The 72,089-nt window shown below is 44.5% G+C and overlaps 1 protein-coding gene across 2 annotated transcripts; it reads right to left on the bottom strand.

Moving 5' to 3' along the window:
• Positions 1-20,676: 20,676 nt before the first annotated feature.
• LOC146170697 (kunitz-type serine protease inhibitor bitisilin-3-like) lies at positions 20,677-43,629 on the bottom strand. Of its 2 annotated transcripts, XM_084586842.1 has the most exons (4): positions 43,569-43,629; positions 40,157-40,219; positions 29,374-29,562; positions 20,677-20,908 (listed from the first exon to the last, which is right to left on the bottom strand). In XM_084586842.1, exons 1-4 carry the CDS (start codon positions 43,606-43,608, stop codon positions 20,712-20,714), a joined length of 489 nt encoding a protein of 162 aa, XP_084442968.1. In that variant the 5' UTR covers positions 43,609-43,629; the 3' UTR covers positions 20,677-20,711. The 2 variants fall into 2 exon arrangements, with proteins under 2 accessions (XP_084442968.1, XP_084442969.1); XM_084586843.1 differs by lacking the exon at positions 29,374-29,562.
• Between the last annotated feature and the right edge of the window lie 28,460 nt (positions 43,630-72,089).

Below are 72,089 nucleotides of genomic sequence, written 5' to 3'. Positions count from 1 at the left end.
GGTGGTCGATCTTTGGGGAAGGGTAGCAGGCTCCCCAAAGTGTTTGAAGGCTTGTGCGCCACTCGAATTCCCTCTTTTCTTAGAATACGGGCGATGGTTTCGCTGGCGCCTCGGACATAGGGGACAGTGACGTACTTTTGAGATGTAGTTGTTTGCTGCTGGTTATTTTCTTCCCGGGGCCTGTCGTTGCGTTTTTGGCGGCGAATGATTTTCCGGATAAATTTTTTTGGGTAGCCGTTCATGGTTAGTTCCTTGAATATTAAGCGTTTTTCGTTTGCTTTGTCGGGCTCTGTGGTGCAATGTGTTTCCACTCTTTGTAATAAGGTCTTCACAACTGACGCTTTATGGCTTGTCGGGTGGTTCGAAGTGAAATGCAGATATCGCCCTGTGTGGGTGGGTTTTCGGTATACGGAGAATCGCAGGCGGTTGTTTTTTCGGGTCACCAGAACGTCCAAAAACGGCAGGGCACCTCGCTTCTCCATTTCTAGGGTGAACTGAATCTCCGGTTGAATGGAATTTAGATGAGAGAGGAAATTTTGGACTTCAGATTTCTTAATAATTGAGAAACAGTCATCGACATATCTCAGAAAAATTTTTGGCGGTGGGCGGAAAGAGTTGAGAGCTCGTTCTTCGATGTGCTGCATAGTTATATTCGCCATAGCGACAGAGATGGAGGCACCCATTGGTGTTCCCTTAACTTGTTTGTAGAATTCTCCTCGGCATGAGAAGTATGTGTTTGATAAGCATAGTTCCAGAAGGCGGCATATCTCGTCTACACTGAGTGGGGTTCGTGCGCTGAGTGTATCGTCGCGTTGTAGGGCTTCTCGAGTGGCGGCCAACGCGAGATTTACAGGGACATTTGTGAAAAGGGACACCACGTCAAAGGAAACAAGGCACTCGTCGGCCTCAAGGCTCACCTGGGATACGAGTTCGATGAAATGCCCGGCGTGTCGGACGTGGGTCGCGGTTTTTCCCGTGATTGGTGTTATGAGCTTGTGCAGGTATTCCGACAACGCACGGAGGGGGGAGAAACGGAAGTCGACAATTGGGCGTAGAGGAGTCCCAGGTTTATGGACTTTGGGCAGACCGTAGAAGGCTGGGGCTGATCCGTTGGTGCACGATAACTGCAGGTAGAGGTTTCGGTGGTTTGGGAGGTTTTTGAAAACTTCTTTTAATGCCTTGTTCAATTTTGCCTGGGTACTTGTTGTGGGGTCCTTCTTCAACTTTTCGTATTCTTGATTGTTGAGTAGAGAAGAAATTTTCTCGTCATAGTCCTGTCTGTCCAGACGACTGTTGTGTTGCCTTTGTCCGCTGGGAGGATTACGATGGTCGTGTCTCTCTGGAGGTCGTTGAGCGCCTGCCGTTCATCCCGTGGTAGATTCTCTTCATTTCGGCGTGAATGCAGACCTTTCAGTACCCCGACTGTTTTGAGCCTGACTTCTTCTCGAGGACCTGTTTTCAGCTGTTGGAGGCCGTCTTCAAGAGCAGATACAATTTTCGGGAGAGGAGGTCCGTGAGCCTGAATATTGAATTTGTGTCCCTTGGCCAGAATTGAAGTTTCGGTGGGTGTTAGATTTCTGGAAGACAGGTTCGTGACCACGTTTGAATGGTCAGTAGGGGCGTTGTCAGGTCGAGGTTGTAATTCTGCCAGCTTCTTCATTTGCTTGGTGCGGTGTTTGTTGGCTTCGGAAGCTGCTGTCTCCTGGGCGAAGGCCTCAATGGGTGTTAGAAGCTTGGGCATCCTGTGCTCGAGCTGTCGACGAGCAAAAAAGGCGTCGGTTTCTTTTTTCTTGATCACTGTGCGGCACTCCCGTATCCGAGCAGTTACTAGGTGCTGTTCTGCCTTGTCGATGATGTTTCGTCCTTCCGGTGTGGAGACCGGGCGTCGGAGACGTAGGCAGTGCGGTACGACCTTGGTATCCTTGCACTTCTGGTTGAACTCCAGGTGTGTTTGGTACACCGAGATACTCTTCATAGTCTTGACGTACTTCTTTGCAAGCTGCATAGCTTGCAGCCCGAAGTCTGCGCGGATAGATTGAAAGCTAAACATTTCGACAGATTTGCCTGTCTGGTTGGGTTGATAACTAAATAAGACTTGAAATTTCTCCAACCAACACTTTTATTTTATAAAACCCGACGTTTCGGAGCCGGCTCGGCTCCTTCTTTAGGGGTGCATGACGCGGGGCTGCGTGCAGCTATAAGTAAAGGAATGGTCGAGGGGGAGAAGAAGGTGGGGGGGGGGAATGGGGAGGGGGTGGAATGTGTGTGAAAGGAATGAGAAGGAAGGAGGGGGGTTTAGACGAGTGAGGGTGCCGCAGGTGCAGGTGTGCTCGCTGGCGACTTTTTCTTTTCTTCTGTGAAGTGGCCAGGAGAGAGCGAAGACCTTGCAAGTATACAGCAGGGAGGTTGCCTGTTGTCCGGTTGATGTTATTTGCGGTAGACTGTATGTGCCATGACTCGAGGAGGCGTCTTTTGCGGTAATTGGTCTCGGTCTCCAAGATGAACGTTTCTTCGAAATTTATTCTGTGGTCGGAATCTTCTGAATGTTCAGCTATGGGGTTGCGTTCTCTTGAAAAATTTCGTACATCGTTCTTGTGTTGCCGAATTCTTTCTTTTAGGTTTTTTGTTTCGCCAATGTAGCTAGCATCACAGTCGGCGCAGGGAATTTTGTAGACAATGCCTTGGGCTCTTTCTCTTGGTGGTCGATCTTTGGGGAAGGGTAGCAGGCTCCCCAAAGTGTTTGAAGGCTTGTGCGCCACTCGAATTCCCTCTTTTCTTAGAATACGGGCGATGGTTTCGCTGGCGCCTCGGACATAGGGGACAGTGACGTACTTTTGAGATGTAGTTGTTTGCTGCTGGTTATTTTCTTCCCGGGGCCTGTCGTTGCGTTTTTGGCGGCGAATGATTTTCCGGATAAATTTTTTTGGGTAGCCGTTCATGGTTAGTTCCTTGAATATTAAGCGTTTTTCGTTTGCTTTGTCGGGCTCTGTGGTGCAATGTGTTTCCACTCTTTGTAATAAGGTCTTCACAACTGACGCTTTATGGCTTGTCGGGTGGTTCGAAGTGAAATGCAGATATCGCCCTGTGTGGGTGGGTTTTCGGTATACGGAGAATCGCAGGCGGTTGTTTTTTCGGGTCACCAGAACGTCCAAAAACGGCAGGGCACCTCGCTTCTCCATTTCTAGGGTGAACTGAATCTCCGGTTGAATGGAATTTAGATGAGAGAGGAAATTTTGGACTTCAGATTTCTTAATAATTGAGAAACAGTCATCGACATATCTCAGAAAAATTTTTGGCGGTGGGCGGAAAGAGTTGAGAGCTCGTTCTTCGATGTGCTGCATAGTTATATTCGCCATAGCGACAGAGATGGAGGCACCCATTGGTGTTCCCTTAACTTGTTTGTAGAATTCTCCTCGGCATGAGAAGTATGTGTTTGATAAGCATAGTTCCAGAAGGCGGCATATCTCGTCTACACTGAGTGGGGTTCGTGCGCTGAGTGTATCGTCGCGTTGTAGGGCTTCTCGAGTGGCGGCCAACGCGAGATTTACAGGGACATTTGTGAAAAGGGACACCACGTCAAAGGAAACAAGGCACTCGTCGGCCTCGAGGCTCACCTGGAATACGAGTTCGATGAAATGCCCGGCGTGTCGGACGTGGGTCGCGGTTTTTCCCGTGATTGGTGTTATGAGCTTGTGCAGGTATTCCGACAACGCACGGAGGGGGGAGAAACGGAAGTCGACAATTGGGCGTAGAGGAGTCCCAGGTTTATGGACTTTGGGCAGACCGTAGAAGGCTGGGGCTGATCCGTTGGTGCACGATAACTGCAGGTAGAGGTTTCGGTGGTTTGGGAGGTTTTTGAAAACTTCTTTTAATGCCTTGTTCAATTTTGCCTGGGTACTTGTTGTGGGGTCCTTCTTCAATTTTTCGTATTCTTGATTGTTGAGTAGAGAAGAAATTTTCTCGTCATAGTCCTGTCTGTCCAGAACGACTGTTGTGTTGCCTTTGTCCGCTGGGAGGATTACGATGGTCGTGTCTCTCTGGAGGTCGTTGAGCGCCTGCCGTTCATCCCGTGGTAGATTCTCTTCATTTCGGCGTGAATGCAGACCTTTCAGTACCCCGACTGTTTTGAGCCTGACTTCTTCTCGAGGACCTGTTTTCAGCTGTTGGAGGCCGTCTTCAAGAGCAGATACAATTTTCGGGAGAGGAGGTCCGTGAGCCTGAATATTGAATTTGTGTCCCTTGGCCAGAATTGAAGTTTCGGTGGGTGTTAGATTTCTGGAAGACAGGTTCGTGACCACGTTTGAATGGTCAGTAGGGGCGTTGTCAGGTCGAGGTTGTAATTCTGCCAGCTTCTTCATTTGCTTGGTGCGGTGTTTGTTGGCTTCGGAAGCTGCTGTCTCCTGGGCGAAGGCCTCAATGGGTGTTAGAAGCTTGGGCATCCTGTGCTCGAGCTGTCGACGAGCAAAAAAGGCGTCGGTTTCTTTTTTCTTGATCACTGTGCGGCACTCCCGTATCCGAGCAGTTACTAGGTGCTGTTCTGCCTTGTCGATGATGTTTCGTCCTTCCGGTGTGGAGACCGGGCGTCGGAGACGTAGGCAGTGCGGTACGACCTTGGTATCCTTGCACTTCTGGTTGAACTCCAGGTGTGTTTGGTACACCGAGATACTCTTCATAGTCTTGACGTACTTCTTTGCAAGCTGCATAGCTTGCAGCCCGAAGTCTGCGCGGATAGATTGAAAGCTAAACATTTCGACAGATTTGCCTGTCTGGTTGGGTTGATAACTAAATAAGACTTGAAATTTCTCCAACCAACACTTTTATTTTATAAAACCCGACGTTTCGGAGCCGGCTCGGCTCCTTCTTCAGGGGTGCATGACGCGGGGCTGCGTGCAGCTATAAGTAAAGGAATGGTCGAGGGGGAGAAGAAGGTGGGGGGGGGGAATGGGGAGGGGGTGGAATGTGTGTGAAAGGAATGAGAAGGAAGGAGGGGGGTTTAGACGAGTGAGGGTGCCGCAGGTGCAGGTGTGCTCGCTGGCGACTTTTTTCTTTTCTTCTGTGAAGTGGCCAGGAGAGAGCGAAGACCTTGCAAGTATACAGCAGGGAGGTTGCCTGTTGTCCGGTTGATGTTATTTGCGGTAGACTGTATGTGCCATGACTCGAGGAGGCGTCTTTTGCGGTAATTGGTCTCGGTCTCCAAGATGAACGTTTCTTCGAAATTTATTCTGTGGTCGGAATCTTCTGAATGTTCAGCTATGGGGTTGCGTTCTCTTGAAAAATTTCGTACATCGTTCTTGTGTTGCCGAATTCTTTCTTTTAGGTTTTTTGTTTCGCCAATGTAGCTAGCATCACAGTCGGCGCAGGGAATTTTGTAGACAATTTTGTAGACACATTCCACCCCCTCCCCATTCCCCCCCCCCCCACCTTCTTCTCCCCCTCGACCATTCCTTTACTTATAGCTGCACGCAGCCCCGCGTCATGCACCCCTGAAGAAGGAGCCGAGCCGGCTCCGAAACGTCGGGTTTTATAAAATAAAAGTGTTGGTTGGAGAAATTTCAAGTCTTATTAAGAAATGCGTTAGCAGGAAAAGTTCTGAAATAGACTATAACATTACATTCGTTTATAAAGTGATAACCGATATGACATTGTTATGTGTAAGATATGTTTTCAGTGTAGCGGTATCACTAATTTAAGGCTCGGCTGCTCTTCCTCCGGCGTACATGTTTCGTGGAATTCATCGGAAGTATTGAATCCATTTACTGAGGGCCACATCATCTTCATTTCTTTGAATTTCTTTTTCACGCAGAAGCCCCAGTCAGCCAGATAAGTGTAGCCTTCGTGGTTACCATCTTGGTGTCCCAAGTCTGTGATCGAGTACTTTGAAGATGATGCAAAAGAAAAAAAGATACGCATGCTTCAATTTATCGATATTCATTATAGATTGATGTCTTTATTGAACGAAGTCGTGCGGAAGATTGAGCATCTCGATTTCTACTCTGCATAAGGTAAGGGGAAAAGAAGAAAGGAATTCCTGGTGGGTGATGATGTGATGCGAAGAGGTATGACACAAATGTGCGAGCACAGTAATTTTTCCCGAAAAATCAATTCCAGTCCAGTGTCGCTCAAGAAATGGCAAAAGGGACACATTGCCTGTAGAATTTCCACTTGTTTTCTGAGAGCCCAGTAGTAAAACATCCGAGAAAGGCCTGCTGTCCAAATGCTTCAAATAAGCAGCTAGCATTGTCCTTTTCCGCGCATACATTGCATGCGCGACTAATATATTAGTCATCAGTTGAACATTCTGGGGAGCCCACTATTTCAATTAAATGCACATATCTTCACTTGAAAGCAATGTTTAAAGGCAGTGCGCTAAGCAAGCATGTATGATTGCACAAATTTCTCCGCGAACCACAAAATGATAGCGTCCGATTTATTCTTCTGACACGAAGGTTTGGAGTGTCTGGCTTGGCCCAGTAAGCCACCGTCCCGCTCCTCATGCAATTTGAAAGCAGACACGGGTTATGTGCTGTTGAAAAAGGCGCAGCTGCTTGAAGATCACTGCAGGGGCCATGCTTTGCTACAGCATTTGCTCACTCAATTAGATCGAGCTTGCATTGAGCAGGGATCTATTGAAATATTGTCCTGGGCCTTGGCTATTGGCCTGGATCTTTGGGCCAGTTCGCGTATGGCGCCATACAGATCAGAACGATGTGATTACTAATACTTTTATTCTAGCGGATAACCTTTCATTCAATAAGCAAAATGAGGCCGCCGCTTTTTATTTACCGGAATTTATAATGAATAGATTTACATAAACTCTTTCATGCGAGAGTATTTCTGTTTCAGAAGCAATAAGGCAGTCGACCTAACTAACGTTCTGGTCACTGAGGTGACGCCTTAGTGGTAGGCGCTTTTTGAGAGAGAAACTTCAACTTGCATTCCTAAAAATAACTGCCCGCGTTGTTTGCGCACACGATCTGTTTGGAGGACTGAGACCCTTGATGAAAGGAGGAAATGTCGCCGGGGAAAAAAGCAGGAAAGACATTAGCTCCCCACGGTATGCTGAAATCAGAGAAGTGACGTACTGGAGGAATGCGCTGCATCACTTGTCCCTGAAGTGAGGAAGTGAAGGAGTTAGTGGGAAGCCTCGTGACGTGACGTCCTATGTTAATCGCGTCAAGACACTGTCGCCGGAGAACTGAGCGCTCATCAAAAAATATTAGATCTACAGAAGTACCCATCGCGCGTGTCTTTTCAAGACAAAGCTGTCGTGAGCAGGACGTTTTTTTTTCTTCATTTTTTACTTCACATTCTAAAGAAAACTAGCGCTTGAGCAGCATTCCTTTGTCATCTGCTTCATGTCCAGGGTGAATTGAACATGACCAAAAGGGTCGATGCCTGTCTGTCACGGGTTCAATTGAGGCCACTACTCGAGGAAGTACTGCCTGAAGACTTTCACGCGTTCGAATGGACTACCACGAAGGCAGCGCTCTGTGGCGTCCGTCAGGTGCACATCGAACAAGAACCTAGTGAAGTTGGAACGGAAGTCATCTGTGTTCATTACCAGCTTGGCCTAGAAAAGAAATCGGGTTACAGAAATGAAGCTCAAATTCTTGTGCAATGATCATAAGAGCAATTCTAGAATATTGGAAGCCTCATCACTGCACAAACATAGGATTGGTAGTGAAAATGGGCTCCACGGTAGAGTTAACGCCATATGATAGTGCGCCGTCAATTAAAAGTATTCTAAGCAACAGGACGTGTTGAGATCATGATGATTTTATTCGCTTGTACAACTTAGGTAGGCATCAAATAGAACTGCGGGGGGCCGTGAGCCCAATATTAACCTGTAGTGGGACAGGTAGACCACCATCCGGGAAGTTGCAATATATTCGGCTATGCAATGGCCGCAGTCTACTAATACTGCAAGTTAAATTGTCTATCTTTCGCGTTTTGGATTTTACAGATACTGCACCTTTCCTTTTCTTTGAACTAATTATTATTATTATTATTATTATTATTACTTTTTATTAATATTACTTTTTTTTTTCTTTTTTTTTTTCTTTTTTTTTTCAAGATGGCGCCCAGTAAGGACGCATGTGCGCTGTGCTCCCGCCCGTTTTTTGGCAAGCAGCAGTTTTTACGATGTGCCGACTGTGCGAAACGTGTTCACACGAAGTGCGTCACCTGGGCGGATGACGAGCTGCAACTTCTGAAGTCCGGCTCTCGGCCATTCTTGTGTAATTTGTGTGCGTCGTCGTCGTCTGACGGTGTTAGGCTTAGCGACGGTGGTGCTAGAGTCCCTGGTGCCCCGCTCCTGCCCAGCCACCCGACCGGTTTTCCCCCTTCAGCCGCGACCGGCGAACATGGCGGTGAGTTTGCCTCGCTACGGGCTCTCCTCCTCGACGTGCTTGAGGGAATCTCTTTTCTGAGCGATGAGGTTGCCCAGCTACGGGAAGAGAACGAGCGCCTTCGTGTAGAGAACTCGCGGGCTTTCGTACAACAAGCCGAGGTTATCGCCTCTCTACGTGCCGATGTTCACGGCCTACGCCAGGAGCTTGTGCGGTGCGCTGCTTCGCAGTGTGAGCGTCCTCTCTTCGAGCGTCCTCTCGTTGTCTCCGTGGGCAATCCTACGCGTGAGGAGCAGCCATCTGTGGACTACTCCGCCGCTCTTCATCGAGGGATGACTACTGGAGATATTACCTGTTCATCTTCTGCCTCTGCTCCTCGCCGTGCGGTTGACTTACCCAGTGCAATGAAGAAGCACCGAAGTCGAGCCATTACTGGCGCATCCAGCTCATCTGTCCTGAACGTTGCCATTTACCAAAAGAAGCGTCCGAAGACTATTTTCGTCTCTAAACTCAGTCCCGATACTACATCGGTAGACCTTACCAACCATCTAAAATCAGTGAATATTACTCCCATTTCCTGCCGGCAGCTGAAAACAAGGTACGACTCCTACTCGTCCTTCCATATTGAAATTGATGAAGAATCCTACAGTAAGCTTGTTGAGCCTTCGATGTGGCCGATGGGCTGCATATACAAGGACTTTCGTGGGAAGCTTTACGACGATATGCTTCATCCCTCTGAACTGACGCAAAATTGCAGTGGCCCCTAATTTGGATATCTATTATCAAAACGCCCGAGGTCTTCGGACTAAGGGATCAGAATTTTTTTCTAGCGTCTTGTCCTCTTGTTATACCGCTGTTGTGGTTACCGAAACCTGGCTGTCAAGTGATATTCCTTCCAATGATTTCTTTCCAAATAATTACTCTGTTTTTCGTAGCGACCGCCCTGAAACAGGTCCCAAATCAAGAGGAGGTGGAGTGCTCATTGCTATTGACAGTTTTGTGAAGTGTGTTCGACGTTCCGATCTGGAAACTGTTGAAGAATGTGTGTGGCTCGAGCTCACTTTAAATCGACATGAAAAACTTTTACTTGCAGCTTTCTACATTCCTCCGAATCTACCTCCTTCAGCCTATGATGATGTTCTGCTCTCAATCGAACATGTTATAACCCGTCATAGCAAACACAAACTTCTTATTTTAGGTGATTTTAATACTCCTGGTATCAACTGGAACTCACTTATTTCTTCTCACAACAATCATTACATATTAAGTAAGTGTAACGCTCTACTTGATTTTTTAGCCTTTAACTCTTTGCAGCAACACAATTTCATTGCAAACTGTTGCGGTAATATTGTCACGCTAATGACGACGATGAGGGATGGTGATGGTGAAGAAGAAGAAGAAGACGAAGCGTTGGTGCCTGGGGCTAGTAGGCTTCACCTTATCCCACTGCCATATCACTGTAAATAAACACCCCTTTGCTATTTCATCGTAACAACTTGGTGGAAGGTGCTCCGTTCGATCCCCAAGTACGGCGCAGCAAGAACCACTGGAGTTTCGACGTAGTCGCCGCCTTGCTGGACTGCCACCGCTTCCAAACATCATGGACCACAGCGATTCTAACCGCGCCGGCCGCGACGCTGCAAGCCAGGCTGGTGACAGGCCTGCCCCCTCCAGCTCTATTCCCTGCCAGCCTTACCGGGAACCACGACCTTTTGCAGGAGAGGAAGGTGAGGACGTTGAGAAGTGGCTACTTCATTATGAACGAGTTAGTCGGTACAACCGGTGGGACCCTATCACCATGCTCACAAATGTCGTCTTCTTTCTAACTCACACGGCGATGACATGGTTCGAGAATAACGAGGACAATTTGACAACTTGGGAACGGTTTGCCACCGAGATCAAACAGCGTTTTGGTGACTCTGTACCGAGCAAAAAACGGGCTGAGCAGACCCTTGCCCAAAGAGCTCAGTTGCCGGATGAAACTTGTACCACTTATACAGAAGAGATCCTCCGATTGTGCAGATGTGTCAATTCCAACATGCCCGAAGAAGATAGAGTCGGCCACATTTTGAAGGGTATCGCGGCTGACGTATACAACTTTTTAATCGCCAAAGACAGCCTTGAAACCGTCTCCGATGTCATTAAACACATCCGCGCTTTTCAAGCTCTGAGAACGCGTCGTATTGTGCCAAAATTTGGGCGGCTGGCCAACGTGCCTACCGTGGCCAGCCTTGATGACCACGCCCAACTAGATCTTCCGTCGACGATCCGGCAAATCGTGCGGGAAGAACTCCTGCGGCTCAACCCACTTCCCCTGCACGAATCTGCTGAGGTCTCTGTCCAGAGGGTATCTAGACGGCCGGCTTCACCACCACAAGCGATTACCGTTCAGCCTTTCCCACAAGCTCCTGAAGTTGCAGCTTCCATTGACTATCCTCCTATGCATTTCGCCAACCGGAATGCGTCGGTGCCTGACGCCCCAAGGTATGACGTCGCCTCAAGTGCCCATAGATCTTCCATTCGATCTACCAGGATTCCTGAGCAGTATGAGCATTCAGACAGACCTACGACGCACCCAGCTGTTCCCTGCTCTTATTCGCAACAGCATTTTCTACCTTCTCCGCCGATATGCTACCGCTGCGGCGTCGAAGGTCACATCGCCAGATACTGCCGCAGTAGGTTCCCACCTCGCTATAACCGTCCGGCGCTTCCAACAGTACCCAACAATCGGCAATACAATCCCGTTTTTCAACAATCAAATACTCAGCGTGGGTATTACCGCAACATCCATAACCAGAATATCCGCGACCACTCCCCTGCATCTGATAGAAGTGTTACTCCACCACCCGCCTTCCGTGCGCGTCGTTCTCCATCACCACGACGGCGCCCCATGTCGCCTCAGCATCATCAGCAGGAAAACTAACCAGCGCGACCAATGGGGGTGAGGCCGCTGGAAATGTGCTGTGTGCCAACATCCCTCCAACTATAATGCTCAAAAACAAAATTCGTGTGTTTATTGATGGTGTGTATACATTAGCTTTGGTGGATACGGGTGCGACTGTGTCTGTGATGAGTAATCAGTTTAGGCGCTTGTTGGGACGCAAAGTGATGTTTGAATATGACCGTGCTTCAACGTTTTGTGGTGTGAGTGGAGAGGCGTTGCGGCCACTGGGTGTGTGTAGTGCGCAAGTGTCTGTGGGTGGTGCAATTTTTCAAGCCGAATTCGTAGTCTTACCCCACTCTACGCATGACATCATTTTAGGAATGGACTTCTTGAAGTTTTGTGGCGCTACCGTGGACTGCCGAAGTCAAGAGGTTCATTTTGATGGCTCGCATCTGCCGACACTTTTTGAAAGTGGCCGTGATGAAGAAACAGTTTTTAGTATTACCGAAGACACAGTAGTTCCACCCTTGTCTGCCATGTTCGTCCCCGTGTCCGTTCCACTTCTTGAGAAGGTTTCATTCCAGGCCATGGTGCACCCAGTTCACTCAGCATGCCTGAAGAAAAATGTAATTATCCCTCACTGTATGATATCCGTGCATCATGGTAGTGCCTCGTTATGGACCATCAACCCATCGTCCGAGCCCGCAGTTTTACCAACGGGATTGAAGCTTGCCTCTTGTGGACCCGATGCGCCCCACGTCGTTGCTTTGGTCACAGATGCTACGAGTGCCATCGTACCTTTGCCTGCTGATGAAACTTCAATCTCCCGCATGATCAGCGCCGATCTCAGCTCACCTCAACGCCGTACTCTTGTGGATATTCTTCTACCTTTTTCGCCTATGTTTGACTTTTCTGAAACAGATGGACCAACCTCTCGCCCTGCACATCGGACCCATCATAGCATCGACACTGGTTCGGCTCGTCCCATTCGTCAAAAGCCATATCGCGTGTCCCCATCTGAGCGCAAAGTCATTCATGAACAAGTGGAGGACATGCTACAGAAAAAGGTGATACAGGAGTCATCTAGCCCCTGGGCTGCCCCTGTTATTCTTGTACGCAAGAAAGACGGTTCGTGGCGATTCTGCGTCGATTATCGGCGTTTAAATTCTGTTACGAAAAAGGACGTCTATCCTCTTCCTCGCATAGACGATGCCCTCGACTGCCTCTCTGGTGCGTCCTATTTTTCTTGTCTTGATCTCAGATCTGGCTACTGGCAAATTCCAATGGACCCTGCAGATAAGAAAAAAACAGCCTTCGTAACGCCAGATGGCCTTTATGAGTTTAATGTTATGCCATTCGGGCTGTGTAATGCGCCAGCTACATTCGAACGCTTTATGGACACAGTTTTGCGCGGCTTAAAATGGGACATTTGTCTTTGCTATCTGGACGATGTCGTGATATTTGGGAAATCCTTCCAAGAACACAATGACCGTCTAGTACGTGTCTTGAATTGCCTGCACAACGCCGCCCTAATTCTGAACTCCAAAAAGTGCCGCTTTGGAGAGCGCCAAGCGCTGGTGCTAGGACACCTTGTCAATGGTGATGGTGTAATGCCGGATCCCCAGAAAACTGCCGCTGTTGAGTCTTTTAAACCCCCGCAGACAGTGAAGGAGTTGCGCAGTTTTCTAGGGTTGTGCTCGTATTTTAGACGCTTTATACATCGCTTTGCTGACGTTGCTTACCCATTGACGTGCCTTCTCCACAAAAACTCTACTTTTAACTGGACACCAGACTGCGACGCGTCATTCCGTCAACTGAAGTTTCTTTTAATATCGAAACCCATCTTACGTCACTTCGATCCTACTGCAATGACAGAAGTACACACGGACGCTAGTGGAATCGGTCTTGGTGCAGTCCTTGTCCAACGGCACAATGAACGAGAGCATGTTATCGCGTACGCAAGTCGTACCCTGAGCAAGCCGGAGCGAAACTACACAGTCACCGAACAGGAATGCCTAGCTGTAGTTTTCGCTGTGCAGCGTTTCCGTTCATATTTGTACGGACGTTCGTTTACTATCGTAACTGACCATCATTCACTCTGTTGGTTGCGGAACCTTCGAGACCCATGTGGTCGCCTCGCACGCTGGGCCCTCCGGTTACAGGAATATGACTTTGCCGTGGTTTACAAAAGCGGGAGGCGTCATGCAGACGCAGATTGTCTTTCTAGGATGCCAATGGCCACGACTGGACCTGAAAGCGACGATTTCGACAATTATATATCGACCCTCGAGCCAGCGTTCCCCGACACGAATGTTTTCAAAACGGAACAGCAAAATGATACCAGTCTGCAGCCTCTCTTTGCCCAAGCCAACGTACCTACAAGCCGTTTTTGTGTGCATGATGGCCTCCTATGGAAAAAGAGTTATTCGCCTGTCGGCCAGCGATACCTACTCGTAGTTCCCAAGACGTTGTGCACGGACGTATTGCGTGTTATGCATGATAATCCAACTTCTGGGCATTTGGGATCGGTTAGAACACTCCACCGTGCTCAAGAAAGATTTTATTGGCCCAGAATGCGCTCGACGGTTGAACAATACGTTGCCAGTTGCAAGCAATGTCAACGCCACAAACGTCCAACTGCAACTCCGTCTGGCTTGCTGCACCCTGTGAAGACCCCGACAGCACCGTTTGATCAAGTAGGCATTGACCTCGTAGGTCCGTTTCCGAAGTCCGTGGATGGAAATCGCTGGATTGTAATCTGCGTGGACTATCTCACACGTTACTGTGAAACCGCCGCTCTTCCATCTGCTACGGCGCATCAGGTGTCGCTTTTCTTGCTGCACTCAGTCATCTTACGACACGGGCCGCCACGAATTGTCATCACTGACCGGGGCCGACAATTCACTGCTGATGTTGTTGAAGAGCTCATGCGTTTATGCGCCGTAACTTTCCGACACTCGACGCCATACCATCCCCAGACAAATGGCTTGACTGAGCGCGTCAACAGAACGCTTATCAACATGCTAGCCATGTATGTGGACGCAGGGCATAAGAACTGGGACACCATACTGCCCTTCATCACGTATGCGTTTAATACCGCCACGCATGAGACGACTGGATACAGTCCATTTTTTCTGCTTTACGCCAGACCGCCACGCTACTCTCTGGATACTATCCTGCCCTTCACAAGCCGTGAAGACCCCTGCCTGGCTGAGACCCTCTGTCTCGCCGAAGAAGCTCGGAGAATCGCCCGATTACGATCTGGTGCTTCACAAGAACGTTCCAAAGTGCGATACGATTCCAGTCACCGGCGGGTCACGTACTCTGTAGGTGATTTAGTCTGGCTATGGCGTCCAATTCGGCGCCGTGGCCTACATCAAAAACTCTTGGCCCATTATGACGGCCCATATGTGGTTATCAAACGCCTTAGTGATTTAACTTATGGGATAGCCCGCCTGACAGCATCGGGTCGCCGGTCTGCCAAAACCGAACTGTGTCATGTTGCCCGCTTGAAGCCGTGTCAGCCTCGCACGACTCACGAACACGCCCAGAGGGCTTCGTCTGAGTAGGGGGGAAATGTCACGCTAATGACGACGATGAGGGATGGTGATGGTGAAGAAGAAGAAGAAGACGAAGCGTTGGTGCCTGGGGCTAGTAGGCTTCACCTTATCCCACTGCCATATCACTGTAAATAAACACCCCTTTGCTATTTCATCGTAACAATATTCTTGACATCTGTCTATCGAATTTTGAAAGTGTTCGAGTCTCGAGTTCAGACATACCGCTGACTCGCTGTGACAAATTTCACCCTCCGCTTCTAGTTACTACTGCTCTCTCTGCCTCACCTTCTACTAATTCAGATTGGGTGGGGAATTCGCCCCGTTTCGCGTATGCACGTGGTGATTATGTCGGTCTTTTCAATTTCTTCTCTTCCGTCGACTGGTCCCTTTTAAATGACATTAATGATTCAGATAGACAAGTCAGTCGCTTTACAGAAATAGTTCTTGATGGTATGCGTCGGTACATACCTTTGTATACTCCTACGCGCAGGAAGTTCCCTTCCTGGTTTTCAAGGGAACTAATAACGGCGTTAAAGCTCAAGGAACGGGCCCATCGTAAAGCGAAACGCCCTGGGTTTCACAATTGGGCAGATGAGTTTCGCCGTGTGCGTTCTCTTTGCAAACGCTTATACAAGCGGGACTACGACTCCTATCTTGAGTCTTTAGAGAGGAATGCCTCAAATCGTCCTAGTCAGTTCTGGCGTTACGTTCGCAAGCGTTCCATTAAATCAGATTTAAGTATCAGCTTAGTTGACTCTCAGGGTTCGGAAATTCGGGATGTTGCCGACAGTTTTGCACAACATTTTTCCTCCGTTTACAAACATCCACATTGTGATTCCGTTTGCCTCCCATCTGGTGCACTATCTAATTCCATTCTCTTTGACGAGGAGTTGATAACTGAGAGTCTTAAGCGTCTGAGACCATCTTTGTCTCCTGGACCTGATGGCATTCCAGCTGCCATAATAAAAGCCTTCAGTTATATCTTCGTACCAGTACTGACTGCCATATTTAATAACTGTTTAAAAAATGCTGCCTTTCCTCGCGTGTGGAAAATGGCACGCGTGTTTCCTGTCTTCAAGTCTGGAAACAAATCTGATGTTTCCAATTATCGTCCGATTTCTCTTCTATGTGCAACCTCTAAGCTGTTCGAATTAGCTTTGCACAGCGTACTTTCCTTCCATCTCAAACATATCATATTACCGAATCAACATGGCTTCATGTCGGGCCGCTCTACTTCTACCAACCTTGTCACGTTTATGACGTATGCCTCTGCAGCAGTCCTTCAGAGGGGTCAGGTTGACACTGTGTACTGTGATATGAGCAAAGCTTTCGACGTTGTTACTCACTCACTACTTCTTGAAAAACTTCTACTCTCTGGCGTTGAAGTCTCACTCGTAGCCCTCCTACGCAACTATCTCCTTGATCGCTTCTGCTTTGTCAGTGTCAATGGACAGACTTCTTTCGTTTACCCTGCAACGAGTGGAGTTCCTCAAGGTTCAGTACTAGGCCCGCTTCTCTTCTCCGTTTTTATTAATGATGTTTCCGCGGCGATAAGGAACTCCTCGTTTCTTCTTTATGCTGATGATATAAAAATATTCAAGGTAATACATTCTTTTCAAGATTGCGTGTTGTTGCAATCGGACATATCTGCTTTTTCTGATTGGTGTGCGATGAATCGACTTACCCTCAATTCTTCCAAAACTAGGGTTGTGTCCTTTACTCGTAAAACACATAGCTTTCTCTACCATTATTCTGTGAATTCCGTGCTGTTGGATAGGGTTGATGAAATTAATGACCTTGGTGTACTTTTTGACCGCACCCTCAGCTTCTCCTCTCACACTAACCGCATTGCTCAGCGGGCTATGCGCACACTCGGATTTGTTTGCAGACTTTCGAGAGAGTTCCATACTCCACTTCCGTTCCTAAAACTGTACCTGTCCATATGCCTGCCGGTCTTGGAGTATGCGTCGGTTGTTTGGAATGGCACTTGCAAATCGAACTTGGACAAGGTTGACAGAGTACAAAAAAAAATTTTTACGGATATTTCATTATCGCTTTCCTTGCGCAACTTCCCCCTCTCGCTCCACCAGGAGCGCCCAACTGAATCTTCCTACCCTTCACTGCCGTCGTATCAGACTTGATATCATATTTCTGTACAAACTCCTTCATGGCCACATTATGTGCCCTCAGCTCTTAGAGTACATCCTACTGCGCGTTCCGCAAAAGAGCATGAGGGAATTCAGACCATTTCAGGTTTCTCCTCTTCATTCCCACTCCCCTCTGGACAGGATGCAGTGGTTATTTAACTCTTTTTGTCCTCACCTTGACATCTTCCAAAACTCGCTCTGTTCATTTACATTGGATGTTCGTAGCGTTGTATTCTAAATAGTACTTTATCACTTAAAACTCCCACTTTCTAGCCTTAAATTGTATTTACTTCACTTTTTGCTTTTTCTCCTGTTCAATGCTGTCTGTATCGTGAACTACTTTTTATCCGTTTCTTACTTATATTTCAACTTTAAACTTTATATTCGAATCTTACTGCCCCTTGTTCAATTTTACTTCTTTATTGTATTATTCTGTATTTCTAGCCTGTGTTTTAAGTACCATGCACTTGTTGCGCCTGGAAGGGTTGTTTATTTTATGTATATTTCTATATTACTATAATCAATGTCAGTTATTTGTTGTTGTTGTTTTTTTTTTTGTCTTCTATCTACCGTTCGTTTTTTTTTTTCTTTATTTCCTGGTGTGCTAAAAAATTCTCTCACTATGTATATAAGTGATGCTACTCATTGTTTGCTTACTTTCCGTGATACTTTTCGTCTGTTTCATTTCATGTATTATTTATTTCTTTTTTTGTGTTCTCTTTGTGTGTGTAAACATGTTAGTGCTTTTTCATTTTTGTTTCTTTTTTTTTATTTGTGCTGCAGCACAAAGACCACATGGTTGTTCCTGCGCACATTAAATAAAGATTGATTGATTGATTGATTGATTATTATTATTATTATTATTATTATTATTATTATTATTATTATTATTATTATTATTATTATTATTATTATTATTATTATTATTATTATTATTATTATTATTATTATTATTATTATTATTATTATTATTATTATTATTATTATTATTCAGTTCAGTTTAGTCGTTCAGTCGTGTCCGACTCTTCGTGACCCTATGGACCATGTCACGCCACGCTTTCCGGTCTTTCACTATCTTCCTAACATCACATAACTTCATCTGCAGTGCCTCGAGGATGCCATCTAACCAACGCGTTCGCTGCCTACCCCTTCTCCGGCGACCCTCAACCTTTCCCAACATCAAATCTTTCTCTAGCGACTCCCCTCTTCTCATCAGATGACCAAAGTAGCTGAGCTTTAACTTTATTATTATTATTATTATTATTATTATTATTATTATTATTATTATTATTATTATTATTATTATTATTATTATTATTATTATTATTATTATTATTATTATTATAATATCGTTGTCGTCGTCATTAACTTCCATACAACGTGCAAGCTTTACTTTGAATGCGTGATCAATTTACAGAAAACAAAAATGGCCCGTCGAAGAAACCTCTACAAGCATGTAGCCAAGGACCCGAAACAGCGGGCTATTTCTACTAACATAGTTGTAATTTTTATTAATTACTTATTCAAAAGACACATCATATTTTGACATTATTCCTAGAGGTCACCGGAATCAAATTATTTGGGTCGCAGTGCATTCTTCATCGCAAGAGAAAGGGACCGCCCATAGATATACTTGAGGTTTCGCCACTGGGTGGTGGTTGAACTTGAACTAGGCTCAGCAAATATCGTGTGGTGGCATTTGACGCCATTGCTGCGCATTACAGTGAATGAGGGCAAATATATTCCTTTCCAAGTAATTGCAAATAATTTACTGCAAGTGTTTGCAGCTAGGCGTATACCTTATACCTGTATATTCATGAAAATACAGGCGGGTAGAAAGGCCCACGGGAGTAAAGAGGGAACAGGACGAGCGCTATTATTCTTAGATTGGAAACATTTTCTGCTAGCATTAAGCCATGTGGACACTAAGAAGGCCTCGAGTCAGGGGATTTCGACGACCTTATGAGCCCACTCAGTGACCCTACCTTGCGTCAACGGGTCATAGCTGGCCAGTAGAGCTTCCCACCGCTTTAGAGAAGAGATGGGTAGATAGGTCCGCTGGTGGCGGAGCTTATTTTGCAGCTCCATAATATGTGATCGTAATCGGCTATCTCGCTACATTGTTTACAACCTGATTACATTCTGTTGGTTACATGTGTGCTAATTTCGACAGGCTAAAGAAGACTCACGTGTGGAGCCGATGCCATGTTGCCTCCTGCCTTTGTGAAGCTTTTTGTATGGTGGAGGATATATCCGCCTTTCTAGCTCAAAGTGATAGGCGTGGTCCTGAAAGAACATGATTGCCTCTCTAGAGAAATTGGGGGAACCAACCTGGCTCACTGCTAAGCTGGCATAGCCTCGAGCTATATTGTCGTTTACCTCGTTTACCTCGTTACTCGTTTACCTTATACCTTTGAGCGTTCCTGCACCCATATAATTTCCACCTTTTTAGTTATAGTCTTGATATCTTAGAATTCATTACGGATTCATTGGAAATCATTCCCCCAGCGAAATTGTTTATAGCGACTTTGGAGTCGCTAATTATGATGACAACTTTGGTGCTGACCAAAGCCATGGCGACAGCCGCCTCCTCCAACGTCCCTGAGTTGTTTGTTTTTATTGAACCTGCCATTATTATTTTAACTGAGGCGTTCACACCGAAGATCACAGAAGAGTTGCCTCCTATATATATTTTAGCCACGTCTACATAAAAAGTGTATTCGAAGCTTTGCACCTTGGCCTTGAGGGCCTTTGCTCTTGTCCTTCTCCTGCCTTCTTGAAAAGGAGAGTACATGTTTTGGTAGGGGTTTGATAGTGACTGCATTCATCAATTCGGTCGGCACTTTTACGAGTGCATTTCTTTCCGGGATTATGTTTCGTAGTCCTATAGTTACCAGGTTCGTCCAACCCGTTGACAGAGTGGCAAGCCTCATTAACAGTGTGATTATGTGTACCTCGCACAGTTCCGTGATGTTATTGTAGACCGCTTGTTTAAGAAGTCTTCCGTAGAAGTGTAGGGGGGTAGCGCCAGTGCTGCTTTATATGCCTGCCTTAAGATGTGTTTTATTTTGCTCTTCTCCGTTATCCCTAACCTGAGGAGATGCTATACACTATTCTGTTTATCAGAACAGCCTGAACCCTTCATCACAAATCTTTCACTTTGGCCTCTTTTCTTTATGTGATTCGTCTTATCAACGTGGTTGCCTAGTTATTGGTTGATCAGTCCTAGGATCCAGATTTCATTGACTCTGATTAGTGTGTAACTTTATTTTACAGAATGAGACGTCTCTACAGCGATCTTTACAAATACTTATAGGTTTGGTTTATTTTCGCAATTACGGAGCGCACACCACCGCCACATGTCAGTTTTTTCCTGCCGAGTAATATGATACGCTGTGCATGTTAGGGGCTTTGTGTATATGGGCACGGTACCACGATCTCGCCACCCTGGACTTCCGGAAAGAGGTAAAGGCTGCTGTTCGGTGCGCGTTACTTTTGACGCCTCGCCCTGTTCGTACAATATCGGCGGAACTCTGATATTTCGTGGCATATTAAAAGCGCAAAAGGACTTAGAAGGTGGGATATACCTACTTGAAATACTCCACCTGCATCTCTAAGAGTTACTGCTGTAAGCAAAGGGTAAAAACGTCAAAAGCCGCATTGGATTGCTGCCTTTAAATCCATCTGGATGCTTGCTTTGCGACATTGTGGTGCCAGATGAAGAGAGACATTCGCAATTCGTTTCAAACGGGTGCTTCTTTTATATACAATATTATGAAAGCCGCAATGGCACTTCCGGGGCACATTTTCGCCGACACTCCTCTTCCGTACGGAATCTGTTGTACAGTGGCCAGTACTTTGCCTTTTCACCGTAATACACACTTGCACAAACGCCAAATTTGGGCACGTAAGTGTAGCCGTTGGTTCCATTTTTAATTCCTGGTCTTTCTTTCAAACAGGGTGAGTTGGCTGAAAAAATGCAAGCAAAGCATGTAGTTTATTCATTACGATAACAGTTTTGCTGACTGCAGGTTTTTTTTTTTTTTCGGCCAGTTGTGCAGTGCTCTGTGAAAAAAAAAAAAAAAACTGCCGGCGATTACGTTACTTCCTAATGCAAAATTTGAGCGCAGCTCATAGCTTTTTCACCTTGTCAATAGATTGAGGCAAAGATTTCGACCAAGACTCATGTGTACAATTACAGACTTTTTTTTTTATTTTTCACACGTATTCCTTCAAGAAACACTCCACTAAAAGTTCTTGGCTTTCATGAAAAAAGCTTTGTGGTCGGAGAAATGTGGAGAGCAATTAAGTTATCGGGAGGTTGCGGGAGGCAGCGCGTGGGCCCATAGGAACGTTGCGCGACGAACAGATAGCAGCGACTGACTGATTGCGCTGACGCCGCTAGCAAGTGAAGAGAACGTGACTCTGAGTTTCAGCTTGAAATTCACGCACCTTGATCAGATGATAGCGAGCCAGTGTTTAGGCAACCGGAGAGCCCCTCGCCGCCACTCAGCAAGGGGGGGAGGGGGGTATAAGCAGCGGCGAACGGGGGAGCGCGCGCCGCAATCAGGTAACACGCGCGGTCGGCGCCACGCAGGAAGAGGGGGCTGAGCCGGGAAGCTGAAAGGGGGCGCAGCTGGTTACGAGGCCGACGCCGACAAGAAACCCAGACACGGGCGCAAAGAGCTGCGCTCTCAAACAAAAAGGTTTTTCCAGCATGCACCAAAATCAAATTTTTGGCTGGTGTTAATGTGTAGAGCTCCTACTCCCTGTTTTGGCTTTTAGGCTACGAGTGTTCTATGCACTTCGTCTGGGTGCGTGAGTAGGAAGCACAATTTCCCATGCTCACACTACTTATCGCCGCATGTGACATGCGCTCGAAGCGTCAATGAACTTTGAGAAGTTTGCTGAAATTTAAGGACGGGTAGATCGTGGCGAGAGCCCTGCTGGGGCACGGATGCTTTGTAGGCGAGTGGCACAAATGATCCTGATCTATACGAATGGTGGAACACAGCATTACCACGAAGAGTGAGGAAGCGGGGCTCCTAACACGTGTTAGCGGTTTTCCGTGGGTTGCTTCCCCACAGGAAGCAATGTTCTTTTCTCACTGCCGAGGCGCTTTTACCCTGCCGCGGCAGCCTATTTGCGCCGTATTGTGGTTTGTCCTGCCACACTGAAGCCCCGACTGCCTTTCATTTTTAATCCTAGCATTGAGCTTACGCGAGACTCGATCGCGCACTTGCCTTCGTAATTGCTTCTGATGCGCTTTTTTGAAGAACGTTTATCTTGATTCTGCATAGTCGTTTTCCGTGAGTTGCTGGCACACAGGAAGCAATGCACTTTTATTTACTGCCGTGGCGCTTTTTCCCTGCCGCCTCAGCCTATTTGGGCCGCATTGTGTTTTGCCCTGCCACATTGAAGCCCCGACCGCCTTTTATTTTTAGTTCTTGCAATGAGCCTACGCGAGACTCGATCGCGCACTTTCTTTCGCAATGGGGGCTGATGCGCTTTTTTCAAGAACGTTTTTCTCTATCCTGCATAAATCGGCGTCTTTCTAGAAAATGGAATTCGGCCGCTCTTCATGCTAGCCTATGGCTCGCAGGCCAGTAATCTAGATGACGGAGCCTTCAAGCAACAAGCTGTTCCAAAACCTTTTTCCCAAGCATTTCATCCAAAAGAAAGCAGATCACCAGTCCTACGCAATGTTTGAATATTTTGTGTAACTGGATTGTTCCTCTCAGTACAGCGTTACGGTCCGTACCACCAGCATAGGAGGCGGCTGATCGGGCCACTAGACCACAGAGTATACTCGGAAAGCCTTCTGGAGCTCGAGCGCTCGAAAGATATGCCTACAGCACGTGTCCTGCGGCTTTTTGTTCCTGGACCACTCGTACAATAACTGATATTTAAAGTGCATACCGATATATATACGTCGTTTTCTTTGAAGCAAAAAACTGCGTCCGACATAAACTCGAAACCTTTCATCATATTTTGGTAAGCCGGTTTTGAACATAATAGTGTTCTTACCGAATACTTGTCGTACTTAATACATATGAACATATTGTAAAAGTGCACTGTAAGGATCAATGCCTTTGCAGCTATTGCTATTTATTTCCAAACAGGAGTAAAATTGATTTTCTATTCCGCACTTATTAACACATTGTGAGCGCATGACAAATTTTAGAAGCAAATTTTCACTCCGCTTCAGAAGTTTGAGCATTTCTTCTTAAGATGGCACTGCCTAGCAAAACAACCTGGGTTATCGATATTTCCATCGCCGTCCGCTACGGAGTCCTGCTTAACCTGATTCACTTTGGACATTAAAATCTAGGAACCTACACCTAGACCTCTTCTATCAATATTTTTACTCGCGCCAAAAGAACAAATGAGAGGAGAGGGCGAAGAAGCTCGGTATTTTCGCTCTGACTATCACGGCTAAAGTTAGCATACCTGTAAATAAGACATTTAATAGAGTAGTGAATGTGCGTGGACGTCATTCGGATCGCTCAACGGTTATGGAGCCGGAGTCTATAAACCCGTGCCCCCAAGAATAACCTCAAAAGGCGATTGGCAGTAGCAACAAGCGGCAGCGCCCACTTGACAACCTTACCGAAAGCGAGGAACTTTTCCAGAAAGCGCTTGGTATGACCTGCGCATGTGGCTTGTAATTACTAGCGCGTGGGAAAATACAGTCGCTGGGCTGCACCAATACGCTGGCCAATGCTCCTTTAGTTTTGCATCATACTGCGCACACATGATTTGACAGCCATGAAGCGCGATCTGTGAGCTCGGAGCGTTTCGCGGAAGAAATTTGTAACTGCTTTGGGGACGCGTCTGAGAAAAGCAATGCTCTCAGTAGACTTCACTGTGTTGAGCGAAAGTAACTGGAGAGACATGCATGACGTACAGTGTAGGGGTTTGGAGCTTATCAAAATGTTTAATCAGTGAAGGTTGCAATAACACAGAGCTCACCATCCTCTAAAGGCCTTCTTAGAAGATGTTTATTTTCGTAACAAAAATGCATTTCCACATTACTACATACGCCAGAAATAATTGACGCAGATATAGAGACCGCAAGACTTAGAATTTCTAATGGGGGCCGAATTCCACTACCATCACTGGCATTCACCAAGTGATCGAGTGAATCTTCCCGGCGTCGTTCTCGAGATTGTTAGCAATGAACTTTGCCAGCATTAAGATATTTTGAGAAGTAGTAAAACTTGCTATGACAGCGGCTTCCTTCAAGCAGCTCCGGCACAGTAATACTCTAATTGGTGTTTGTCTATTCGCCCGCCTACCTCTGAAACTCGTGGTAACGAGCATTCTCGAATTGCTCTTTTTTTGCACAAGAGCACCAGCTCGTTCACAGCTCAATCATTGGCAAGTCTACAATGGTTCCATGGGCGACGTCTGCGAGGGCTGCTACGCCTGGTCAGCTGACAACTCAGTATTGTGTAACAGCTGTGGTATGGCCAGACTAGCATCGGTGCTTTATAGGAATTCACTAATACCCTTAGCACCTCCGAACAATAATCTTTTATGACCTTGTGCCATTGCTTTGATTGGCTATGACGTTTGGGGAGGTTATAGCCACGTGGCCTCGAGTTGGTATTTCACATTAGTCCAGTATAGCTGATCCAGAACATGAGTCTCCATGGGAAGTCTCTTAAAGTTTGCTATCCATAAGAGGCAGGGATGAATCCTGATTGACCCCGACCTCTTTCCTTGCATTCAGAGTGAAAAACGTGCTTCTGTTTTAACTTTTGTTGAACCTTGAGGAGAGCGAACACTATATGTACAAGGCTATGCTCATTACCAAGCTTGGATTAAGCCCATTGTGAATTTCTCCAAACGTAAAGCCTGTTCTGCATCGGTCTCTTCGGTACCCCGCATTTTAAGGGTCTCATTACGACGTGCGCCTTCGCGTACCAACGCGCTATTGGAGCAAGGTGTTCCTCCTCCATCTCGAGCAGTGCTTAAACCTAGGCAGGAGCCCGGGGGCTCCTATTTATAAATATGTCGACCCTCTAGCGCCCTTTACTTCCATGTAACACTGACGTCACCCCCCGTGACCTTGACCTTGACAGTTGTCACAGGTTACTTGTGGCTTATGTGACTATGCCTCAAAGTCACATGGCGACCACCACGTCACGTGACCTTGAACTTGGCCTGGAGCTTGGCGTTGGCAGTGGTCACGGAACGCCATGGTGGCCTATGTGACTACTCTCTGAAGTCACTTGGCGACCACCTTGTCACGTGCCCTTTACCTTGACGCCACCTCACGTTACCTTGACCTTCGCAGTTGTCCCGGGTCACATGGTGGCCTACGTGACTATACCTCCAAGTCATATGTCGACCACCAGATCACGTGACCTCGACAGCGGTCACGGGCTACTTGGTGGCTTACATGACTATGTCTCAAAGCCACATGTCGACCACCAGGCTTAACACAGAAGTTTGACCTCTGAATCCTCAAGGTGAAAATAGTGCATACCCGACGGCTCAAACTTCTTGTTTTAGTGAAGTTCTCGCTTCAAAATATTGCAGCTGATTGTAACGGGTAGAGTTCGAACATGTATTCTTAGTAGACGTCTTTGACACTGAGCCATGCGGCGGGTGCTTTTCTTCGATCTAACCAGTTTTAAGTAAAGGGAAACATCTAACGTTTTCAGGGCGGCTCAAAGATGGCACCACATGTGAGATAAAACACATAGCCTCCAAGAACGAGCACGCAGCTGCAACGCACCCAATATCGGAGGCAATGGGCAAACCTTCGCCCTCTTACGCGGCGGCTCTCAGATGGCGCCATAAGTGCAGCTTGAACTGCAGCCCACCAGGCAAATAACCACGGAACGTTTGTACCGGGTAAGCATCATGTAAAAACAGCAACTCCACGAGGTAAATCAAGACGAAAAAAGTTCTTGCTTTCTCGCTATAGTCAGTTTGACAAAAATAACCCCCACGAATATTTTATATTACTTTGCATTGACTGATTCGTAATGCGCCGTTATAGAACATGCGCGCGCAGAAAAGAAACGCGCCGACCCTTCATAACACAGCCTTTTGCCTCAACGATAAAAGTTAGTTTCCGGCGGTCAAGTTTTACTCCTGGAAGTAATCGCGCGTTGAGACACCCCATGTTTACATTTCCATGCCTACAGGGTATCTCTTTGTATGATGGAAAAGAACTGAAGGATTATTCATTGCTGTGTCGCAAACATTGATCTTATTACAAATTAAATCTTGGCCTTATACTCGCAGTTTGCGACAGCACAACGGGAGTAAACACAGCATGATAAGGCTATTCATTACCAAGCGTACTGTGGCTGCCACATTAGAGGCATATAGTGCTGCTTCGAGAAAGGGGGTGTAGGAAGCCGAGAACATGACGATATATTTATGACGCTTCTCGCACTACTTATGGATGTAAGCTCCACGGTGTGGATAAATCACATACGCTATTTTAATTTCATTTCTGCAAGCATGGTGAGCAATTTCATCTTATCCGGCGGCGAAGCGATCATGTGAAATTTAACGACCAGAAATGGGAATTCATCACGACACCGCTCCATCAATAAAGACCTGCTCTGAATAGGCTAGATTATCGAAAAGGGGTCCTGCAACAGTAGTAGCGGTGAGATAAAAAGGCAGCGGCCACACTCTACTCAAAGCGGTTGAAGTTAGAATACTGTAAAAATAAGGGCAATGGCGACTGTAAACCACCGTGTGCCCACAATAAGGCGGCGGGTAACATTTTTAACAAAGTTGTTAGAAATGTGTTGTACATTTTTAAATGCTTTTAAAAGAGTGGTGCTGATGGACAATAAATGTGCCTAACAGCCACTGCAGTGCAGATAATTTTTCGCTTCAATCGAGTCCAATTTATTTGTAATATTCAAACAGCTGTAGCAGTTGTGTAGTGGATAGCGCGCCTCACTGGTAAACAAATTAAGAAGAAAGCTATTCGATTGGTTCAGTCAGAGCACACTTTTGGCTTTCTGCAGCTGTTGGCTTCTTTGGATAACCGGATGCACCACCCTCTTGCTCTCTGCGGACTAACACTGGCGGCTAAAGGAATATTTAATATTCGTGGCCGATAATATATATAGTTCGTCACCTTAGCTTCTTTAATGAAAATCCTAATCATTGTGGCAACGCCGTTGTCTAATGAAGACCTTTACGTCTAACGTACGTAAATGCCTTTCGAGAGAGGCATTAGAATTAGAGAGTACAATTCAGAAAAGCTGTAAAATAACAATAAACCAAGGAAGACAGATGAATTGATACATTCGAGCAAAGAGCGTCTAAAGTTATTCAGAGCTAAAACAGGCTCTACTAACTATAGTACTCATTTGCACAGTACGTCGTCTCCAGGACGGACAATGTGAAGCAAATACGTGAGTTTAGCATGGCTAGTCAGAAGTTCAAAAGGCCGATCATGCGGTGAAGTCGTGGCTAATCTGCGATAAACTCAACATTGTTCAAATCATATTCTTTGAATGTAGCGTTCTTCTCTTCTTGGCAAAATTAAATCCAGGTTATAATGACATCACACGTGTATGAAAACCTGGGCCGGCTTGCACGATAAAGTCCGAGCTAAGTCCAGACTTAAATGGTGTCTTTAGAAAGACCAAGCTTATTTAAGACGGCTCGTGTTCCGAACGTCGAACGCTTCGGGTTCATGTTCACCAGAGTGGCTTCCCAGAACGGCCTCAGCAACCACTTGGGGAATTTTTCCTCGTAACACAATCTTAAGCCGCAAAAAGCAATGGCACGGATTTTGCACAACGCAAAATTGACGGAATGTGTACATCTTACAGCAGGGACAGTGCCAGCGCATCCCTGTATTTCCCTAATTTCTCTACTTAGACACCTGGCGTCCTTGTGTCTTAACCATGACAGCACTAGAGTCGTAATCATACAAGCGACTTATTCAAGTCACGACTGAAGCCCAGTCTTGACTCCAGTCTTAAGCGTCCATGCTAGTGGCCTATTCTTTAGACTCCAGTTAAGTCTGGACTTAGCTAAGACAGTCTTAAGATTGTTTTGTGCAAGCGGGCCCTGGATTTTTTTTTCGAGGTTCCCGACAATGACAGCGGGCGGAGCGAAAAAGTCTATATTTCCTGCAAACATATTAAACAAGAAAAGTGATATGTGTCCCGTCATCGATATGGGTGCCCTTTCAAAATAGGTAACCTCAGCGCTGCATTTTTCCGAAAGTTTTCAGACTCGGCACCTGAGAAAAAGCAGTCGGGATTGTCCATGCTAGCCCTACTCAGGAAACAACGTTGCGAGATTATCCCTGCTGTCTAAAAATATTTTTCTAGAAGCCTATGAGAAGTAATTTATTGTGAATTATTTTAATCTCATTCGCAATCAAGTGAGACATCTGATGTTTAATCTTATATCCAATGGTAGTGCTTATGGTACTAGATAATTGATAAAACGTGCTGTTGGTGATTGCTGTCCACGAGCAGCCCTAGCTATACTGAGAATTACGTGTGGCATTCTGGGTTTAGCTGTAAAATTTCTCATTTGATGCATCGCAGAAGTTCAGGACTACTGGGGCTGTGATGTTTTGGGATGTTCTCGTACTCGAGGGAATTCGAACTTATTCTAATATTTGGGCCTTAACGTGCGCGGCTTACTTGTGCACCTGTTGACCCAACAGAAGAAAATAAAGTGATCTTTTACTAGTTGATTTCAATGTTTTAACGACGTAGGCAACTTCCATTGCAAATAAGATCATTTAAATAACCACATTGAGATACAAAATACAGCCATACCTGTCACAGCCTGTTTTATTAGGCCCGCTTCGATATGTCATGAAAGGAGTTGGTTTGCGAATATTGAACAATGAACTGCGCGTCGTCATCAGAACGGCAGTAAATGAGTGGTAAGTTTTTTATTATGTTTTCGACAATTGCGTTCACCTTAGGGCATATGTCTGTACAAACCATGCGAAAACAGTTAGAAACTCAGCTCTATACCACCGGACGAGCGTATAAAACTAATATTTCACATAAGTAAAGGTGAGATGGAAATTTCAAGTAGTCCCCCTGCTGTTTGTGATAACAATGCAATGTTTGTAATAGACACAAGGTTGGTTCCTACCTATGTCACCTTACAAAATCCGAGCTCAGCTCAGCTCACGAGGTCTCCCCGATTCTCTACCGATGAAAGAAAATGAGTATACGGCGCCTTCACTCGCAGCTTATTCGTAGGGGGGGAGTAACTCTGAGCAGAAAAAGACGAATAGTTGATTGACAATGGCGTGAAGGACGCCAATTAAACATTACTTTGTGTAATAAACTCTCGTTTTTTTTTTTGCATTCGGGTTTCTACCGAAACCAATTTTAGCACGCCTCTGAACAATGAAAGAACGAAAAAAAAAAATACAAGGACACCGAATAAGTGCAGTATTTATAACTTACGGATGCAAGTTTTAAAACAGTCCTGACGGCTGGCGAAATTGTTTCCATTAGTGTCACCGCAGCTTAAAGGAACGAACAGTACGCACGTGTTATTTGTTTTATCGTAATAAGCCCGTCTTTCAAAAAATGGGACTCCGCAGTGTTTTCCATTAAGGTTTTTTTTCATTTCGCACACATTTTCTGCAAACCCTGAAAAAAAAAAAAAAAGACGCAGAATATTAGTTTTGCTTTTAGGATGTTTGTAACAAAACATATGATCACGAAAAGCGCGCTCTATAAGCGAAACAATTTAACCAGCTTTTTTGGCTCTCGAACCTTGGCGGCTAGCGCTATAAATTGAAATGTTAAAATCCAGTGTAATCTGTGTTTATTCAGTGCTACGTACCATAGTACAATTCAGCGTACGACAATAACAGGTCTACGTATGTGTTATTCCGTGATTTTATTCAGCTTCAAAAAAGTTTAATTCCTGTTCCCAAGACATGCAAAATGTGCCGACGCAACCTTCCAGCATAGGAACGTTTGAAAGGGAGAGAGAAAGCATTTATGTATTGGATATGGTCTTTGTCGTCATCTCAAGTATATGTAAACGTGCCACGCGTGGTGGAGGGAGGCAGCGATCGACGGCTGCAATTATGGTCGCAGTGCAGCGTAGGAAAGAAGCCTGCTGTCCCGTGAATAGGGCACGCAGGTGCGTAGAAATCTAGAGATGCAGTAGCAGTCTTTGTAGCACGAATTTGACTACAATTCACCCTCTCTTCCTACCGCATTCCAAACACGCACAAGTAGATAACAGAAACTAAAACATAATTCTTTCACGGCACAGTTTTTCTCTTAAGAACGGAGATGGCAATGCAAGTGACACTAAAACGTATCCTACCTTGAATCAATGACGTTTATTTAAAGTAGTCCTGAATAGCTCATATTGCACCCAACCGACTACAACAGTTTTGGACAATGTCTACGCACCGGCGATTGGCTGCATGCATTCGTGATACGCTAGTCACATCTTGTGTCGAATTGTGATAAAGTCGCTTCTACGCGCTTCGATTGGGAGCGTAAGAACAGAAAGAAAGATTAAAGAATAATTCACTTCTTAAAAGTTTACCGTGTCCATGATTTAACGAAAATTGTTTGATTAATAGGGTTAAACGCCCCCTAGAAACAATGACTATTAAATATGTCGGGGTGTCGTTTAACTTCCACTGACGTCATATAGTACATAAGCGCCTTGTTGCTCGCCTCCACCAAAAAATGGCGCTCCTGCCTAGAATAAACACATGTGTTCGGATTCAGCAGTCAAGCACAGTAACCTCTGAGTCATCGTAGTGGGTGCTTTAACCAAAAGTGGGGACAGTGAAATTGAACGTGGAGTATACCAAATCTGCACTGAAAGTGCGATCTAAAACCTCCATCAGCGCATATCTCTTCACGCGTACGAAATGCAAAGTGGCAGTTGAAAAAATTAAGGGCAGCAGCTAAGCTCTGCGGTAAACGTTTCACACAGACGGATGGTCTTGTTTCACTTCGCTAAAGTTTTATTTTTGTTGTTTTTGATATTTCTTTGTCCTTTTTTTTCGTTTATTATACACCGATACTTAGCATTGAGCAAACCTTGAATAGCTTAAGGTAAAGGTTGTTCTAAAGTGGTTCAGCGCGCTTGCAGCTTACCAAACCCTTCGAAGAAAAACTGTCATGAACAATTATTTGGCTACTAATAAGGCCCTGACCTCCAACAGTCCAACAAAACAGAATAAATATAGAGCAATACAGTGTGTCTGTCAAAAGCAGCGGTTTGTTTAAAGTTTTCCTCTAAATTTGTACTTTGCTTGCAACACGCATATTGTGCTTGCTTTAATAGCTGCGTTTTTATTGGCAACATGGCTTTGCAGGCCTTGCTATATTGCTTGCGAAGCAGTTATTATCGCTGCAGCCTCGGTTTTTTCACTGATGCTTCCTGTTCTCTCAAAAAGTGCCGGATGCTAAGTTATCTTACTCTCTAGTGCTTATAAGTAGTTGCTATTTAGGTGGCGCTTCCATGCAGTTTTGTTTGTCGTTTTCTCGTTTTAGGTGGGCCTCCGTGAAGTGATTTTTCGTATTTCCCGCATTGGCGCTTATGAAACTGCATGCGAAGAATCGATGCAACGTGGCGCATCATGACAGCGAGGAGTGTACCACTCATGTCACACTAAACCGTTTCTCGCTGCACTTTTACTCTTTGCCTTGTAACGGCGCAGAAGAGAAGAGAAGGAAGCGCGGTGCATGCGCGCGTGCAAGTGCGTGGATAGATGACAAAAGAATACAGGTTGGTTGCTGGCTTGTCAGCTCTTGTGCCTGCTGCTGTCCTTAGGTGCCATGATGCACCGTAACATTTCAGTGGCAGCTGTGGGAGGCCGCCCACCTCCGTCGAGCGCGGTGCGTCAAACGAGACCGACGGACGTCGAGCTCCACACTCCGAATCTTCAATAGTAGCGCCTGAGTGCTCGCCGGCAGAGGCCCCAGGAAAGCTTCCAGGGCCCCGCCGCAGATGTTCAACGATTGGCGTCGCAGTCGCTGCCGCGTGCGCCACAGACTGTCGTGGCCCTGGTCGTCACTGAAGCTTTACTGGACGCGCTGCCGAAAACCTTTCTACCGAGAGTTTCAACATGGACGCCGAGCGAAACCGTCGCCTTGCTTCTCTTGCTGTTCTACGTGAAGTGTGCGAGGATGACGAGGAAGCGAAAAAGCGTTCATTTATTGCAAGCGTTCTTTATTGCAAGCATCGTCAATACTCTATATCGGTGGGCAGCTATCAACGAGCGCTAAAAACGTGACTGTCGCTTCATCACTGAGCGCTTTTTTCGCTACTTCACCCATGATAAGCACTAGAAACCGAGTAAAGCTACAACTCCGGCACACCCACAAGCACAAACACAAAAAAGTATGCACTGCAGCGACCACAGAGCGAACGACGCAGCGCATGCACAACAAACAATACGCCGCTCGAACTGAATACGAGACGAAACGCGCGGGCGTAGCAACGCGGAGGTAGCAGCGATAAAACAAAAAGAGCAAAAACAATCTCGGTCAGCGCGGACTGAAAAAGGCGCTTGGCATATTCAGTCCGCGCCGCCCGTCGCTCAGAGCAGTGACGTCGACGTCACGTGTGGAGCGGGTAGCGATGACGCGCGCGGACCATCCGCGTTCCGGTCCTCCCGTCTGAACCCACCTTTACGGACGCAGCTGGCCGAACGGGAGCGCGACCTGGAGGCTGAGCTCCAGCGCACCCTCTCGCACATTGGTAATGTGAAGGAGTTGAGGCGGGAGCTGGACGAGTAGCTGAGCAAGGTGCAGCCAGAGGAGAACTTTAGGGCCTAGATGAAGCCTAATGTGGAGCAGTCGGCACAGCTGCAGCGGTGGGTGCACTAACTGAAGGTGGAGCTACCGCGGGCACAGGCCTCGGTGCGTGAACGGGTGCGTTCGAGAGAGGAGGAGCTGGAGCACTACTGAAAGCGTGAGCGGCAGGAGGCGGAGCCTTGGCGGGCTCAGGCCCTCCCGCAGGTCGAGACCTTGGAGGCCGTGTGCGCGCCGCTGCGGCAGCGGCTCCACCAGGAGGCCCATAAACCGGGTGCCCAGCGCTATGCCTCTTAAGACAAAGTGAAGGAATTGAGCAAGTTGCATCAGGTGGAGTTGGAGGCAGAGTGGACGGAGCACCGGCGTAGTCGGAATGCTCTGGAGCATTGCTGTGAGAACAACACCAACCCACCTGGTGGAGTAGAGGCGTAACCACATGCTCGAGGCCGTCGAGATCCACAGCCATGGGGTGAGTGAGCTAACACGCAAGAAGGCGGAGGCCGAGGTGACCAAGCAGCGGCTTGAACTGGCATATGCGGCTGCTGTGGAGAAGTTTTGTCGCAATCTGGATGACTAACGGGCCAAGAACAGAGGCCTACACGTCAAGAACAGGTAACTGGAAAAGTCCACGCAGGCTATCGAACGAAAAGCCGAAGCCCATGTCAAGGATATGCTTGTGGAGCTGGAGACACTCATAACCAGGTACGTGAAAGAGATCCAAAACCTTGAAGAGAGTTTGCGGAATGTGAACGGAAGGAGCAGGAGCTGCTGATGCGCTTGTTACCTGCAATCAAGGTTGATGGTGGTCTGGCCCACTAAGAGTGGCTGATGTACTTTTGGAGGGAGCAGCGAGAATGGCTTAAGAAACAATAGCTGCGGCGTGGTATTGGCGACCACCTCGCAGAGGAGAGAAACGCTTCATCTGCTGCAGATGTAGAGCGTCGTAAACAGCTCACCGAGACGCACCACTCGATTGGAAAGAGATGTGTCTGCTGAGCAAAGCGTCGAAAAAATCGAGGTGCTAGAGTTGAATGCTCGATTGCAGTGCTGGTTTTCGCCCTCGTAGTTGCAGGTAAGGTTTCGTACGGCGACATAGATCAGGCACTCAGTGGAGATACAGGGCAGAAATGAATAATTCGGAACGTACGCAAGTCCAAACTTCCGCCTAAGCTAAAAGGATCCACAAACACGAAAGACGTCGACGGATATAGCAAGAACGAGACCAAGGCTGCGGAGGGCAGGAGCGGCGAAGATGAGCAGGGTTATGAGTCCCTCTATGTGAACGCCAAGGATGAGGACTCCTCCCCGATCACGCATGGTGAAAAGGAAGATGAGGACAAGCCCAAGGCGTCAACGTTCGAGCCAGACACAGCGTTCACGCCTTTTGCGCCGCCTTTGCGCACTGGGGTGAGCGGCTGTTGCCGACGGAGGGTTTAACTTGAAGATATCTTGAGCATCGAGCGGCCTCCCCGGACTTACTCAGCAGGGATTTTGTTTATACATTTGCGATTGATGTGTTAATGTGGCCTCGTGTGTTATCGTCCATACCCTGTGTAGTCTGTTGGGCATGTGTGTGTGTGGTCGGACATCTTTAGTGCGTTTCCTGTCCCCCTTCCCCTTCATCCGGTGGAAAGCTTCACAAAGCGGAAGAGAAGGAAGCGCGGTGCTAGCGTTCGGGGCAAGCGCGGGTATAGGAGATGACAAAAGACGGTCTATCACCGGGTTGTCGGCGCTGGTGCCCGTATCTGTGCTTAGGTGCCATCCTGAACCGTACTATATGTATATATATACATAGCGTGAGCGCTGTGTGCCGCTTCATCTTCCACACGGCTGAACGTGCTGCTTCATCTTCATCCTGCTCCCTCTTGTAGATACCCATCGTCATCGCGGAGTGTGGGTGGCTGCAGTGTGCGACCAAGGCTTCAGGTCTGCGATAAAACCTGATCCCCCAAGTCCGACCTTCGCGTTACCTTACACGTGGTGGAGGTGCGCCTTGATTTCCCCGCTGCTTTGTTACCTGCATCCACCTCGAGCTCCGTATATATATATATATATATATATATATATATATATATATATATATATATATATATATATATATATATATATAGTATATATATATATATATATATATATATATATATATATAATATATATATATAGTACTGATTTTATCGCTCATTGTAGCAGAGCTCACGGCTTCATCGAGTTTCGCAAGCCCCTCCGCCACGACAAGGCAGTAATCCATGAAGGGGGTTGGAACTGCAGCAACGCAGAAAACGCTCCTTCCAAGTTAGCGCATAAATATACCCTCACTGCCGTCGCCAAACGTACAAAATCTCTCGCCCAAATGGGCGAGGAGGTTAGAATACCACCCTCGTCAATGGACAGAACCTTGAGGAATTCGTACCCCTCTGATTAACTACATAGATGAACTCAGTTTCCCCAACATGGGAACTGGGGTTAACCAATCGTATCTAAGCGGCGGAGATTGCCTCCTTTTAGAGCTTCATTTTTTCCTTCAACTTGTGCACTTCTCGCAATGCGAAAAGTTGTATAAAATGTTTTTCCTTCCTTTCCGTCCCTCGCTGCCCCGGCGACGTTGTCTCGGTTCCTCACGGCTCTGCTGCGGTGAAGCCTAGGCCTCCGAACCACTACCATATCAGTGGTGAGTTGCTAATTATGCAACCAGGGATTGAGTTTGCCAACAAAATTTAATTGTTTGTCAAATGAGGCAACCTACCCATCGTGACTCTTGCCGTGCCGTTTGTTTCACTCCTCTAACAGACAACCCATGTATCTGCGTTAAGAAACTAATGTGGGCAGAAAAAAGCGGCACAAAGTGCCACTTAGAGCTTAGCTCTGGACATAGTGAAACTGGCTCATTGAATGCTGTAGTTTTTATTGCTAAAACAATTTTCAAAACTACAGCCCGCGTGCCATTCTGCCGTATCAATAGTATTAGAATCGGGGAAAGCGTAGCCCTCTAAACGACCTGCTGCTACTACTGGCGCCGACTAACGGCAGCTCCATCGCCAGCCTCAGCGAGGGCGCGCCAACGAAACAATATTATTTTCCCCCCTGTGGCCTTGGACGTAACTGTCGGCATTATTTTATTTCGGCGCCTACGACCGCGCATGGATAATGGAGGATGGCATGACTCAGTAAAATATAAGTGAAACTGATGGTCAGCAGGGGCCGCCTAGCCAGATGGGCAGAAAGTATAATATTGCTACGACCACGTTCACGTTCTCTGAAAGCACTACTAAACAATTCTCTCTTGCCTTACATTCGGCTATGGTCAATGTAGAGCTAATGGGGATTGTGTTTGGTTGGCTGCACTCATTCTGGCGTCAGGGTATTTTGGAATGCGTGGACCGCCGCCTGGTTTGCCTCTCGCTAGCGACCGAACACGCTAGAAATACTCAACCTCCTATCAAAGTTTGTTTTTGTTGCTTAATATGGTTGCAATCTATCTTCTTGTTCCCACAAGCCACTGAAACAATCTTTTTCCTTGCGCACGAGAACTTGACATCGAGGCGTTTGCCGTCATTCGGTTGCATCCTAAACATGTTCTTTTGTGCTGTTGCTCACACCTCGTCTTAGTGACTGAGTTGATTTCGGTTTTGGGACAATACAATTTTGTAAATGGGCCTAATGGAGTGCGGAAAGTGGGTTGACCATATCCCAATTCGGGAAAAGCCATTAGTGCATGTAGCCCATCTCCTCTGCGGGAACGGGCAATGGCGATGTTTATAAGGCTTGCTCAGAGCTGCGTATGGGCCAAACATTTTCCCTGCGTGCAGCTTGGAACATGAAAACACTTGCCCGCATCCCTGAAGAATGCTGAAACACTGATCATCCATACATATCACCCAATTTTTATCTGTTTTTTTTTTGTTGTTTTTTTTTAGTGAGGGAAAGCGTTTTCTCTAAAAAAATCAAGAGCGGATGTTTCCTCTCACTTTAAGCTCAGGAACAAAAGAAGGTTTTAGTACGAAGCAGTTTTCTGCAGCAAGAACAGACCGGATCTATGCATTCCTCTTACTTCGCCGTCTGGTTGGTGCAAGTTCAAATTCCATAGTAACTATACTAAATGAACCAAAATCTGCAGCAGCGCTTTAAGTATTCTGTGCACGTTTCGTCACTAGCGAGACGCAGTTGAGCCACAGTGGTAACAAAAGTTCAAAACACTCAGGCCATCATCGAAGGTAGCTCATCTACTGCTTTCTCAGACAAAGCACCTTAAATATAGCTTCACACCCGCGGGCTCTGCTGTATAAGGGCAGCGGTCCGCGCATTCCGAAATGCATCCTCGCAACAAAGAATGCGACCCGCGGTCATGTCATCAGCGCTACACTGACGCCAGCTGAATGCAAGGTAGGCTGAACAATTGGAGGGCCGCGCCGTATTAGGTTGTGCGCATGCGCGTGGAAATAGGGTGCCTCGATTCTTTCGTCTCTGTGGTGCTTGAATTTATAGATGCTTCATAACCCGGCAGCATGGGCCCCACCGTATTTGATCATATTACCTCACCACTATTACACGCTTCCTGTTCCGGCGGCTTCCGGCGTGCTTGCGCAGTTCGGCAAGGCGCTATTCGATATTTCGCTATCGGCGCAAAAGCCTTCCGTTAGCCGCATTTTTGGACAGGATGCTTGCTTTACGGCTGAAATTGACTTATCGCCTTCTGACTGGCTGCTTCAGTCCTAGTCTAGTGACACACAGGGTGACTCCTATAAGCTAGTATTTTTGTAACCTTTTTTAAGTTCATCTTGTGAAGACCGCGGCTGGAAATTAATCGTTGAAGCGGAAGTTTCCTAGGCTCGTAGGGCCAAGTCCATCGGCTTGGTAAACTTGACCTTCAAGGGGAGGCATAGAGTTCCTTACACTACCTAGAGGGAAAGCTGAGGGCGCTGCACTTCAGCCACCATGGGCGCGCTAAGAATCATGGGCCGGTGTGCTACTTGTTGCGGGACAGTCGGTTTTTCTCGGGTACGTGGAGTGGCGTTACTGCGATGTTTCTTTTTTGTCATCATCATCATCTGAAGGTGCGTACATAGACCGCGAAAGCCATAGTAGCGAAGGCGCTAAAGCAGAAGTCGTCAATAAATGGTTTCTATTTCCCGAAATTCCACTAAAAACTTTCTTAAGTGATTGTACAGCCATAAATATTTTCATAACGTTTTTTTTTTATTTCAAAGTTTGCCTATTAAGTGCGAAATATTGGTATTTGTGCTGCTCAAAACTAAGCCAATAGGAGAAAGAGTCATCGCTTATATTCGATAAATCTCACACTGGCATTCTGTTTCTCTCTCTTTTTGAAATTTATAGTCACAATATTCAATCTTAGGACATTATTTACGGTAGAACAACGTTTATCTTTGCATTAGTTTTGGCCAAAAGTTGTAGTTCTGCACTCGGTAGCTCTCCGGCCCATGATGCTTTGAGCGCCCATGGTGGCTGAACTGGCGTCTGAAAACTCCATGTAAACTCCCATAGACGGCAGCACAGCTTTCCCTCTAGGTGAGAGTAAGAAACTCTATGAGGGGAGGAGTGAAGATGTGCCAGCGACGTGACGTGCTGAGCGATTCACAGCCGAAGCACAGCCTCGCCTCGCACTTATGCGGAGGCACGTGATTCGCCGTTCACCTAAATTAAAGCGCGAAGCATTTGCTGGACGTTCGTTGACAACACGACAGGAGCCACGCCCCGAAACCAATGTCTCGATGTGTACTAGTATCATCAGGACATGTGTTTCAGTGTATGGCAGTATCAAACAACTGTGCTCTGTAAAAGGAGATTTCCACAGGAAGGAACTTTGCTTCAAACAGAGGATGCCACAAGGCATGACTTCTCCACAAGAGGATGAAGGACAATTTCGACCTGGGCTTACTGTCAGACCCAGACATTTTGCTACCCAATGCGGGGCTAATACAGGCTTGGTATCCGAGAGAGAGAGTCGCGAGACTCCACTTGCGCTTTGACCAAGGTTTCAAATGACGACAATTTATTTCAGTGAGCATCGAACAGTATTCGTCACCGTAAAACCAAACCCTTACTAAACGATGCGAAACGTGCGGTTGTCTACATGAGTCTAACCTGGCGTAGCAGCACAGCCGCCTACCCAAGCATAACAAAACTTTCGCTTGCATAAACCTTTAGCTAAGAAGAACCTATATATATATATATATATATATACATATAGTTTCGTATAGTATAGGGACATTGCAGTCTAAGGGTTTCACTATTGCCCTTTATTTTAGCCTCCGGGAGAACTGTAGGCGAAACGTTTCAGCTGCTTGGCACTGTACAAAGCCTACAACAAAACATGCACGCGTGCGTCACCTACTTACAGCCCGCATAATATTTTAGATTCCATTAACATCCTGGACACATTCGAGGACGAACACAATTTGCTGTAAAGATGATTAAGTATTCAGCGATTCAAAACAATTTGAAACGTAGACAGAACTGCATGTTCCTTATATAGTCTTTGGAATTATTTGACTCTCGTGCTCTTGTATTACAATTCTGGTCGTGAATAGCTGACAAGCCCGCAATATTACCCAGGAGATCAGTACTTTACAGTTTCCCTTGTATGCAACATATATCTGTCGTACTATAGATACAACAAATATTACTTGAACTGCGATGTCAAAAATGTGACGCTGATGAAAGTTACAAACTTGTACACTTGCACAGTGTGACATGCCTTCTCCACAACTGGCAGGCATCTAAAACTGAAACGGAAAAGTGGAGCTCGATCTATTTTTCACCCTCCTTTACCGCCTGTTGAGGGAAGAAAATACCTTGCATCATTACTAAAATCCGCAATAGCTGTATTCTTTAATAACCAAAGTTGAGTAAAGTCAAGGAAAATTTTCTGTCGTCGGATTGCTAAATACTCTGACGGAGCAGCTCACGTGCAGGAATTGTTTGGGCTTACATTCGCTTTTTAACATTCTGTTTTGCAGTTTCTAATGTGCATTTTTTTTAGACATGTTGACAATAATGAGCGCAGGAAATAAATCACAGAAATTTCATAATTCTGCGCGGTGACTAATGTAAGTGCTCGCAGGGTCTACGAGAACGAATGAGTCGCTATCACGCTGGCAGAAGGATATAATGGCTCTTTCGCTGCACCGTTGGTGAAACCTTTCAAACACCTCACTGTTCTCACCTCGACACCTCCTTCTGCACTGCTTATTAACAATTGAGCATGCATATACTTAGGTGCAAATGAACCTCACATATTCGTTTACTGCACTGTAATTACCAGTGTTAATGTTTAATGACTAATAAGGTGCCTATAGGAGGCCTCACTTTTCATTTTGTTCATAAGAAAACTAGTACTTTTGTTCATGAGGCAACTACTATTTTTTCAAAAAGAATGTAATTGCCGCATTTTTTGCACTGGAAATAAGATGGTCATATCAGAGTTGCTTACCGCTGAGCTTCGACTTTGGCGGCTCCGCATTAACAAATTGGTCCCCGCCTCTGTGGGCTATCCCTGCAACATCCAAAATGATTTAGCCAAGGCGCTGTCTTTGAATAAAAGTTACGATTACGAACCAGAGCAATAAAGGAAGCATTTCTTCAGTTTCTGCAGATATAGGAATCAATATTTCATACCAGTATAAGAATTGTAATGCGCCCACCTACTACTGCGTCCATTTGCGACATCAACAGCCTATACGTAAATGTGACCTAAAATTGTAATGTAACAGCCCCTTGCTTATATGCCTAATAGGAGAACGGAAAAACGATAACATCATAAATTAACCTTTTACATGGTAGACAAATATGTTTTGGCACTTTAGTAGGCGATATTATATTAGGCAGGCATCGAAACCAGCTTCTGAGAAGTAAGCCTATGCAACCTTTCTGCATTTGTCTTACAAGGCACTGGCAGGACCGGATGTGTTCGAGGCACTTGAGTGGTCTTCTTGAATTTGTGGGCGTTTAGGAGATGATTGGGAGCAGAGTGGTATTTGTTAATGATTATTTCTTAGTCGAACACGTTTACGCAACTTCATTTATCTAGTTATGTTGTATGCAACCGTGCGTTCTTTCATGGTACATAATGTGGGCCAGCTCAAATTATCTGTACTGATGTAAAATTCTTACGATTTTCAAGCCTGGCAATTATGTTTATTGCCTTTAATACGGCAGGGGGGAACACAGGCCACTCGACGCTGTGTCCATGCTTCTTCTCACTTGCTATCCACTTATTTGCTATGCTGTGGGACTCCAGAGTGACATTTGGGGCATGGAACAGGGTGAGCTGAAGTCGGAGCTGCCGACCATATGCTCATTATTTCTGCCGGCCATTAACAACGTTCGACGAGTGCTTGCCATAAGGTAACTTAGCACTTCATTGGTTTATTTTTTGCAGATTCTTGTCAATTAATAGCATACCTGATAAAGAAATTTAGTTCGCTCAGGCTCGTTTTTCCACTGGGCATAAAATTCAGATCTGGGAACTGAGACTCGTACATCTTAGTATCATTTGGACAATTTAATTTTCGCCACCTTTCAGAGTTTGATTTTATGTTCCCAGCACGATGCATTTGAACCTTTTCTGTGACAGAATCTGGTCACTGCCAACGTGTGCAGATCAAACAATTTGACACTGGGGCTAATGTGTCCTGCTTGTGAATTGATGCACTTCTCTTTCGCATGGAAGAACATATAAAACTCGCTCTATATTTTTGACATGAACCTTAAATGGGCCTTTGAACTTGCCATTGCAGTCATCGCGCTTTCGAAATACGAATCACGCTTCTCCCACATGCCGCATTTCCAGCAGTCAGATTTTGCAGATACTTCAGCCAAAAGTAGAAGCGCTTGCATGCCGCCAAACATGTGCTCAAGATTACTCGCCTTTATTTGCGAAATAATTAACGTTCATGTAATACCGCCGATCACAATGCTGAACTCGACTCTCTTTCACCAATGTTTCGTTGCAAAACAATCTATTCTGCTCTATAGTGAACTCGCTGTGATTGTTATTATTACTGTAATTTCTTATTTTTAGCAACTAAGTTTCTAGAAACTAAACAAAACTGGCCTAAAGCTAACTGGAAAAATAAATGTGCTAATCTTTGCCACTTACATTGTGCTATAATGTGCTAAAAGATAAAGCTTGGTTAGTTGCTGTTTTATAACAAATTACAATTACTAGCGCATAGGACAAGGACAAAAAAAAAAAGAAGAAGACAGATGAGCGCTATATATCAACTGACGCCTAACGCTTGTCTTGTGTTTCTTTTTGTTTCGTCCCTGTCTTATACCTTACTGCTTTTAATTAGTTACTTTACAAAAACATGCATATCAAGAAGCATGTCATGCGCCACTTCAGGCAACGAATGTTTCCATTGTTATTCATCAACATTAAAGTCATATTTAGGCCAAACATTTAGAGCACAATCAGACATTATATTTAATAATTCAAGAGAGCAGCATGATTGCCGAAAACAAAACCATATTTGGCTTTTTTTTCTATTCAGTGACGTTTTGCTTGGGCGAAAAGAGAAATGATTCGTGTTTCAGGTTGACAGAAGTTGCTTGTGGGTGATTTTAAGTGTGTGTGCATTCCCTTAGCAAGCAATTATCGGTCAGGTGGGGATGTGTCCCCAAGGGGGTGTACGCATAGTGGAGAGTAGCCGACTTGTGACACTGCGTCTCTTATTTGAATTCGATGATGGTTTTATTGCGAAAGCAATACTACGCCAGGCTTCGTCCTGTAGCGTAGTCCGTGGCCGCAGTCACGAATGATCTTGAACAGCCGCGAAGAATAAGAAGACAAAGACGACGAAGAAGAAGAAGGACGCTCGGTCACCCGCAGCTAATGCTTTCGTTCCGTATTCGGTTGAGCAGCATTGAACCCTACTAATTTTTTGTTCCAGTCATGCGTGATATTCTTTTTGAAGGTTGTCTTGTTGATTGTTATGCAAGATGAGTGAACAGAAGGATGTGTAGCACCTCTTTACAATAAAGGTGTTTGAGGAGATAAATGATGGCGCTTTCGGAGAGTGACGGCCCACGCTCTATTTATTAAAGAGCTGAGTGGATACCTTGGGGTGACGGTGTAGACCTAACGACTGGTGCTTCTGAAGGGTGAAATATCTTCGTTCGGCAGGAAACTTTAATCTGCCGACATCTTAATTTCATTGTGTGTATATGAAGCTAGGCACACAACAGCATATCTTTCGCAGCAGAAAATGTGCCCAATGTACGCGCTCTAGCCCGATAGAATCATTCCGAACCTAATCGTAAACTCTTTTCGACCAAACGTCGACAACTGATATTAAAGTCCTATTATATTTGTTTAATCAGCTATTTCAGGTGTTTTTACTGGTTATCAAACTATTTTTGCATTACAGCTAAGAGCAGACTCACCGGCCTGCAGAAGCAACATTGCTGATTGAGCTGGGAAGCTTGTAAAAATTCTATCGAAAAATAATTTGCACTATTCATGAGTAGTGAAAAGCAAGACCGCTATCAGAACACTGCAATAAAATTGAATAGATAGCGTATTTCGGCGAAATGCACATCCCTGCTATATATATATATACATATATATATATATATATATATATATATATATATATATATATATATATATATATATATATATATATATATATATATATATATATATATATATATATATGTATATATATATATATATATATATATATATATATATATATATATATATATATGTTTGGTTTTTTGTTTTTTCTTTTGGGGGGGGGTCGTAGTAAACATCTGTTTTTGAACTCCACTACAAAATCAAGAGTAAGTTCTAGCATGAACATACTTCTATTAACCATGGTATGAGGGCTTTCACTTACCATTCAAGCACCACAAAAGAACAGCTGACAAGAACTTCATTTTTAGCTGTGTTCGCCCTGTTTGACGTATGGAAGATAGACACGGTTTTATATAGGCTAACAGATATATGGTATTTACATGTTGAACTTTTAAACCGAAATATAAAGATCCCTGAACTTTTTCGTTTGTTCCCTAGGAATCGTGGTGAAAATGCCTGACCTGTTCTAGCATAAACTGTACTTACTTCAGATGATATGTGGAATCGAACAGGTACCATAGCTTTGACGAACATGGAAAAAATAGATAAAGTAAGAGCAGTGCTATTAGTTAGGCGAGCTTCTGTATAATGCCCTTCCACAAAATATAACAAATTTCTAAGACGTCAGTATTTTTTTTAGTGCAGAACTTGAAGGCAAGGAATGTACTCCCAGGTCGCTCATTGCTCAGAGAGCGACTTTGTCATTGAAAGCAGGTCCCTATACTATATATTTTCTAAAGAGATAATGCATGAACGATATGGATGTTTTCCACATTACCACTATATTTTTACTATGCAGAAACAAGCACGCACTAACACTCTGAACAGGTGCAAATCTTTTACTGTACACCGTTGCGCTGCCGACGTTAAGCTTTTCGCACAGTCTGCTTTCAGGAAGAGCCGCCAGTGTACATCTTCAATGCAGGGAGTACGTTGCATTACATGTTCTTGCCTTAATGGCGCGATTACAGGCATCACATAATTGGTGGGTTGAATAATATTATAGTCGGTTAGTGTTTAACGCAATTAAAAATGAGTGCGAAGATTGTCCGCGAAGTTTGAAGAGCACGTGATGACCGCAATATCACAGGGTAGGTAGTTCGGGTCTGCAATACGGTACGGAAGAAATGAAGATACACAAGTATTAGTACCTGCAGGTGGTCTTAAAACTTTGGAAGGATGAGAAGTTTTATAAAATATGCGGGCTGGTTGGATTACGTCGGTTTGAAAAACAGGTTTACGCATTTTAAATGAAACCATGCATGTCAAATAATGATATCTGTGATTTCATTATCAGTATCACATATCTGTACATTTACGAGACGTTGTCAGGAGGACACAATTTCAACAATCTATGTAGTATGACTAATCAGAAATCGGCGTTTGGGTAATGCTTCCATCAATAAAAGCAAACATTTAATCTTACACCTGAAATACATGTTTTGGCATAATATTTTGTTTCTATTTTTTCATTTAGGGCGTTGATAGATTACTCGTTTTAAAATAACTGCTTCATTCTTTTTAAAAGCCAGGTGTGCAGCGCCTATGCGTGATAATGAAAGCAAGCCATAGCAAAAGACTTTCGAAGTAGTAAAGCTGACGGAGTCTATAAACCATGCAACTTAGTACAATTCCTTCTTTTGGAGTTTAATATAAAGCATATTTATGTTCTTGTATGGTAAACGCAATCTGGCGAAATAAAACAGGAGACCATACAAGAACAGATTACGAGGAAGAAAACAGCAACGACGCTACAATTCAAGGAGGATAATAATAATCGTTTATTTTCTTAATTCTGAAGTTGATGGCAATTGTGTTCTTTTGCAGCATGATAGCTGATTAAGACAAAGGCAAACATTAGAGCAAAAATTTCAGTCATATATCCGATATAAAATTTACTCCTCTTAAGGCGAAAGCCTTTAGGCACATGCTGTCGTGGACAAAATGTGTCTCGCTTTTGCGGCGGCTAGATTTTGCCCAGGCGGGATGACGTCAACGAGGTCTCGACCAATCCCGGAGCACCATCACAGTATGCGCGATTGCGTGCCTTATATGGCCATATGCAAGAAACTATCAATTATTATTGAATAATGATCAATTAGTTAATTGCAAATAAAGGCTAATTAGATTATTCGTCAGGTAACTAATAATGACTGATTATTATTATTTTAATAGGTAAATTCCTACTTCATGAATACATAATAATTACTATAATTTATTTAAACAATTAAAAATTAGTGCCAGTTGCGTAATTCGGGCCTCAGGCTTTCGTCTTTGACTACTTTAGTCGCTAAAGTCGTTCGCAATTTTATGTCGGCATGGCGCTAATTAAAGTGTGTGTACAACTGTGTACTTTGTACCCTTGCCGGAGATGCCTCGTAAGAAAATGCGAATGCCTCTAACCAACTTGGTGGTCAAACAAAAGAAATATTTCCGAAGACGAGCTCTGTTTTCTCGAATAATTTGTCATAAGGAAACGGTGATGGCGGAGACTGCACTGAAATTTGCATGTTTGCAACGTCTTTTTTTTTCGTACACTTTGCTCTAATTGGCATCAAAGATTTTGTCTAATGGCCACTGACTTCCCGCGGACATAAACTTCGGATTCCGAATGTGTTCAACAATGACTACACAAGGTGCAAACCGCCTATGGACAACGGCAAACGTTTGCCATTAGGCGCAGAAACTAGCAACATAAAAAGAGGACCGCATGACAATCTTCAAAATAGTTGAAAAGTCCACAGGCGACTCGTCGATTTTACTAACGCATAGAGGGCCAGTAGGGGCCCCATATATAACCATAAAAGTCTTGATGGGGGGAAGTTATATACCTGTCCTTACTTTTAGGGTAAAATCCTTTAACGGCTCATACTGTCGGCCACGATTTGATCGCAGACTTCCGTCACACTATAGCTGTCAGACATTCTGACAGCCCCGCCGGGCCCATGAAAAACCTATCTTAGTTCTCCTTGTCTAGCTTCCTGCCAGCACGGTTGCCATGGAAACCGCTTACCCTATACCTTCAAAGCTGTTAGTGAAGAACTTTAGTTAGTGGCACATAGGTACCGATAAATAGTACTAGTCATAGTGACCCTGATAATGATAGTGATGACTGTTACATCATCCCACAATGACGTCATTGGTGGTGACGTGATGTCATGACTGTATGTGGCGACATCATGACGCCCCATGCGGTCATGTCTAATGACTACAATGAACATCATTATAACGTCACGGTCATGACGTCATATCTGGTAATGTGCGGGTCACGCATATGCGAAGCAGACTCCACCTGGCGTCCGATCGGGGCGGCTGGGCTGCGTCTCATTTAGCGCTTCCTCGAATGCCGCACCAAACAGCCTACAGGAGAAAACGCAGTAAAACACGAATCAGCGGCGTTTCAAATCGATTTACAGGAATAAAAAGGCGCTATATCCATGACATTTCTCCGCGGACATCTGACCGTGGCTTTAAGTGAAGGGGGAAAGGTGAGAGTGAAAAAAGAGCGAAAGATATCGTTGTAGAAGGCGACGGATTACTGCGTAATAAAGGCTTTCGCCTCATCTCACTTTAGTGGTCCAAAGTGACCTGTAGAATTTTTCCATATGTATTCCTACTCAAGACTGTCGCATGTATGTCCCGAAGCGACTAAAAATCAAACCATTTTATCGGAATGTTGCTGACATACGAGAACACATGCAAAGAAAATACTTACTGTAAACTCAAAATCTTATGTCTTCACTTAAATACTATGGTTGAAAGACAAATTGTGCCTGGTGAGTAAACAGTGATTAAGGCGGCATGCAGTAATCTCGACTCAGAGCAACCCTTTCTCATTTCTTCCCTAGAAAACACTTTTCTCGTCTCCTCTTCAAGTAATGTTCATTCTGACCAATCGATAGCCGACGCCATAGCTACGTGGAATTTGTTTGGTGAAACTTAATGTAACGGCAAACTTTCTTCCAGCGTTGTGTGAAGATTACGTATACTCATTCCCAATGCATTTTCTAAATTTCCAAATAAAGAAGCGTCCACTCCTACTCTACTAAGGTTAACATATTATACAGAAAGTAATCCGGACCACCCAACTTATTTCTGACTTGAGAGGCCTGCGTATACAAAAAGCATCATAATTACGATGATAGGGTCCCAAGAACACTGGTAGTTAGGCGTTTCTCACAAAAACCATTCCCAACAAGGTTGGCGAGCCGTTGCTACAGCACGTGGTGCCCCGTGACTCTCATACTCTTTTTGTCGAATTTGGTTATGCTATAAATGTTTAAATAAATGAATTTCAAATTCTGGTGGCGCAATATAACTGTGAAAAGTCTATACTCCGAGCGCGAGTCTTATTAGCAGCGCCTCCTTTAAACCACGTATCATAGCATGCATGCCCTTTGTAGACGCGGCATAGCGCGATATTCTACTCTTCGGGCAGTCATCCTGGAGCAGTACAAAGTGTGTAAGGCCAAAACTTTATTTATAGCCTTGGAGGTATCCAGTACAGTACGCGCCATCTTTCTTTTTACCGCTCATGCGGCGCAGTTCCCATGCGTAAAACCTCACTGCCCATGGAGACCTTAAGGTAATGAAAGCAATCTTGCTCGCATACCTCATGAAGCTCCCATCATGTTGAGCACGAACATTTCCATAGCAACAATGTGGTGTTTTCTAATCAAGATGGAAAGAGGGGCTTATTTGTAGGAAGTAAGCTGAGTACATGTGTTTTATGGTTTCTCCAAGTAAGCCGACGACATGGTGCGAAATATTTTCTTTCTATATAGCAACGGTACTCGAAAACAATTGACTGCGACCATGTTGATCTGTTCTAATCATTTTGTTTGAGGCAGCATCTTCCATGTCGGCAATCGAGGGGTCTTCTCGTAACCACTAATTTAATGTGGCATGATAGCGCTGTGATCACGGGCGTCGTTTGTAGTTGGGCCAGTTCACCTCAAACGTCCCAAGCGTGGCTCAGCATTATAATGATTGGTTCACATGAACGAAAGGGTGCCGTGTCTGTCACACTTGTTTATGTGGACACCTGAATCATGCTGTAAGGAAAGAGAGAGGGTGGGAGTGAAAGTAGAAAGAGAGAAAGGGGAGCTCAGTGGAGAAGTACGGGGTAATTTCGACCACCTAGGGATCTTTATCGTGCACTGATATTGAGAAGCACACGGACCCTTCTTTGTTTCTCCTCCATCGAAACACAGCCGCTGGCTGTCGGGTCGAAACCGGGTACTCTGGCACGTGCAGTATTGAAGCAACTTAATACGGCACCACCGCGGCGGGGCCACTAGAATATCCTAAATGTTTACTTGTTTTAGAAATATCTTAAATGTCTAAAAAAGAGATTTTTAGGGGTAGGCCTGAACAGGTTAGGCAAAAAAACATTCATCCTTGAAGAGCAAGCTGAAATACAAGCTAGTTGCTTGGTTTGATTGGTTTGTGGGGTTTAACGTCCCAAAGCGACTCAGGCTATGAGAGACGCCGTAGTGGAGGACTCCGGAAATTTCGACCACCTGGGGTTGTTTACCGTGCACTGACATCGCACATCACACGCCCACGTTGCTTTTCGCCTCCATCGAAAAGCGGGCGCCGAGGCCGGGATCAAGCTAGTTGCGTATACGAGGTTATACGTTTTTAAAGCATCTAGCATATCGCTGGATTTAGAATTGTCCTAACATCTTCGCATGTTCATGCATGCTTCAGGTTAGTGCAAAGATGAAACATTTCTCCGTTCATTTAACTTTATTTCAATAACTCGAAAATGGCGCTTTTTCAGGGACTGATTTCAGAACCAGTACATTTTCTGTAATTTCACTTTTAAAGTTATAAAAATTCTACTATAAGAAAGAGATAATACTCGACATGAGCTGCCATTCTGCTCGCAAACAAAATAGTAAATTCGCGAAAAACAAAAATCTGGTTGTCGACCTAAAAATATCAGACATCATTCTCTTTATTGTAAAACCAGTTTTATTCTAGCTCATGTAGTTTCTTTGAAGTAATTGTTGTTTTGAGCAGGAAAATATATTTTGAAGTCGAGCAGATTTGTGCAGTGCACGACCTACCACAGGTACTTAAACTCACAATTTCTCAGTGCGGTGAGGATGATATTGGCTTGACCATGCTAAATTGGGCTCAAGATGTCATTTAATTAGCCAGATATAGTACGGAAATGAAGAAAAAGACAGGCGCGGTTGAATTTGGCGTAAATCGATCAAGACGAGCTTAAACACTCTTGAAATCGGTTGGTAAGATTCGAACTAGTTAGTTTGTATTTGGGCTGCATGATTAGTTGTAAGTTAATATATTTACATTGTATCGTGTCCATAATACCATTACTACCTTAATGTATACAGGGCAGTGTACTTTCTATTGCAAACCCGAATTTATTCCGGTTATCCAAACATGTGTCTCAATACCTGCGCAGCGATCCTATAAATATTTTGCAGCTATTCATTTCTCTTCTGCAGCACATTTTAAAACATTTATTATGCCCTAAACACTGTGACACATTGCTCATATTTCCACATGCAAGCTCGGTGATTCACCAGAGGTTATGTGAGATCGAATTCAGGCACGGTACATTATTTTAAATTATGTGGGTTTTCCAGTGATCTCACACGCCAAAAGAACAATTCTGAATGAGATGTACGAACCTTTATATTGTGTCTCACAAAGTATTGGAGAGGCGATATATGACATCAGACAGCAGTTCTATGAGAGCTGAAAGTGGCATATGACATACGAGTTTATACGACTTGCGATAAATCACAAAAATTATATAATGTCAAATATTAAACTATGCTTTCAGTTTTCGATATCATACAAATGTTTTTTTATTTGCCGAACCAATATCGCTCAAATCATACATATACAGTTAGGAAATATGTCAGTCATTTAATACACAATCTCTTCAATATTGGTGTCTGTTAACCTAAGTCGCATGGAATTTAAACGCTATAAAATAAATCAAACCAGCTCATCGCTCTCAAAAAGAGCTTTTTTTTTTATTTTCAGCGCAGCCAACAGGCACGCATTCCGGATTCCGAAGCACCGCTGTCGGCATTCAACGTAACTTGTGGGCAGCTCTGCGAGGGGGTACCCAAAAGAAACCGAAGCTAATTTTTAACCATTTGTTTGCATTTTAAGGACAAACCTTCAACCACCTTCAAAGTTCTCTCCGCTTGCACTAATACACTTGTCTAATGTTTATTCCACTTTTTAATAAATTCTTTAAATTCATCTTTTGTGATGCTTGACAGCGCCTCTATCGTTGTTTCTTTAAACTACGCAACATTAGCAAAACGCTTTCTTTTCATGTGTTGTTTCACTCTAGGATTCAAAACAAAAAGTCATACGGGGCAAGGTTCGGTGAGTATGGGGGGTGAAGAACAAAGGTCATACCATTTTTGGTCGAATATTGTCGCACAGACAAGGTTGTGTGAGCAGGGGTATTGTCATGATTGAGAAACCAGTCACTCGACTGCCACAAATCAGGCCGCTTCCGCCACACACTGTTGCGCAATCTTTTCAAAACTTTCAAGTAGATTCTGGTTAACTCTTTGACCCTGCGAAACAAACTCTGAATGGACGGCTCCTCTCACATCGAGAAAACAAATCAGCTTTGTTTTGAGGTTTCATTTCCCCTGACCAGCTTTCCTAGGGAGAGGCGAACTTGAAGTCTTCCACTGGCCTGATTGTTGCATCGATTCAGGATCATAAGCGTAGCACCAAGTTTCGGCAGCAGTGATAATATTTGAAAAAAAAGTTTGGATCATTTCGCGAGTAATCTTTCGAAGCACAACACGCTTTCACGCGGCATTGTTTTTGTTCAGCAGTCGGAAGTCGTAGCACGAATTTGGCAGCCAGCCTTTTCATTCCCAAATATTCAATAAAAATTCGCCGCACTGAACTACAAGCTACTTCCAATAGCTCCACAATTTTCTAAATCGCCATTCGTCGATTTTTGTTAATAATTGCACAAATTTGTTGAACATTTTCATTTGTTCGGGTCGTGGAAGGACAACCAGAACAAGGTTGGTCATCAATTGACATTAAACCATTTTTCAAACAGGAAAAACCACTCAAACACTTGAATTTTCACCATAGCATCATCCTTGTACGCCGTGTTTGACATTTCAAGAATTTCTGTTGGGAACAGTAGTCGAGCGCCGTAACCACTGCGCCACCCCGGCGGGGGGTAACTGTAGATGTGTTGAAGGACGGGGGGGGGGGGGTGTATATGGTGCTAGAAAAGCTGGCCACCCTGTATACGCAATACTCTGGTGTCATCGACGATATCGGAACCATGGAAGAGCGCAAACATTATCTTAATTCATAAGAAAGGGGATGCTAAGGACTTGAAAGCCTACAGACCAATGCGCTTACTGTCTGTACGTATAAGGTATTTACCAAAGTAATCCTAATAGAATCAGAGCAACTTTAGATTGCAACCAAGCAAAAGATCAAGTAGGTTTTCGGCAAGGATACTCTACTGTCGATCGTATCCATATCATCAACCAGGTGACAGAAAAACGCTCGGAATATAACCATCTTATACATAGCATTCAATGATTACGAAAAAGCATTTGACTCAGTAGAAACCTCGGCAGCCATACAAGCATTGCGAACACAGGGTGTAGACGAGTCGTACGTGAAAGTGCTGGAAGATATATATAGAGGGTTCACAGCAACCATAGTTCTGCATAAAAAAAGTAACAAAATTTCTAAAAAAAAATGTGTTAGGCAAGGAGACACGATCTTTCCAGTACTATTCCCAGCTTGCTTAGAAGAAGTATGCAGAGACTTGGAATGGGAGCAGTTGAGGATAAGAGTAGAGAATATCTCAGTAATCTTCGACTTGCTTATGACATTGTCTTGCTAAGTAACTCAGGGGATGAATTGCAAAGAATGATTGATGACCTAGACAGAAAAAGTAAAAAGGTAGCATTGAAAATCAATATGCAGAAGATTAAGGGAATATTCAAGAGCTTAGGGGAGGAACAGCAGTTTACTTTAGGTAGCGAAGCGCTGGAAGTATTTGGCAAATATATCTATTTAGCACAGGTAGTAACCACTGATCCGAACCATGAAAGTGAAATAACAAGGAGAATATAAGACTGGGATGGGGCGCATTTGGCAAGCGCTCTCAGATTATGACTAGCAGCTTACCGGTATCGCTCAAGAGGAAAGTATGCAACAGTTGCATCTTACCTGTACTTACCTATGGTGCTAAAACGCGGAAACTAACGAAGAGGGTTCTACTTAAGTTGAGGAAAACGCACAGGGCTATGAAAAAAAAAAATGGTAGGGATAACGTTAAGAGATAGGAAACGTGCAGAGTGGGTCAGAGAAATAACTCATCAATGACATTCTAATGGAAATCAAGAAGAAGAAATGGGCATGGGCAGGACATTTAGAGCGAAGAAAGGATAACCGATTGTCGATTAAGGCAACAGGCTGGATTCCAAGGGAAGGAAAGCGTAGCAGGGGGCGGCAGAAAATTATGTGGGCGGATGAGGTTAAGAAGTTCGCAGGGGTCAAGTGGATGCACCTCGTGCAAGACCGTGTTAATTGGATGAATATGGGAGAGGTCTTCGCCCTGCAGTGGGTATAGTCAGGCTGAGGATGATGATAAGTATACCCGGGTAGTGGCAGGATAACGCGTCATCGGTTGCCGGCTACCTAACCTGTCTAGAAGGTGGCTGAGTGGGGAGTGGGAAATCCACTGGCATATTTTCGGTACGTGACAGATTGTGAGAAGCAACGGGCGACCTAGTGAATTAGGGTTATGGCGAAAACGGTTTCATATGCAGCCCCGAAATACCAAAAGGTTGCTGCCAAGCAGGATCTCAGAAGGGAGCTAACATAAAAAGAAGGTTATCACGATCACCTCATAGCGCACAAACCGCATGCTGGTGCGTCGAAAAGAAGTCGAAGGGTGAATATCGCAAAAGAACATTGATAACGAAGAATGAGGAATGGTCAAGAGAGATGTGTATTTATGCGATTAGGTGATAAATTTGCCCATGTCGTCCCAGCGCGGCCAGAGGTGAGGTTGACGAGGTGCGGTGACTGACTGCCCTGTTGCTGTCACTGCATCACGTAAATCAATACAGAACGCGGCGGTGGCCCGACACCTGAAAGACATCTGCCACTTCTCAGATCATAGGTAGTGTGTAAAAATCCTGAATGGCGAAAGGGGTGGGAGCTGAAGGGCGATTGTGTGGCAAAGAGAACAGTAGGGCTCAAATGCACATACTCGTATACACATATGCCTCTCTCAAACCCTATGCCTCAGCCTATGGCAGAACTTTTATACGTCAAGGTCAGCGCTCACATTCTGCACCACGAGTAAATTATGATTTTCAATTTTTCAAATTTACGAAGTTATTTTCATTCCTAGGTTTGGATACCATAATACAAAAAGTTAAAGGGGAGTGTTGTTGCGTACAAGGTTTGTTCTTTTTTGTACTAATTTCTGTTTTTGATAGCAGGTAGATATGAATAATCACGAAGAAATAATACATAAAAACGCTAGAGTCGATCATTAAAAGTAGGATTTCTCAAAGGGCCTGATATTCAGATATTATAAATGAGTGGGGCTGGAAGATTGTGTGTGTTGTGTGTTGTGTTGTGTTTTATGGCGCATAAGCAACTCAGGCTATCATGCGCCAAGCACAAGGTATATTATGTTTGAGAAGGAATGAAGTGTTAAGATATCATAGCTTGTTCAAGAAAGATGTTTCTTCTAAGAAACTAAAAACACATGAAATGTCTACAATTGCATTCTCTCCTAGGAGAAGTGATGGATGGAATGGTATCTGTTCGGTGTAAAATTGAGTGAAATGCTTTTTCCGTAGCTTTTCGAGTTTTTTACATGAAATTAAAATGTGGTTTATCGTCAGTCCATGTCCACAGTCTTCACATATGGGTTCATCTTCTTTTTTGAGAATGAAACTATGAGTAAGATGCGTGTGTCCTATTCGAAGGCGACATAATATTACCTCCATGAAGCGTTTCTGGTGACTGCATGACTTCCATTCTTCGACAACTGGTTTCGCGACGTGTAGTTTGTTGTTTATTTCATTTTTCCATGAGGCTTGCCATTTTTCCCTGAGCTTTTTTTGTATGAATTTCAAAACATCTTTGCGTGGTACATTTACTTTTTCTATTTTTGCTTTTCGGGCAGCTGCTGCACATTCATCAGCTGTCTCGTTACCTACGATTCCGACATGGCTAGGTACCCAGCAGAATTTTATTTTGTAACCTCGTGTTTCGGCTGATGTTATACAATGCATTATTTTTCCCACTAAAGGTTCTGTTGCATTTTTAGAGTGTAATGCTGTGATTAAGCTGAGGGAGCCAGTGTATATTATACTCTTTTAAATATTGCATTTTATTATTTTTTCCACAGCTATGGATATGGCATAACTTTCTGCAGTGAACACTGATGCACAATTGGGCAACCTAACTGTTTTCTGGCGATTGTTTTCTACGACACCACTACCAACATATGAGGTCGTTTTAGAACCATCGGTATAAAATGTATTGTGGTCTTTGTATTTTTCCTCTAATGTCAGGAATTCTTGTAATATGTGTTCGTGTGGAGTTTGTTGTTTGTCAAACTGTGTTAAAGTAAGGTCGCATACACAGGGAAATTTATACCAAGGGGGTAATGGATCAGGGCATTGTGCAATGTCGGGGAGTGTATCGAGTATTTTTATTTCTTCGCACATCTGTTCAAAGCGGAGGAGGAGGGGTCTGACTGCTTGCGGTTTGTTGTTAAACAGGGTTCTGGACGGGCACTTTGTTACTATGGGGTAGCAGAGGTGTGCTGGTAGCGAACGGGTCTTAAGAATGTATGAACAAGTTAGCATGGTTCTTCTGTCATCAAGAGATGGTTCGTTGGTTTCTACATACAGAATTCGCACAGGCGACGTCCTGTATGCCCCGGTCGACAGACGCAGACCTAGGTTGTGGACTGGGTCTAGTCGTTTTAGGTATGAGGGTCTTGCGGAACCGTAGACTATGCAACCGTAGTCCAAGCTGGAACGTACAACTGAACGATAAATCTGCAGAAGGCATATCCTGTCGGATCCCCAGCGTTTACGTGACAGCACTTTAAGTATATTTAAAGATTGGGAGGCTTTCTTTTTAAGGGTGTTTATGTGGGGGAGGAAAGTAAGCTTTCTGTCGAAAGTAATGCCTAGAAAATTATGTTCGTGTTTTACTGGGAGAGCAATGTCATTTAGGTAAACTGTAGGGTCCACTTGCAAACCTCGTCTAAGTGAGAATAAAACGGCTATTGATTTCTGTGCAGAGAACCTGAAACCATTTCTATCTGCCCATGTCGCTAGTTTATTCACTGTTAATTGAATTTGTCTCTCACACGTTGATACATTAGAGGATGTACATGCTATTTGTAGGTCATCGACATAGACTGAATGCATGATGGTCGTTGGGATTATTTTTACTATGGAGTTCATTTTTACTATAAACAGCGTGGTACTCAAGATGCACCCCTCAGGGACACCATTCTTCAGAGTAAAACGTTTTGACAGAGTAGCACCGAGACGAACTTGGAAAGAACGGTCGGACAAAAACTCTTTCAAGCATTTTAACATTCTGCCGCGGATGGCAAGGTCTCCCAGGTCACGTAGGATTCCATACTTCCACGTCGTGTCATAAGCTTTTTCTAAATCAAAAAATACGGCAAGGCAGTGTTGTCTGCGTATAAATGCTTCTCGTACCGTATTTTCCAAGCGCTCAAGATGATCAGTTGTCGAACATACTTTTCTAAATCCACATTGGCGGGTGTCGAGAAGTTTGCGAGATTCAAGTGTAAACATGAGCCTGATATTTAGAACACTTTCAAACGATTTAGCGATACAACTCGTTAGTGCTATGGGCCTATAACTGCTTGGGGATGTTGGTGGCTTTCCATGTTTCAATAACGGAAACAATAATGGCTTTCTTCCAGGCCTGCGGTATTTCTCCTGACATCCATACCTTGTTAAAAAATTTTAAGAGTGCTTCAACTGAGGATTCAGAAAGATGGGCTAGCATTTGATAGTGTATTTCATCTGGGCCTGGTGCTGTACGTTTGCCGGAAGAGAGAACTGTGTTTATTTCTTGTAGTGTAAGGGGACTGTTGTATGATTCGTCAACGCTGCCAGTAGTAGGTAATTTCTGTCTTTCTGCTTGGCTTTTATACTTTAAAAATGATTCTGAATAATGTGATGAGCTAGATACCATGAAAAAATGTTCACCTAAAATGTCCGCTTGCTCTTGAATGCTTGTCTGGGCATTTGGGTCTGTAAGGAGAGGAACTGTAAACGGGGAGTACTTGCCATTTAATTTATTTACTTGTGCCCACATATCCTTGGATGTTATATGACTGTTTATAGAAGAGATGTAATGCTGCCATGAAGCTTTTTCAGCAGTACGACGTACATAGCGCGCTTTAGCTCTAGTCTTTTTGAAAATTAGGAGATTTTCTTGTGTGGGGTACCTGCGAAATATACTCCACGCCTTATTTTGTTTTTTCTTTGCCTCCCTGCAGTCTTTTGTCCACCACACTTTACAGTTCTGTCTCACAACTCCAGATGATTGAGGGATGGCTTGGCGTGCGGCGGCTAAAATACAAGAGGTAAATCTTTCATTTAACTCGTCGACATTAAAATCTTCGGCAAATAGTTTTCCTAAGTCGGCTTTCTCTTTAAAAAGCTTCCAGTCTGCTAAATGCAGCTTCCAACATCTTGGTTTGGTTTGAATTATAGATGGTGATGATGTTAGACTGACTGTTGTAGGTAGGTGATCACTTCCATGCGGATTATCTAAGACATCCCATTTAAAATCGCTAAAAATTGATGATGAGCAGAAAGATAAATCAATAAAACTCATTTTACCAGAGCTCGGGGAGCAGTAAGTGGGTTTTCCGGTGTTAAGTAAGCAGATATTATTGCACAGAATAAAGTCTTCTAAAATTTGGCCCCTCGTGTCAGTTTTTTCACTGCCCCAGAAAGAAGAGTGGGCGTTAAAATCGCCAACTACTACGCATGGATCTGGCAGTTGGCTGAAAAGGTCTTCGATATCATGGAGTGTTATTTTTAAGTGTGGCTCTATATAGATACTGCAAATTGTGATTGTTTTATACGTGATAAGTGTGGCAGCTACTGCTTCTAGCCGAGTTTTGAGCCTATGTTCACGAGCTGCAATATTGTTTTTAACTATGATGGCAACACCGCCCGAGAGCCTGCATGCCTGCTCTCGATCACGGCGGAAGACATTGTATTTTTTAAGAATATTCACATGTAGAGGACTCAGGTTTGTTTCCTGCAGACATAAGGCCACAGGTGAATATGTTGCTAAAATGTCTTTTATGTCGCTTAAGTTATTAAGCAGTCCCCTGCAATTCCAGTTTATTACAAAAGCCATCTTAAGCTATACGAGTGAAATAGAGACTACGTTGTTTTTGGCTCCGTGATTCGGGGCTTGTCCTTTTTTGCACGCTCTAAGGAGTCCCGCCGTCTTTCACATGACGGCACAGGACTACCCTGTGTTGTCGTGTCCATCGCGTCCTCAGACACGCTGGATGACCGCGGACAACACACCGGAACGCTTGAAGTAGACCTCCCCGTGTGAGAAGAGGCCTTGGGCCCCGCAGACCTGGAAGGTCGCGAAGCCTGCTTTGGGGGTGGTGGAGCAGAGCCAGCTGCAGCCACCGTGGGCACGGATGGCTCCACACCAGGGTCACTACCCGTGACCTGGGCGGGTGCCGAAGCACGCTGTGACGCTGCGCCCTGTTGCGTCACAACGGAGTAAGTTGGGCTTTGGACCAATGAAAGCCGCTTTCTCGCCTCTCCGAATGTAATGTTCTCAGTGACTTTTAAGGTTACAATTTCTTTTTCTTTCTTCCATGTTGGGCAGGATCTTGAGTATGCTGGGTGGTTGCCCTCACAGTTTACGCAAAGGTTTGGTTCAGTTTGGCAGTTGTCAGTGGCACGTTCATTTGAGGCACATTTTGCGCAGGTGAGTCGGCCTCGGCAGCTCTGGGAGCTGTGGCCATATCTCTGGCAGTTATAACAGCGACGTGGGTTAGGTATGTACAGTCTGAGTTGCAGCTTTGTGTATCCTACTTCAACGGAGTCGGGAAGGGTGCTCAGCGCAAATGTCAAAACGATGTGCTTAGTTTGGATCTCTTTGTTGTCTCGCCTGATCTTGATTCGAAAAACGTTGATGACATTTTGGTCCTTGAGTCCTTCGAGCAATTCTTGTTCGGTCAGAAACTTGAGGTCATTATCTGAAATGACCCCACGAACTGTATTGAGTGAGCGGTGTGGTGAGATTGTGACAGGGACGTCACCGAATGATGTAACAGCTGCTAGCTTTTCGCACTGGTGGTTGTACAGCACTTCTAAGAGGAGGTCACCATTTGGTAGCTTTTTGACTTTGTAGCCTGCACCTATTGTGTCTGTGAGAGTCTTTGTCACCAGGAACGGTGAGACTTGACGGGCAGTTTTTTCTGCTTGTTCAGAGTGAATGACATGAAAGCGGGGGAAGCTGTTTACATTTTTAGTGAAAAACTTGTTCGTCACATCGGTGCGCCCTCTCTTGGCGGGAGGGCGATCAGTTTCGGAAAGGGAAGAAGCCATAAAATTTATTTTATCGTTCGGTTATGGTACCAGCCACCCACCATGGAGTCCAACAAGGGGACGGGACAGGTGCCTAAAAAAAGCCCTGCCCACGCCAGCTGTATACCTTAACTATAACCTAATATGGCTCAACTCAGGGTAGTCAGCCACACAAGGTTAACCCTCGCCGCCGGGAAGTAAGGAAAAAACCAAGAAGAGAGTAGAGGACAGGAGAGTTGTAGGATAGATGACAGGAAAGTGAAAGATGGAGGGGAGGACAGAAAAAGGCGACTGCCGATTTCCCCCGGGTGGGTCAGCCCGGAGGTGCCGTCTATGGGAAGCGTGGGCCAAAGTGGCGTGTTGCCTCCGCCGAGGGGCCTTAAAGGTCCAAACACTTCGCATCGGCTCAACCACCAGGATCCCCTTTTCCCCAGACACGACGATGCCACGCACGGCTAGGCGTGGGTGCTCGGGGTCCGTGGTGTCGCACAAAACACACAAACACCTGCTTTAACAGGTCCCCCCTGCGGGGGGGGGGGGGCTGGAAGATTGATGAGACAAGTCATTGGTGAGAATATATGCCATTTCATATTCTTTCAAACAAATTTCAATTATGAGGCAAACGCAGTCAAGGAAAAAGAAAAAAGGCGAATTCCTACTAATATGAGTAAAATAGAATTTTGCAATATGAGTAAACAAAACCGAAACTTTGTAGCAGTAAATCAAGGTTGCAAAGGCCAAAAACAAAACAGGCTTATTCGAGTATACGCGGTGTAAGTATACCCAAAGAAATACTCCAGTCGGGCTGCTAAGGTATGCCTAAATATACCTGTATCATGTTCACTGCCTACAGATTCGCATAAAAGTACTATGGCACAATTGTACTAAAAGAAAAGGTCTAAGAGCACAAAGCCGCCTGATGTACTCCGCCTTGCGGGTATGAAGAAAGATAGGGAATGCCTCCCGTTTGACGGGGGTCCCTGCAGACCTTCGTTCACATACATGCGGGTTGCTACTCACTAAATATATTTTATTGCGAAAGCAATACTACGACCGCCAAAGCAAGCACTCGGGTAGCCGCAGCTATGCCGCGAAAAGGTGTACCTATAGTCTCCTCATAAAACATCAGCCTGCCATAACATTTAAATTCAGGGTACCTCCATGCCACGGGCAAGAGCTTCCAGCTCGGGTCGCTCCTTTCATATCGGAGGGTGATATTAGAATCAGCCTGCAAGAACCGTTTGCATTCTCGTTACTCCTACGACACGCAGGCACCTCCATACGGCTTGGTTGAAGCGTGACTTTATACGTGGGCTGGTAGCTTACGCTCTCGCGTCATACCCTTAAAGGATGAGCCCCCAATAATGTAGCACCTTACAGTGATAGGGCGTGACAGGGGAATAATGTAGCAGGGAAAAGAAGCTTCCACCATTGCTTTCGCAATTCAATTAGGGTTAACCAGAGCTCAACCACCACTAAATCTTTATCTGTGCATCTGATATTCGACATGCATGTACATATAAGCATATAGTTCTAAGATACAGAATTGTCTGAAAGATCACCTGGCACATATAAAAAACCCGTCCTCAACCGAGCCTTGTGAATGTGCATACATTGCCTACGAAAAGCATGTCTAACCAGGTATCCAAGGGATGTGGTAGGCTGGCTTCTTATCGCCCCCGACCATCTCAAAGTCCTACCCCAACTGGACAGCGTATGACAGGGGCAGTAAACGTCCTTAGAAGACATGTCCCCTGTTTAGGACCCGTGCGCCAATTCCTTTTATTGCGGACGAAGGGAATCCTATTAAATCGTTTTAAAATAACTTCGTCGCCTTGCGTATTTCGAGCCACCATCGACTAGAAAGGAATATTTCTCGGTTCCGTGCCTTACACAACCCTCCACTACAGCTACGTATCATATGACATGCATGTACATAGTGTCATTCCTTTATAAACATCAGTCTCCATCAATTCCTAGGGGCGCTGATGAAGTCGAAACCAAAACTAGCGACAGTTTTCTACCCTGGCGTACGGCATTGCCGTGTTGGCAGCGCCTGCAAACCCCGACCATGCCAGGTGTTGTGTGGAAACACTACTCGACGACAAGTCCTGGCAGCTACATCGTACCACAGTCATGCCCGCAATGTTTTGCGTGCAACGATGAGACCGAAGTTTTAGGAGAAGGGAAATTTAATGCTAGTACTGCGTTAAAGGTGTTGCTGGCTGGTTTATTGCATCCACTGGGATACTGATCATTTCAAAAATTGATATCTCTGTGCAATATGTAAAAAGAGTACCACAAGGGGGATTTTGTTGGTTGTGAAAAACGGTATATTATGTAACATTTGTAAAAGAGGCAGATTTGTACAGTTACTACGTCGGTCTATTGGCTGAACGATTAGGGTTGTCTTGATACCAGTTACGCGTAGATACCTTTCGCCACTGATGAGATGAAGTGGACCGCAGGATAGTGAATTACTTGTGAGTATTAATATATATGTCTTATATGGCCGTCGAATTACCTAGCGTATTCGAGTTTTACATGGTATAATGTTTTTTATGCGAGTATACAAATGGAAGCCGGTCTAAATGCAGAGCTGTTCTGGTGAAGCAATTCGGCTTATAAAGTTTGTTTCACACTTAGCAGGCATTTAAGTTTGTTGCGGACAGGGACGCTGAAGTATAGGTTTGATCTCCTTTGTTATCGGTCCGATAGTTAATTTTTTTTCGAAAGGTTACACTTCCATGTCTTTTTATTCCCTTGTGCAAACTTGCCTTCAAAATGTTGAATTTAATGCGCGATTTTAACCCTGTGTTTCATTTTGACAAACTTCGCCCCCGATAAAAGATTCGGGGGACAATGCTAAATTACTGGTTGCAAAAAAGAGAATGTTTCTAAGAGATCTGCGGCCCATGATATGCCGTTAGGAAACTTACTAATAAAATATCAGTGAGCTTTGTGGAACCCCTGGGACCTCCTGAGATGACATTCCTTGTTCCAGAATTATGATGCGAGCAGAATGCGAGCAGCCAAGGTGCAGTTACTTGTACTAAAATTAAAGGTTTAGATACAAGACATGAAAACTCGCCAATAAATGGTGATTACAATACGGTACAAAGTCCAGAAGAAAATGTTGGAATATTAGGCTCTTTTAAAAAGGAGAAGTAAGTCGCAATTTCGGCAACTATTGTTTCCCAGGAGATGTCCCGCAGTTTCCTATGCTGTTTATCGTAAGACCGCTTTATTTGCCCTCTTTTAATGACCCGTCTTTAAATCAATAGTCGATGCTCTTAATGTTTTACTTCCTTATGTTGGTTACGTTTTGATTTGATAGTTCAACCATTTCTATCCTATGATGGGAGAGACCTTTTGCGTTTTTGGTATTTCCTAATAAGTTATTTCCTCTCCTTAAATTCGAGATCCGTCACATGTGATCTGCCACCCAACATTGTACTCCGCGTGAAAGCGCAGTGAAGACATTAGGCTGTGAAGACATGTAGGCTCCCTATTTAGATGTCGTCATGCACTGGATGGCGACAAGCGTGCCAGCGGCGACGGGTACTATTCTGCGCGTTATCGCTTGCCGTGCGTGGTAGTGCGTCACAATGGCCCATCGTGAATATTCTTATGCAGTAACCGTTTATTGTAGGAATCAACTTCAATGAATTTAGAAACAAATACAGCTATTTTGCCTCCGCACAGGGCGAATATACCATTTCTCCTTGTGCGGATTCAAATTAGCTGTATATTCTTGGAAACTCATTGAACTCAATTCTTACGATAAACAGTTACACCATAGGACTGCTCACGATCCGCCACCGTGACGCATTTGTGGCGGCCCGGACTAGGGCTGCTCACCAACTGAGGCCAGTGTTCACCATCTTCGCCACCATGCGCCCTATTTAAGCGTAGAAAATAAAATATTTCGCAAGCACTCACAGGGTGTGACGCTTCTGCATCCTCATCAATACCATCAACATCATTTCTTTATTCTCTAAAGGTCCCATCAGGGACACTACGTAAGTGCAGGGCGGAACAATGGTGCGAATATAAAATCACTCATAAGCGTAGGGAAGTAAACATAAGAACAAAGAAATGTCATAACAATAACACGCACGCAGTATCAGTTGTCGTAAGCTATATCTTTTATTCCGGGTGTGCTTATGTTATAATAATAATCACACGAGCTCTAATAATAAGATATTGTTGTTTAACGTTTCCGCTGTGCTTCGTCAGTTATCGAACAAACACTAAGCATATTATCCTTCTTTTTGCAATGCTTAATGTGATCATAATGCCCTGAAAATGGGGATTTTACTCCGATTTCTAAGACGGCTGTCACCGTTCTGTGCGCCGTTGCACGGAAGCGTTACGCACCTGAGCGTAATCGAGAGAAACTGCTATTTTCTATTTGGTACGGCTGCCGAATATTCCCGCTGTTATTGCCGTCATCGACTTTATCTTTTTGCAGACAAGTGAACCAAAATAAACAATTTTCTTGAAGAATCTTGAGGTGTCGTTCTGTCAGCCCCATTTTCGTCAGCAGCAAGGAAAAGGATGAGAAAATGTGTCAATTGGCAAGTTTGGTGACAGACGTTTCAAACCTCGGCGAGCAAAATAAATCAATTTGTTCCTTCAGCCGGGTATAAAGTCTTCAACACCAAAGAGTTCAAAGCGTTTAGAGATGAGATCACACTTTCCTCAATAATGAAGTGAATAGCCCCCAACGATACTACTTGCTACGGAATAATAATTCTCCTTTATTCGCTCCTATGAACGTGGTATGCAATGGTTTCGCCTTTCAGTAGTCCCTAACAAAGCGCTTACAATGGGCCTCCATTTTCCTCACTCAAAATTACAATCCCATCTATATATTTCTCACTACTAGCATCAGTGAATATAAACTATTGATTGGTTAAATGTCCCTTCAGCAGTCAAGTCCAATGCGCGTTGAAAGTGGAAAAGGTGCGAAAACTGTATAATGCCCCTATACACTCATAAAAATGAAACTAGCTGCACTCTGTTTGAAATGAGATAAACGCCTCCCCAGTAAATAGTACGGTCTTACAGTGAGCCTCAGTCACTAAGTCGCATTTAGTCGACTGATTATATTGCAACAAATGCGGCAACAAGTCCAAATCGAACAAAGAACTAAGTCCAAATAAGCTGTATTCCGACATTTATCTAGTGATATTTGTCGAACAAAGGAAACGAAATGCAGGGTTAAGTGAGAATTCAGGCATGACGTTAACAATACCGCACACATGTTATTGACCTTCCGCAATCTGGACGAACAGGAAATTTCTAAACTAGCATCTGCGAGTGTCTGCCTTTTCTTCACCACATTTCAATAAAGGTTCTGGCATATATAGTTAAGGTTTAAGAGAATACATCGATCGAACGTCAGCAATGACGACGAACAAGGATTAAGCAAACTTAAAGCTAATGTGAAGTATGTGGAAGTGTAAGAAACAGCCGAAGTACTAACGTGCCGCGTAGACTATCATTTTCAACTTTACATGGCAGTGTGCTATTTGTCCATGGCCTCGTAGGCTACAGCATGGGAATGTCTCCAACGTTGTGCTAATTTTCTAGCATTGTCACAGTCGCAGCGGGAGGTCGACCAACGAAGAACATAAATATTAATTTTTAAATCTAAATCGTAATCATTTGTACCTCTATCGGTAGTATCGTATCTCAAAGCTCCTCAGCTGTACTCCGGAGGCAAGTAAAGTATTTTGGGTAAGCATGAATGAGCTTAACATTTTATATAACGTTATCTTTAATCAAAAATCAATAAATCTAAGCAGCATGTTTAGGCCGCCGCCGTGCCGTACATTGCAGTGCAAGAACAATCGATAGTAAAATAAAAGGAAAATCCACCTAACTGTTTCAATATCAAAATAAGTGAAAAGGAAACAGTTTAATTCGCACATTTTAACTAGTACATTTAAAGCTGTGGAACAAATATTCTCGTAAAGCAACGACGACTTCAATATCGGTGAGTAACTGCTTGCATGACAGGGGAATATACATTCAACATATTGTATTTTATGCCTACATTCAAACGTAGTCATACGTTGCTTAAAACAAAAATTCCACCAATAATTAATAAACGTGGTATCAGGAACACCTCCAGCAATGAGAATTGCTGATTTTCTACTACACAAAAGCTGCCGTAATTGCAGTGTTTGGAAGTCTAACAAGTAGAGCTTCTAAAAAGATAATGCGGCGTTTGTTGCTATCATTCTTAAATATATGTGCCTGAAGATAATCACCAGAATACTTAAACGGTCTAAGAATATGATGAATCTGAAGCCTGTGCCCGTTTTCTTAAACACTTTTCATTTTTCATTCACATTCTGTCACATTAATCTCATTCAGCACACACATGAATCCCCGCCGCACTTCCGCATAAACCTCGCGACGGCAGCTGTGATGTGCAGCATTGCGAGCTTCTTTAGCCTTTTCCGCCATGGAGTACTTTCTCGGCCTGCCACGCTTGCGACAACGGTCTGCTATGTCGTCACTCATAGCTACTTCGAATGAAGCTCTGAGCCCCCGTGGCAACGTATACAAATATGGCGAATGTGCTTTCCCGGAACGTACAGCGGGCGTCGGCATTGATGCTTTCTTCCAGCGGTGTCGTGCTTCCATCACGCCGCTGAGCATTGTGGAAGACTGGCGCGTGATAGAACGTCCCCGCGAGAAGCGGCCGCTAAAGTGACGATAAAGTATCCAGATTCATCCAGGGTAAGGTGCCAAAGCTGGCAACGAAAATTAGACGAACAATGTCTAGGGATCTACATGTTATTAGGTTCCAACCACTTTCACTTCAGTTTAGCCTTGACATATGCCAAGAAGTGTAAAATAGCATATAACGCAAAAGTTGTATCGCCAACTTGAAGAGGAATCTCGTTTACTGCAGAACAAATTTTCCTAAATATTGGTTTCTGTCGCACAGCTTAGAAAATATGCAATGCAAAAGTTCCATTACGCTACACCTTAAGTATTAAATAGCCTAATCGTCTAACATGTAGAGGTTAGTTCCAGTTCTAACATAGTATATTAAAGTTTTTCAGTTATTTCTAAATATCAACTTTTTACAATTGACTTCGTTTCTTAGACACTGAATAAGGATGTTTCATTTCCTATCACCTTTGTTCGGTTTAAGAATACGCAGATGAGATGTTTTCTTGTTTATCACACTCTTCTACTAATACTACACCTTTTATGATAACATATATTTGCACTGCTGGCTCTGCTATAAGACGAGCTGAGGACTAATCAACTTGCCGGGTGCAATTTTGTTTCTATCAGTTACACCGCAAGCAAAAACGTTTACCAAAATAAACCTTGGACTTCAAGAAAGCACAAACTGCTGGACATGGGACGTCGCTCTGCAGGAAGAACGATGAAGGGAAATAAGGATCAAACCACCTCGAAATGTGCCGATTCTGTGACGAAAATCTTGAGTCACAGTTCAAGTCCCCTGCCGAATGTAACAAAGTTGTGATTTACTAAAAGAGCCATCGCCAAGTGTAACTTCAGTTTGATAAAGAGAGAGGATTGTTAGGCACATCAAAAGCTTATTTCGAAACGGAATTCTGTCAAGCTAAAGCTAAAAGAAAAGATTAAAAATTCAAAATGAAATCTTACAATACAAATTTAAATCGCGTCTCGTGAAAATGCGCCTTAATCCTATCGCAAGTGTCCTAATTAATTGTGCAAATGAAATGGAAGCTTAAGACCTCGCTTATGATGTAAAACACGGAAGTCAAATTTTCTTTTCCGTTTCCTTTCCAGTTTCGGAAAAGAACTTCTAGCAAAACGCAGTGGCAAAATAAGTACAAAGACACTTAACGAAGCTGAAGAATGAAGACGTTTTATTAGCTCTTTCACACCACAAAATTGTCCATGAACCCAAACCGGCTTTTAAAGCTGCTGCAGGATGCGTACATTTTATCTACAAACTTTCCTGCCATAACCTCACACCGTTTTCTGACCTCAAACGTTCTACACAGACAACCTCAAATGTTCGAAGTGAGGTTCTAGTATACAAATATGATTTTCCATTCCAATGCGCTTAATTAAAATCATACAATGTGAAGTTGCTATGAATTGCATCAACGCTGTCCTGGAAATGACTTGTTCACATCACGAGTCAGAAAGCGTGAATAAGGAGGTGGAGTGGCTGCGCATGTCTGCTTCCCTGCAGATAGCATTTAAGCAGCTTACAAGTGCCTACCGCAGAAAAGAAGGGGCAGCAAACAGACGAAGATAAAAAAAAGTACATGAATTATGCACTTACGTCACAATAGCCGCGTTTCTGTAGTGCAGGTATCACGGCTGTTGAAAGTAACGGGCATATGCAATCCTTTTGCGCCATCTAACGCTCCTAAAGGTGCGGTGCAGACCGCACCTTTAGGATTGACATGTGAATGCTACCATGCGATGGAGATACTCTGGATGGTTGCAATGCTCATACGCCTCTCCTCATGTTTGTGTTGCGCATGATACTAATATCCCATCTTTAGGCCTCGTGCAAGACCTGAATCAGTGTTTGATGCAGTTGCGGCTAAATATTTTGGAGAAATGATGCTTTCCATGAGGTGTGCTTCAAGTGTAAAGCATGCATGCTTGCGAAAGACATACACGTGATCCCCTGGTTTGGCTTTATTCCTGCCATATCTTAGCATGGCTGATGCAAAGTGGTCACAAAACATCTGTTTTCGGTCCAGCAGGTTGGAGCTTGGATACAGGTTTCCTTCTTCAGCTGCTCTTGTCCTGTTGGGTTCGGGCTTGGGTAGAGGTATTCACTGTGCGATGTCTGTAAAATGCAAAAAAAAAGAAGGACTATATCACAATTCCAAAACTTCAACTCATGTATTTTCAAAGCATTTTGGGAAATGGACAAGTAGGTGGTCTACTATTATTTGATAACAATTCAAAATGCTTGGATTCTGGACTGCGGAAATCAAAGGAACTGTCACAAGCATACAAACTGTTCAGAATCAGACCCCACGAAACCTAATATCTCATTTGAACAGATATTCAAGGGCCTTTGGCGCATATCATTCAATGAAATTTGAGTACTGCTTCATGAAAAGCTACGATAACAATGGAGTCAATAGAGCAGTGAAAAATTGGAGATTTAAATGGCCTTTGAGAAGTAGAACTGTGCATTCGTAGATATGGCTCAGAATACACGGCTAGGAATAAAACGAAACCTGAAAGATTATGTAATCCTACATATGCGATCATATGAAAGTGCACCTCGACTCAACACTCCGCCTCCACTCCAGAGTCAAGGAAACAGCCATCCCTCTACTGAAGGCTTGGTTAAGATTTCTACGTTCTGTCCTTGTCTGCCGCGCCGAAGCATTTCTTGAAGTCATCACAACGGCCCCTGAGCGTTACTACTAACAGGGTCTTCTTGGGACATACCCTAACTACCCGAAAAACAGTGCATGGGGACCAGGTTAACTGCTTTATTCACAAACATGTCTTGACTGAAACTTTCACGGCAAGCGGTCCTCGAGGCGCTTTTTTTTTTGTTTTAGAAATGAAGCTCCACTTGAATCGTTCCTCAAGTGCAAGAGAAAACTAGCTTTCTCGCGAATCTCAAAGTGACAGTGGCACTACTTAGGAGACACCTCGACTTCCAGTTGCAAACATGGAACATCGCAGCGACCACACTGTGCGGACTTCGTTTCAATGCTGAAGTTGATCATCACGTTATGCTGCTGTAGTATAGGCATATTTCAAACGTCAACGAATACCTCAGCCACACTTCAGAGCGAGCCGAGTGCCAAGTTGCAACAAGCATTTGACGGCTAACAGCAAATGAAGTATGTGCAGTGGTTTCTGTGAACAACTGTGGCCAGTGGTGCAATTGTGGGGAATGACATATTGTAAATAGGAAGATAAGGAGGCCCCAGAAGTGCAGTTGTGCCACGGAACACGGAACACGTGTGCTGCACACATCAACGGCTTGCTGATTGTCTCGGTGTATATATCTCTTTACACGGTGTATATATCTCTGAGGGATATTCGCAGTTTGTGAAAGACACGCCTTTTCAAGAACACTTACAGTTACATCTCCTCGCTTGCTTGGTAACAAGCGGCATTTGATTCTGGAAAGTCAAATTTGTTGGCTCGGGTGCATGCACTGCAACATCCTTCTTTGCACCTCACATGTGCTCAATGCTCACCGCTGAGCCCTCCGAAGGCAAATACGCCACTAGATCAGTAGATTTCGCAGCAATTTTAGCAGTTCTCAATGCCTAAATCTTGTTCTACGCGAGCTGTATGGCAACAGCAGCAAATAATGCCAGACGTGAATTGTTTTCAGCCATTTTTCCCACCTCCCTTGTTCATGTAGTTTGCAAACCTTTTTTTACGAAACTGACTTTTTTAGCATCTGAAAGCGACTCAGGCTATGAGAGACGCTGTAGTAGAAGGATCCAGAAATTTCGACCACTTGGGGTTCTTTATCGTGCTTTGATGTTGCACAGCACACCGGCGATTTACTTTTTGGCGCCATCGAAATGCCGCGCCGCGACCTACTAGGCTGTGACTCTTTAGGCAGCTTGTGGATGTTGTTCAGATGGACTTGACATTAGAAAATGAGCGTCTTACACGTAGTGGCATGCACTTTCCGGGCAAAATTTTGCCCTAAGTTTTGTCTCCGTATGTCATTTGTGCTGCCTGGAGTGGAGGGATATTTCTAGACAATACGATGTCAGAGGAAATGCTGAAAAGCATTCAAGAATCTCAACTGAACCTTAAGTAGAGAAAAGACTGTCTTTTTCACTTTATGGAGCTGAGGTAGCGTCTAGTCGAGACATGTTTGTGAATTCGGTCAAAAGGGCAAAATTTGAATTAAAACTATTCCGCACGCCTAACAAACTCATGTCTAACTGTCAAGTCCTCTGAACATTCAGAAGAAACCTCGATATTCACAGGCTAGAAGAACATGTTTCCCAGGCTGCATAAAAAGGCAGCTGTGAAAAGCAGCTGAAACTGCTTTAATGTCAGGCGATGTCGCTCTCACTGTTTACAGTTCATGTAGAACATGACATACGCATTGAGAAATGTGAAATTTAGTGACCGATTTTGTTTATTAAGGTTTGGTTTGGAGTTGCTGCTACATTTGCTCTTTGACCGTGCAGGACTCAGGGGCGAAATAAGAAAACATGCGTGCTGCTTTGCAAAGTATACGCCCGAACTAACGTTCAACTCCCTGAATTCAGTTTTCAAACAAAGCTGGGAGCCAGTATGGTAACTATGCTGCCTACCATGAATATGTCTCCACAGAACGAGTGAACCAACCGCTTTGACAGCACCATGTGTCCGAAGACGTATGTAGTATGCTGACATGACAAGCAAGTCATTGATGCCTGTAGCATAGATATTTATTTATTTCCTCAAAGGTCTCGGTTGAGACATTACATGAGGGAGTGGACGGTATCTGGCAAACAATGGTAAAAAGTGTTAAGATGAAAGGTTGGCGACGCTCTGCTTGAATTCTAGTGGGTTGATGATAATGGCAACTTCGGTGGGCAGGTCATTCCAGTCTCGTGCAGTACGCTGAAAAAATGACTGCTGAAATGTCACAGTATGGGCTTGTAGGGGATACACTGCGTTACTGTGGCTGAACCGGGCGATGCGGTGGGCTCTTTTTATGTAGGGGTTATCAAGAGGCAAAGAATGGGCGATATTCACATTGTGTACAAGGCTCAATCGCGCTTCTAGTGGCCCCCAAGCTTTTTTTTACATAGCTGCTAAGACCAATAAAGGGAACACTGCCCAACAGGGGAAGGGGGGGAAGGGGTGATAGAGAAGCCGCCTGTGATGTTTCAATGTTCGAAGGGGAGCTCGAGGGAGGGGGGCTGCCACTTTCAGGCAGTGTCCAGTGAGTTCAAATCTAAACATCTTAAACATACACACATGCAGCAGCAAGCGTGCAATGCATGTCTAAAAGTGTGCCCCGAGATATCTGCAGGTCACCACCGAGTGTTCTCGCAACGTTTCCATAGGCAACGCTAAACTGATCTGCACGCCCACCACCACAGTTTTCTCTCAGCACCACTGGAGCGCTGTAAGGTTTCTAATGCAAAACCATTACTAGCCCTTTTACACGTAATTTCTTTTGAGACCGTTGTTGGCTGCGACGGTTCTGAAAGAAGAGCAATCACGCCATTGTAGGGCATAGAGCAGCTTGATAACATGACGCATGCAGTCAAGCGGCTGAGCTCAATACAGGCAGATCAGATGGCGTGACATTTGGGCAAAGCCTTTAACGTCAAGTGCACCAAGCAGCTGCCCTTAGCCGAAATAGCAAAGCATCTATATATACTGTGCCTCCATTAGCTGCGTACCGCTGCCTACAAGAAACGCAGTACACCAACTGTTTTTGCGGCCAGCCACACCTACTCTCAATCTGCTAAAGTCGGCTTTGATTGATTTCTTTCTTAGACAATGATACCAATGATGCTATGTGTGGCCTCTGATGGAGATGCTGCAATTATGATGCGGCTACTGATTTCTAAATGCCGGTTTCGCAAAATTCATTCATTGCAGGCAGAAGCCCCTTGTCGGAAGATTTCGGGCAGTGATTGTGCAATCAGAAAGTTTGGTCAAAAACATAGTTTTCTGGAAAAAGCAGAAGAGTTTACAGGTATGTACGCAACATGCCTTTTTTCACAAGTGTCACTGTTTCTGGAAGTTACCATGCAGAACAAACTTGCTATTAGTCCTCAAATTTATACTGTAGCTAGGCACCAAGTAATTTCTGAAACGTTGGTCACACATGTAGTGACAACTTGAAATGTGCACCACCACAGAAGTATGTGATGATCAATTAGTGCACCGGAATTAGTGATAGACCATGGTTATGCATACTTGGTGTCAGAAGCTGAAATGTCAGGTGGGTAGCCAAAGCTATAGCCACGAAACAATAATGTTCAAGAAGTTCTCGGTAGACCAGGATTGACATGGGCCGTCACTCAACCAATGCTTCAGGGAACAGATCTGTGCGTAATCGCTAGTCACTGTATCCACTCTTGTGAAAAGCTTCATAAATCCACCGAATAAAGTCCACATAGCAAGCAAATGATACAATATTCCGTTTT

This window comes from Amblyomma maculatum, unplaced genomic scaffold, assembly GCF_055883805.1.
Source record: "Amblyomma maculatum isolate TAMU_Amacu unplaced genomic scaffold, ASM5588380v1 scaffold_67, whole genome shotgun sequence".
In the NCBI taxonomy this organism is placed as follows: Eukaryota; Metazoa; Arthropoda; class Arachnida; order Ixodida; family Ixodidae; genus Amblyomma; species Amblyomma maculatum.
The sequence above is the reverse complement of the archived record's forward strand: the minus strand, read 5'-3'. Positions and strand labels throughout refer to the sequence as shown.

What these genes read in the sequence shown, in the direction of transcription:
- LOC146170697 (XM_084586842.1), bottom strand. Translation starts at nt 43,608, where the DNA reads ATGAAGTTCTTGTCAGCTGTTCTTTTGTGGTGCTTGAATG. An exon ending in TCTTTTGTGGTGCTTGAATG is followed by an intron (nt 40,220 to 43,568) that starts GTAAGTGAAAGC and finishes TGGATGTTGCAG; the next exon opens with GGATAGCCCACAGAGGCGGG. An exon ending in CTGTTTTAAAACTTGCATCC is followed by an intron (nt 20,909 to 29,373) that starts GTAAGTTATAAA and finishes GCATTTTTTCAG; the next exon opens with CCAACTCACCCTGTTTGAAA.